Source organism: Meles meles, chromosome 8, assembly GCF_922984935.1.
Source record: "Meles meles chromosome 8, mMelMel3.1 paternal haplotype, whole genome shotgun sequence".
In the NCBI taxonomy this organism is placed as follows: domain Eukaryota; kingdom Metazoa; phylum Chordata; class Mammalia; order Carnivora; family Mustelidae; genus Meles; species Meles meles.
The window spans coordinates 16,126,433-16,198,521 of NC_060073.1; the positions used below are offsets into that span (position 1 = coordinate 16,126,433).

The 72,089-nt window shown below is 36.9% G+C and overlaps 4 protein-coding genes and 1 pseudogene across 4 annotated transcripts; all 5 read left to right on the forward strand.

Moving 5' to 3' along the window:
* Window positions 1-3,929: 3,929 nt before the first annotated feature.
* Window positions 3,930-4,867, forward strand: LOC123948624 (olfactory receptor 4P4-like). Its single transcript, XM_046015820.1, is given in 2 exon segments — window positions 3,930-4,152; window positions 4,155-4,867. Coding segments are annotated over 2 exon segments (936 nt in total).
* A 15,509-nt stretch (window positions 4,868-20,376) lies between these two features.
* Window positions 20,377-21,312, forward strand: LOC123949475 (olfactory receptor 4P4-like). Its single transcript, XM_046016962.1, has one exon. The coding sequence runs from the start codon at window positions 20,377-20,379 to the stop codon at window positions 21,310-21,312; it is 936 nt and encodes a 311-aa protein (XP_045872918.1).
* Window positions 21,313-35,303: 13,991 nt separating this feature from the next.
* On the forward strand, window positions 35,304-36,100 carry LOC123948625 (annotated as a pseudogene).
* A 17,944-nt stretch (window positions 36,101-54,044) lies between these two features.
* On the forward strand, window positions 54,045-54,980 carry LOC123948626 (olfactory receptor 4P4-like). The gene has a single exon (XM_046015822.1). It carries the CDS (start codon window positions 54,045-54,047, stop codon window positions 54,978-54,980), a length of 936 nt encoding a protein of 311 aa, XP_045871778.1.
* Window positions 54,981-66,139: 11,159 nt separating this feature from the next.
* On the forward strand, window positions 66,140-67,075 carry LOC123948627 (olfactory receptor 4P4-like). Its single transcript, XM_046015823.1, has one exon. It carries the CDS (start codon window positions 66,140-66,142, stop codon window positions 67,073-67,075), a length of 936 nt encoding a protein of 311 aa, XP_045871779.1.
* The last annotated feature ends 5,014 nt before the right edge of the window (window positions 67,076-72,089 follow it).

Consider the following 72,089-nt stretch of genomic DNA (forward strand, 5'->3'; position numbering starts at 1 on the left):
GAGACCCTTATATTAGATGATACCTAGTGCCATAAAACAATGTATGTGACTTCTAAGATCCCAATGGATGTAATTGACCATTGAGAATTATTTCAAAATATTCATGCTAATGGCAATGACTCTCTGTTGATGAGTAAATAATAATACTCTTCTATACTCTCTTTGCATATTTAACATATTACATGATGTGAGGAATTAAAAATATGTGTACATATAATATACATCTCCAGTCTTTGAAGAAATTATTCTAGGAGATGGAGAGAAAAATACATATCACATTTTATCAGTGATGGAAGAATACAAAAGTATTGAATCATTCAGCTAATGACCCTCAAGAGATACATCAGGGGATGCCTGTGTGCCTGTCAGTTAAGTCTCCAACTCTGAATTTCAGTTTCAGTCATGCTATTGGGGTCCTGGGATCCAGCTGCAGTTGGGTTCTGTGCTCAGCAGGGAGGCTGCCTCTGACCCTCCTTATGCTACCCTACACTCTCTCTCAGATAAATCAAGAAACAAACAAATATATAAATATTTTTTAAAAAGATCAATCGAGTAAGCTTCAAGGCCATCTATATGACCACTATAATAATATGGGCTTTATTAAGGGGGCACATACTGCATAGAGCACTGGGTGTGGTGCACAAACCATGAATCTTGGAACACTGAAAAAAAAATTAAATTTAAAAAGATAATATGGAAAAAATAAAAATAATAATATGGGCTTTATTTTTCAAATTATAGTCACACACACATTGGCTGATGTAAAATGCCTGTGGGAGGTTCCCCCGGAGGACCTGCACGTACTTTAATTTATGGTTATTTCCAACAATGTTTTCCTGAAAGGTTCTTTGGGTGAAAGATAAACAGGAGAGTCAGAGGTACTCCATGTCTGTTTGCTGTTACATAGTACAGATACAAAAAGTGAAAGGAACCACCTGAAGGATCACATTGACACATATATTTTACATATAATATTATATACAAAAACATATATATATATACATATATATATGGACATATATGGATATATAGGATAAAGAGAAAATAATTGTAATTTCTGCAGGTCTTCATTTTTATATAGAATTTGATCTCATAATTTAAATTTTTAAGTTCCTCCGTAATAATTGTGTTGCTAGATATTTTTAAGAGAAGGCATTCAGGAAAATCTGGAGTGCAACTGATGAAGGTTTTAAACCTTGTTTTGTATTTGGGAGAAGGCATCTAAGCACAATTTAAAAAAAACACAAACTTCCAAATCATATAGTTTAAACTGGTGATTTAGATGTTGACCACCCTCTTAGTACTTGTGCAACCTTGGAATCAAGTTTCCTTATTTGCAAAACCATGTTTCAAGTTGCATGGTTTCAGCTACCTCCTGTCAACCATGGTGCAGAAACAGATGACCATGAAGGCATTGGATGTGTTGTGAGAAGGTCAATAGCAGCCTAAGGCTATTTCACGATGCCTACCTCATTCACCTCACTTCATCTCATGATGTAGGCATTTTATCATCTCACATCATCACAAGAAGAAGGGTGAGTACAATAAGGATGACACACTGTGATATATGGAAAGAGAGTCGGGGAGAGAAAGAGCAACGGAAAGGGAAAGAAAGGAAGGAGGCACAGGGAGGTTTTTATGGATTCTTCCCCCCTCCCCCAGGGTATTCCCAGCAGAAAGTTTATTGGCACTGCCAGAGATCTTTTTCATTATTGATCTATGTGTCCACAACTGATTCTTAAACACTGTAGGTTGAGCAGCACTGGACTTAGTGGTAAGAGATGTTCAGGCTTGCACCAGTGTTCAGGATACACTCTAAACCAAGAGTTGCCTTGCCTACAGTTTTGATTCTCTAGTTTTTGTTCTATGATTTTAATGAAAAGCTACCTTGGGATTTAACTGATCCTATGCTTCCATATAAAGAATATTTAGGCTTGGATATTGTCAACTGATTCATAAAGAAGTACTTTGCCAAGCTCAATGTTGAAACAAGAACAAATTTATACCAATGCCGATGTTTTTTTTTTCCTTATCCTAAATGTATGTCTGATATAAAATCTTCAATGCATCTCATTGTCACAGAATACAAAATCCATGGGTAAAACCAATTAATTGATGAAGAACATCCTGTTATCTATTTTCTTTTCTTTTTTTTTTTTTGGCTTTCAAAATCAAACATATTTAATCATTTGGATTAAAAGCCAAAATTATATATATATATCAAGAAAAACAAGAGCCATATTCTAAAATATATTGCAAAAAAATTCATGCTTAGGGTAAATACATACTTTTTTAAAAATATGACAACTCAAAACCTCTTCAACCTAAATTGAAAATTAATGAAATCCAGAAAATTTCACCATTATTATGCTATTGGCTCCATTTAATTTATTTCTTAAAGATTTTGTTTATTTATTATATATATATATAATTTTTTAAATTTTGTTTTATTTTATTTTATTTTATTTTCAGAGTTCCAAAATTCATTGTTGATGCACCTCACCCAGGGCTCCATGCAATATGTGCCATCCTTAATATTATCTATTTTCTTATACAACGGTTTGTTTCCCTTCACACATTTTTGGGAGTACTCTTCTATGGACTTGACAAGTTAGTACCATAAGACCTTTCATTGTATATTCTCAAATGAACTCCATTTTGTTCTTGGAACAAGACAAATGATCCAGTATTTTTAGTTCCACTTACCAGCTGGAAAAGGAGGATGAGAGAGAATTAATTTCTCAGTATTAACAAGAAAAAGGTAAGAAAACATAAGAGCTTGGATGCTCCCCTTTAAGATCAGTAGATGAAAGATCTGTTCACCTCAACACACTGTTGCTAGTACCATTAAAATTATTCGTTGACATTAATAGTATTTTAGGCAAATAATGAATTTGCTGTGGGGGACATATGGTTATGGGGAAAAGGTGACGGCTCAACATATCCATTCTCTTCTCCTAGATCTACTGCATCTAAGTGGCTATGCTGCTTAACTGCATGATTAAACATGCAGGACATTCTTTAATCACCTTGGGTTCTTCAACGTGTCAACAGAAAACAACTAGCTCTCCACACTGTTTCTAACATTTTAAACAGCAACCTCTAAAATGTATCTATAGAATGACTTGGGAAAAGGGAAAACTTTTATATAATAATAACACCATGTTCCTATATCCAAATGCTCAGATTGCTCCTCTGGTTCTCCATTTCCTGCCTCTCCTGAATCTTGACCAAACTGTCAAGAAAGTGAGTCACAGCATTTATGATCAATTACTTCAGGTTATTTATCTGCTGTACTTAAGGATCTTGATTTTACTTTTAAATCAAGAATAAATATTGAGTTCTCCTGGATGTACAGAATGTGGTGTTAGATTGGGAATTTATTAATTATTATTAATAAAAATATAAAAAGGATTGAATTGCTTACAGTTATTTGGGTTTTAACTTAAGAGATGGAGAAAAACATATCATTGAAGGAAGTAGAAAACGTAAGTATATGTGGTCAGTGGATAATGTAGCATAAGTCTCAAGAGCATAGAATTTGGCATTAGATGTAGCTTTGTATCTTAGCTTTCTGCTTAAGCTATACGTGGATCGGTATTGTTATCTGAACTCACCCATTTGTGTTCCCCCATATATAAATAAGTATTAGGAGAGTCACTATTGGTTTAGTATGAATTATGTATGCAAAATGTTCATAAAATTCCCAGGATTTAGTATGCTCTCAGTAAACATCATTTGAATAATGATATTTGTCTTAAACTGGAAAGATTTCAAACATTAAGTGCAAAAAATTCCTCTGTGACCTGCATATTTTTTCATGTAAAAATACTCCAAACATTTTTAAAGTATTACTAAAAATATTATATGTTCTGTATCATTTCAGATGCATTAAGTTTCTGTTGTGTCTCTGGACTCACCTCAACCTCATGGAAAATCAGAACAATGTCACAGAATTTGTTTTCATAGGACTGTGGGGAAATAAGCAATTAGAACTACTCTTCTTTCTCTTGTTCCTGCTGTGCTACCTGGCTGTCTTAATGGGAAACTTCATCATCTTACACATCATCACCTGCAGCCGTCTAATCAAACAACCAATGTACTATTTTCTCTGTCACCTTTCCGTCATGGATCTCTGCTACACCTCCACTGTGGTCCCAGGCTAATCAGGGACTTAGGTGCAGCAAGAAAAAACATTTCCTATAACAACTGTATGGCCCAGCTCTTCACTGCCCACTTGCTGGGGGGTGTGGAGATATTCATCTTGGTGTCCATGGCTTTAGACCGCTACATTGCCATTGTCAAGCCCCTGCACTACATGGTCCTCATGAACCGGCGGAGGTGTAACATGTTGGTCTTCATGGCCTGGGGTGTGGGTTTTTGGCACTCTGTCGCTCTATTGCTCATGGTACTCAACTTGCCTTTCTGTGGTCCTAATCAGATCGATCACTACATATGTGATGTGAAGCCTCTTTTGAAACTGGTGTGCAAAGACATTCATGTTGTTAGTGTCTTAGTGATTGCTAATTCAGGAATGGTGGCAGTTGTCATTTTTCTTATCCTGGTGGCTTCTTATATTCTCATATTATATAATCTTAGGACATACTCCTCCGTAGGGAGATGCAAAGCTCTCTCCACCTGCAGCTCTCATATTACAGTTGTAGTTTTATTCTTTGTGCCCTGTATCTATATTTACATTCTACCTGCAGGGAGTGAGAACAAGGATAAGGAAATCTCTGTGTTTTATACTGTGATTGCCCCTATGCTGAATCCTCTCATCTACACCCTGAGAAACATGGAGATGAAAATCGCCATGGGGAAGGTGTGGTCTAAAATGGCACATTCAGAAATCAAGTCAAGAGGCTGATTTTCATTGTGCTTTCAATCCTGTGTCCCCAGAGCACTGACCAGTTGTGATCTCATAGAAAGCATATGAGCTCTCTTTGGGGAGCTGGACTAAAAACCTCTGAAGTTAGTATGAGCCAAAGAAGCAAGTCATTGTAATTCAGATTGCAATCTGTGCTTTAAAGAGTCCAGTTAGTTCCAGTTGTGAGCACTTGGATTTGAGGAATTCAAGAAATGCCCTTCCACAGCTCATCTCTGATCAAATCACTAGTCACTCAAAAAAATTTATATGGATCCCTATTTTCCTTGAAACAAAATCCAACCTTCTCACTTGTTTACCATAAATGTCCCTAAATTGGTTCAGCTCTAACTGGTTCTATCAGAGGTCATCACACTGGAAGAAAGTATGGTGTTACAATGACAGGCTTTGGAGTCAGGGAGAGCTGGGTTACATATTGACTCTGCAAGTTTTTATCTCTGGGTTCTTTTTTTTTAATTAATTAATTTATTTTTTCTGCATAACAGTATTCATTGTTTTTGCACAACACCCAGTGCTCCATGCAATACGTGCCCTCCCTATTACCCACCACCTGGTTCCCCCATCCTCCCACCCCCGCCCCTTCAAAACCCTCAGGTTGTTTTTCAGAGTCCATAGTCTCTTATGGTTCGCCTCCCCTTCCAATTTCCCTCAACTTCCTTCTCCTCTCCATCTCCCCATGTCCTCCATGTCATTTGTTATGCTCCACAAATAAGTGAGACCATATGATACTTGACTCTCTCTGCTTGACTTATTTCACTCAGCATAATCTCTTCCAGTCCCGTCCATGTTGCTACAAAAGTTGGGTATTCATCCTTTCTTTCTTTCTTTCTTTCTTTTTTTTTTTTTAATAAACATATAATGTATTTTTATCTCCAGGGATACAGGTCTTTTTTTTTTTTTAAGATTTTATTATTTATTTATTTATTTATTTATTTAACTTTTTTAAAATTTCTTTTTTTTTCCCATTTTATTTATTTTTTTCAGCATAACAGTATTCATTGTTTTTGCACAACACCCAGTGCTCCATGCAAAATGTGCCCTCCCTATTACCCACCACCTGTTACCCCAACCTCCCACCCCTGACCCTTCAAAACCCTCAGGTTGTTTTTCAGAGTCCATAGTCTCTTATGGTTCGCCTCCCCTCCCCAATGTCCATTGGGGAAGATTTTATTATTTATTAGACAGAGATCACAAATAGGCAGAGAGGCAGTTGGTGGCGGGGGCGGGGAATCAGACTCCCTGCTGAGCAGAGAGCCGGATGTTGGGCTTGATCCCAGGACCCTGAGATCATGACCTGAGCTGAAGGCAGAGGCTTTAACCCTCTGAGCCACCCAGGCACCCTGTCTCTGGGTCTTGGCAATTTGATTTAATTATGCATGTGTCTATGAAATGGGGTAATATTATAGCTCATGAAGATATACTATCACTTGGACAAACACACGTGAAGTTTTAATACAGCATACGGCTCATTGAAAAGCCACGTTATGTAATTCCCTCTTTCTCTGTCTTTCCTTCTGTGTGTCCCTTCTCCTGGATGCTTTCATCCAGCTACACTGGGTCCATTTACATTCTCCAAACACGCTCTACAATCTGTCAGCTTTTGGGTTGTATATCAGCTATCTCCTCTGCTTAGGAGTCCCCACGCCATGCCTGAGGGTCCATGTCTTATCTATAGTTCACACTGCTCATTTTTCCTATTCAGGAAGACTTGGCAGATCCAGCAGACTAGAAGTCGTTCTGATTCCTGGCCTGTTCTTTTGTTGCTATCCAGCAGTGTGTTTTCTCCACCTGAAATGACCCTATGTCCTATCTACGTGCATCTTCTTGTGAACTGTGCTTTCACCAGATTGTCTGAGAAATAGAGTATGTGGTACATCTTTATTTTTCTTTTTATCTTTCTTTTTTTCTAAAAGTAAACTTGGCACAAATTAATATGTAAACAAATAGTAGCTGAATTAAATTCTATGATAATAATCTTTATTTTATGTGACTATATGCATTGTTCTTATATATCTAGAACTTGTCCTTGTGTCATGAACAATCATGCATTAACCATAAGAAAAGCGATGTCAAAAGGCTAAGAATTTAATGTATAATCCCCTGTGCCTATAAAGGGTATAATGAAATTTGCAGACCACCAGATGCTTAGAATAGTTTTTTTGTTGTTGTTTTTTTAATTTTCTGCATTAAGGTGGCACTACTCCCTCCATTATTGGTTACCTCTTTGTCCATTGATCATATAACATAATCTCAGCTCTGTGCTTCCAATCATTTCCAATTTCTTTCTGCCCAGAATTAGTCTTTTCTCAGCAGAATGATTTCATTGTTTCCACACAAACTTAGCTTCATTCAGTTACTTCTTGAGTTAACTCAGTTAACTTCTTGAGTAACTCTTCAGTTACTCCAGAGTCAAGGCAAAAGTCAAAGATAAGTCATGGAGGTAGTAGGTATTATCTTAGTGTCTGGCACCAGTTTTTTGATGTTTCAAATCTTAGGAACTTTTACATATATAACTAATAATCTTTTTTTTCCTACTAGACCCATGAAAGCCTCCAGAATATGATAGGAAAATATTTTGTCTGTCCCATAGGAAATTGAATTTAACAGCTTATTCATCTATCTATTTGATGGCTTAATGCAGACTTCGGCAAAAGTGTTTTGGAATTTTTTTTAAGTATACAAATGCCATGTGCATCTGTGTGTGTGTGTGTGTGTGTGTAAAACGGCTGTGCCTGTGCATGTGTTGTTTTGGGACTCCTGGGGTTCTTGCAATATTTTAGTACAGGTCAGGGAAATTCCTATCTCATTAGAAAGAATGCCTTGCAACAAAATTTAAGTATATATAAGTATATAAATATATGTGTATATATATAAATATATGTGTGTATATATGTGTGTGTGTGTATTTATACACGTATTTTTTTTCTATTCTTTTTCCAAAGGTCCAAATGTTTTATTGGCAAAAAATGGATGACACTGTATTTAAAGCTGACAAATAAAATATAACAAATTAAATTATTTATCAATTTATTAATAGATTCCATTAATCTACATAGGAATTTACTACTTATTTAAAATCTCATTTTTTTAAATTTATTTATTTATTTTTATTTGCTTATTTACAGCATAACAGTGTTCATTGTTTTGGCATCACACACAGTGCTCCATGCAGTACGTGCCCTCCCTATTACCCACCACCTGATTCCTCAACCTCCCACCACCCACCCCCTCCTGCTGCCCCTTCAAAACCTTCTGGTTGTTTTTCAGAGTCCATAGTCTCTTATGGTTCATCTCCCCTTCCAGTTTCCCTCAACTCCCTCTCCTCTCCATCTCCCCATGTCCTCATTGTTATTTGTTATGCTCCACAAAGAAGTGAGACCATATGATACTTGACTCTCTCTGCTTGACTTATTTCGCTCAGCATAATTTCTTCCAGTCCTGTCCATGTTGCTACAAAAGTTGGGTATTCGTCCTTTCTGATGGAGGCATAATACTCCATTGTGTATATGGACCACATCTTCCTTATCCATTCATCCATTGAAGGGCATCTTGGTTCTTTCCACAGTTTGGCGACCGTAGCCATTGCTGCAATAAACATTGGGGTACAAATGGCCCTTCTTTTCACTACATCTGTATCTTTGGGGTAAATACCCAGCAGTGCAATTGCAGGGTCATAGGGAAGCTCTATTTTTAATTTCTTCAGGAATCTCCACACTGTTCTCCAAAGTGGCTGCACTAACTTGCATTCCCACCAACAGTGTAAGAGGGTTCCCCTTTCTCCACATCCTCTCCAGCACACGTTGTTTTCTGTCTTGCTAATTTTGGCCATTCTAACTGGTGTTAGGTGGTATCTCAATGTGGTTTTAATTTGAATCTCCCTGATGGCTAGTGATGATGAACATTTTTTCATGTGTCTGATAGCCATTTGTATGTCTTCGTTGGAGAAGTGTCTGTTCATATCTTCTGCCCATTTTTTGATATGATTATCTGTTTTGTGTGTGTTGAGTTTGAGAAGTTCTTTGTAGATCCTGGATATCAACCTTTTGTCTGTACTGTCATTTACAAATATCTTCTCCCATTCCGTGGATGCCTCTTTGTTTTGTTGACTGTTTCCTTTGCTGTGCAGAAGCTTTTGATCTTGATGAAGTCCCAAAAGTTCATTTTTGTTTTTGTTTCCTTGGCCTTTGGAGACATATCTTGAAAGAAGTTGCTGTGGCTGATATCGAAGAGGTTACTGCCTATGTTCTCCTCTAGGATTCTGAGAGATTCCTGTCTCACGTTGAGGACTTTTATCCATTTCGAGTTTATCTTTGTGAATGGTGTAAGAGAATGGTCGAGTTTCATTCTTCTACATATCGCTGTCCAGTTTTCCCAGCACCATTTATTGAAGAGACTGTCTTTTTTCCATTGAATATTTTTTCCTGTTTTTCAAAGATTATCTGACCATAGAGTTGAGGGTCCATATCTGGGCTCTCTACTCTGTTCCACTGGTCTATCCAAGCCTCCCTCAAAAACATTGAAAAATCCAGAATACACCAGCTGTCTCTACACCTTAAAGAACTGGAGAATCAACAACAAATCAAACCAACTCCACATGCAAGAAGGGAAATAATCAAGATTAGAGCAGAGATCAATGAGGTAGAAACGAGAGATACAGTAGAACGTATCAATGAAACTAGAAGCTGGTTTTTTGAGAGAATCAATAAGATCAATAAACCATTGGCCACACTAATCCAAAAGAAAAGAGAGAAAGCCCAAATTAATAAAATTATGAATGAAAAGGGAGAGATCACAACACCAAGGAAGTAGAAACAATCATCAGAAACTATTACCAACAGTTATATGCCAATAAGCTAAGCAACCTAGATGAAATGGATGCATTCCTGGAAAGCTACACCTCCCAAAATTGAACCAGGAAGAAATTGACAACCTGAATAGACCGATATCTAGTAATGAGATTGAAGCAGTGATCAAAAACCTCCCAAAAAACAAGAGCCCAGGACCTGACGGATTCCCTGGGGAATTCTACCAAACTTTCAAAGAAGAAATAACACCAATTCTCCTGAAGCTGTTCCAAAAAATTGAAGCAGAAGGAAAACTTCCAGACTCTTTTTATGAAGCCAGCATTACACTGATCCCCAAACCAGGCAAAGACCCTACCAAAAAGGAGAATTTCAGACCAATATCACTGATGAATACGGATGCAAAGATTCTCAACAAGATCCTAGCAAACAGGATCCAGCAGCACATTCAAAAGATTATCCACCATGACCTGGTGGGATTCATCCCTGGGTTGCAAGGTTGGTTCAACATTCGCAAATCAATCAGTGTGATAGAACACATCAATAAGAGAAGAGAGAAGAACCACATGGTCCTCTCAATTGATGCAGAAAAAGCATTTGACAAAATCCAGCATCCATTCCTGATGAAAACGCTTCAAAGTATAGGGATAGAGGGAACATTCCTGAACTTCATAAAATCTATCTATGAAAGACCCACAGCAAATATCATCCTCAATGGGAAAAAGCTTGCAGCCTTCCCGTTGAGATCAGGAACACGACAAGGATGCCCACTCTCACCACTCTTGTTCAACATAGTATTAGAAGTTCTAGCAACGGCAATCAGACAACAAAGAGAAATAAATGTATCCAAATTGGCAAGGAAGAAGTCAAACTCTCTCTCTTCGCAGATGACATGATTCTTTATATGGAAAACCCCAAAGACTCCACCCCCAAACTACTAGAACTCATACAGCAATTCAGTAATGTGGCAGGATACAAAGTCAATGTACAGAAATCAGTGGCTTTCTTATACACTAACAATGAAAATACAGAAAGGGAAATTAGAGAATCGATTCCATTTACTATAGCACCAAGAACCATAAGATACCTGGGCATAAACCTAACCAAAGAAGTAAAGGACCTGTAGTCGAGGAACTACAGAACACTCATGAAAAAAACTGAAGAAGACACAAAAAGATGGAAGACTGTTCCATGCTCTTGGATTGGAAGAATAAACATTGTTAAAATGTCTATACTGCCTAGAGCAATCTATACTTTTAATGCCATTCCGATCAAAATTCCACCGATATTTTTCAAAGAGCTGGAGCAAATAATCCTAAAATTTGTATGGAGCCAGAAGAGACCCCGAATTGCTAAGGAAATGTTGAAAAACAAAAACAAAACTGGCGGCATCACGTTACCCGATTTCAAGCTTTACTACAAAGCTGTGATCACCAAGACAGCGTGGTAACAAAGAAATCTGTTACACAGCTTCTTTCTTTATGCCCCAGAGTTATCAGAAAACACCAGGCTGGAAGAAGCTTAGATACCTTGTCAGGGGCCTAAGGCGAAGACCAGAGGCCCAAACTAGCTTAGCTGTAAGGTTGTAGGTGACTCCCTGCCCCAGCCCCCTCTCCTAATCCTTCAACTGTGTTCAACCCTGTATTGGTCTGTAGGCATCCATTGTGAGGGCTGATTCAGATACTGTACCTAAAACATCCCCTAAGAGATATTTAGTAAAATCAAAATGGTCTCAAAAAGTTGGCCGGGCACCTGGGTGGCTCAGTGGGTTAAGCCTCTGCCTTCGGCTCAGGTCATGATCCCAGGGTCATAGATGGAGCCCTGTGTCGGGCTCTCTGCTCAGCAGGGAGACTACTTCCTCCTCTCTCTCTGCCTGCCTCTCTGCCTACTTGTGATCTATGTCTGTCAAATAAATTTAAAAAATCTTTAAAAAAATAAAAACAAATTAAAACAATCTCTGTTTCCTTAAAAAAAAAAAAAGTTGTTGATTTAGGTACAGAGTGAAGGCTGAAGTATTTAGAACTGATTGCTTTGAAATATCTATTTTATGTGACACCGTAATCATGGGGTTCTCTTGATGACGAGAACACCAGAAGAGCTAAAATCAGCCCTCAGGGTGGGCTGCCAGAGCAGGATGGAAGGCCTGATTCAACTCTGGACCTTCCCATTTCTGTGTCTTTCATATAATAGAGCCTCCATGAATAGAGTTAAGTTCTCACATGCAGGTGATTCTGAGGGAATATGGTGTGCCAGGTGCATTATGGTGGCCAGGAATTTAAGATCTCAGTTAGGAAGACCTGCTTGGCACCAGCAAGCTGTATGATTTTGAGCATAGTAGACATGATATTCCTAGTTGAATTTTTGGTACATGGTAAATATCCTATAAATGATTGGAACAGTTGCCTTTGTTTTAAGACTTTAGAATTTAAGGTTTTTGTTTAGAGGTGTTAAATAGTATGGCTGGTAAAATGTTGTATCCAAGCTCTCTCAGTTTGAAGTCTCAAGTTTTTGAAAACTCTGTTCCTTATCTATCTATTAACAGCAGCAAAAGTTCTATTTTTACTCATTATGTTAGTGGAAGAAGCACTGATGTTTCTTGGTTCCTTCTATCTGAAGCTACCCACTGATGAGGAAGGGAGGTGGCGATGCTGGTGATTTTCTCTGTGAAGCTAACTATTGGCTTGACTAGAACTTGATTTCTGGGGTCAAGGGTGTCTCCTCAGTACACTTTTTCATTAGAAGGAAGGAAAAACCTTGGAAGCTTTTGAAAGGCTGCCTCTATTTACTAAATGTCCTCAAGCCATTGGTCTCTTTCTGCTGGTACAAGGTTTTCTGATTGGATTCTCAAGCACTGTTAGCCTATTATTCTCCTCCAATTCTTTATCTCCCATGTTTTCTTTCAGTGTTATTTAGTTCTGTCCACCCATATTATAAATTCTATGATAAACTTGTGAGAGAAAATAGGTATAATGCTTTCACTGTTACCTTTTACATATTATATGGTTTACTGAAACCTGTTTCTTTTATTTCAACTGAATACGTTTCCTTATTATTTTGAGACTATCTTTAGAAGTTCTTCTGTGTTGATAATTCTGTGTCAACTTGCTTCTTATTCCTCATGCAAATATGCTTTCCTTGGGCTCTTCCTTCAGTGCATCCAGATACGCAAATTGTAATTGAATTCAGCTCTGAATCCAACTGGAAATCTTTCTCACAATAACCGTCAGGGCAATTAAAAGTAGGCTTCTGTCCCTTGAGACTCAAGCATTTTTGAGAATGCTTGACCTGTCCATTTTGCTGAGATTCCTGGCCTATCTGTCCCATCCAAGTGGGTACTTGTTGTAAGAATTCTGGTCTCAGACTTTTTGGTTTCTGACTTTGAAATGCTTTATGATCTCAATTTAAGTACAAGAATGATTTAGTTTTCCCTATGTAAGCTTAATTTGGTCATTGCCTCTTTGAAATTTATGACAAACAACGTCTCCGCCATATGTTCAAGGAATATATTGCTTCCCAATGCCAGGTATGAATCCATACCTAATGATGTTCTAACTACATCTACTTGTTGATGACTTGGTGCTGTTCATGCAGTTTTATGATATTGCAAATAAGTATCTAGAGGTAGAATAGGTAGAAAATGCTTACGAAGTATTTTATTTATTTTAATTATTGAAAGAGACAGAAAGAGAGCCTGCAAGAATGTGTCACAGTGTGGGGGGTGAGGAACAGAGGTAAAGGGAAGGAAACTGACTGTGTTCAGAGCAAAGCCTGATGTGGGCCTTCATCCCACAACCCTGAGATCATGACCTGAGCTAAAGCCAAGAGTGGGATGCTCAACCAACTGAGCCACCCAGGTCCCCCTAGAAAATAGCTTATGATAAGCTGGAATAGATATCATCATCTGGATTTCAAATATTTTGTAAAAATGAACACTCCCTTCAGCAACATATGAGTTCTATTCCTCATATTATTAATTTGTGGGTTTTTTTTCCTCATTTTTCTCCTGATTGATGTCAATGACATTTTTGGAGTTTTATTAATTCTTCTAGAGGGTTAACATTTCTCTATTTAAGAATGTTAGTTATCTTTTTTTAATTTTTTAAAGATTTTATGTATTTGTTTGATAGAGAGAGAAAGAGAGAGAGAACACAACCAGGGGGAGCAGCAGGCAGGGCTTCCTGCTCAGCAAGGAGCCAGCCATGGGGCTCCATCTCAGGACCCTGAGATCATGACCTGAGCCAAAGGCTGACACTTAACCAACTGAGCCACCAGACACCCAGGTGCCACGCCAAGAATGTTAGTTATGTCAGCCCTTTCTTTCCTTAGCTTATTACATCATTACCTCTATTTTGTTTGGATTTTGCTTTGGTTTAGTTTCCAGGATCTTGACTCCTGAGATACTTATAACTCATTGATTACTAAACATAGCTGCTTTTAATAATAGAAGTGATATCACTACACATTACACACTTTTAAAATAATGACAAAAGATGTAGTGTTCATATTAAGGCCAATAAATTCAATGCCTTAGACTGGACAAAAAAGTCTTTTAATGATATAAATACACAAGCTCCTGAAAGTTAAAGATACATATTCTCAGTGGTGTTTATTTACATCTTAAAGTAACAGAATTTATTACATTCTCTTCACACCCCCTGTCTGGATAGCTCTGGTAGTGAATTTTACCCAACATTAGAGAAAAATAATTTCTATTCTACACAAAACTCACAATAATAAAACAGAAGTGAATTCATCTTTTTTTTTAATTTAAATTTATTTATTTTTTCAGCGTAACAGTATTCAGAAGTGAATTCATCTTAAATCATTTCATTGGTCCAGCACTTTTGGATACTTCTAAATAATGCTAGATTTTCTATACATTCCTTAGAATTTTCTGTATGATTGTGTCATGTTGAAAACTACTGGTTCTACCAAATTCTTATTCAATATGAGAGACTTTCTTTTTTTATGCAAGTTTAGCATGGTTGTGCCATACAAGATCAATGCATAACATCAGTTGCATAGTTTGTATTGGAAACTACCAAACAAAAATTGGATTTTTAAATTCCAATTCCTAGAGTGTGTCTGTCAGGGGAGGATATACAAGATATGATAAGCTATCTTCTCTGTGGATTGCTACAGGCTACATTGGGTAAAAGCTTAGTCAACATTGAGCACAGTGTTGAAATGGACAAACTGTAAAATCATCAAGCTTTGATAACCTCTGTTCTGAAGGGTTATGTAGGGGAGGAGAGCTCTTCCCTTTTTCCCTTCTCTGTTCTTTGGATGATCTAGCAATTAAACTGTCATAAGACAGATTAACATATGAAAAATAAACTTCAATTTCTATGTATGGGAACCCCAAAGAAATGAAACTCCTTGATAGTCAGGCAACTGAAGTGTATATGTTCTCCTGAGCTAAGGAAAGGGGGTAGGAATTCAATGGGCACGGAAGGGAATTTGAACAAGGAAGCCCTGCAGAGACCTCCACAGTTTACCATGCCTACCGCACAGTCTTTGTAGTTTTCTCTGTTGATAACTCTCTTCCTAGACCAGGCCGTCTGTCTAAGTTCTTTTAGGCAGTTACTGGGGAAGAAAAAAAAACTCCTTTTGAACTCTTTGGCTCTGATTATTTTCAGCTCAAAACAATCCAAATATCTAAGTGGCACACTGGGACAGCCTGTGTGAACAGCATCAGACAGGCTCCTTCATTTACTCAGGATTACAAAACTTTCAAAGCCTGGCAACAGCATTAAATTTAGAAATACCATGTTCTTGCTTCTGGCTATGTAAGTCAGTTATTTAAATGCTAAAACTTTTGTGTCTTTCTATGCATATTAGAGGTAATAATGCTTCTGTCAAAATAAGCAAAATTATAAGTTTTTAAAAATTCAATGAATTTTCTTAGATTTTATTTATTTTAAAGAGAGAGGGGGAAACAGTGGGGCATACGGGCAGAGGGAGAAGGAGAAGGAGAAGTAGACTCCCTGATGATAAGGGGCTCCATCATCCCTGCACACTGAGATCTGACTTAAGCTAAAGTTAGAGTTTTCAAAGGTTGAGCCTCAAGATGCCCACTTTCTCTTAAAATTTTCATCTTTCTTATTTCTCCTACCTTCCATGTTCATGGGGAAAGAATATTTATTGTTTTATCATTCCTTTTCTTTTTCTCCTATCCCACAACCATCCATTCCAGTTAGTCCCGAACCAGGGATAGTTCTGCACCTGTTCTTATATTGCAGATTTTTGACTGTATTGGTTTATTGACTCTACACACATAACATCTTGGTAATGGGGCATACTTGGACTGTAAATGCTTGTGTGTGGTTCTCTTTGTCCTATCTCATCTCACATTTTCCTCATAGCTAACCGGGTACTATTACAGGCCACAATGGTTTCTCTCTGATTTTTCAGAAAACTGGATGAATCACAGAACAGTCAAAATTTCTTGACCTGCTCTGACTATGGCCTTTCTCCAGAGAAATAGCATCTGAGGCATGTTAATGCAAAGGAGGAAAGCAACACCCATGGAAACAGGGACATCACTCTGGGCAGTGGTTTAGCACATTGGCCAGGATTTCTCTAGAAATGCCTTTGGGAATGTAATTACTTATAGCTTTCAAAGAACTATTAATTTCTGTATTGTCACCTAAAGTTTATATTTCGTTGGTCCCAATCCTATTTTCTGCAGGAGTATGCAGATGTCGATGATTTCTAGGACCTAAATACTCTTGCTACCTTTTGCCGAAATTAAAAAATACTTTTATTTTATTAGTGGTCTGGCATTCAGATCTTAAATCAGCATTGAAATTCCTAGTCTACTTTCCTGGGTGATAACAACACCTTTCTTCATCTCTGATAGATTCGGCAAATATTTGAAGTCCACTTCCCTTGTGAAACTGTAGAAGGAGTAAGTCACATTGAAACTTCCAAAAAGATTTGCAGAGAAGTAATATGGAATTATGTGAATTACTGATTTATAATTCTCTTCATGTTGTTGCAGATTTTGATGCTGGGAATGATTTGCACAGTGAGTATCTGGGGGATGAAATGTAGCCTAAAACTAACCTGCCAGACTCTTGGATCTTATGCTTAGTGAATTATCCTTGTCATCTTGGTTTGGGAAGGGTTCCACCAAACATAATCTAAATTAATTATATGGTCTTATTCCATATAAATTCATTCCAATACTATAAGTTCTTTTGCAATATATGCTAATTCCATTCCTATAAAAATGCTTTACATATGTTAGTTTTAATTGTGTATTATTCATTGAATTTCATTGAGTCCCATTCTTGTACTTATGTACTACCCTCCACATTGTTGTTAAGAAGTAGCCTTGTTTATGCTTGAATATGTACAGTAATGAGAAATTCCTATATTTCAAGCACCTGTCATCTTAGAATAGTTTCATCTCAGTTAACTAACTTAAATTTATAGCATGCTCTTCTGCTACACTAAGGGAAAACATGAACATGTGATGGAAGTTTTATTTTATATATATATGAAATATATATATGTATATATATATATATATATATATATATGTATACATATTTGAGAGAGAGAGTCAAGCATGAGTGGGGGGTGAGCCCTGGGGGAAGAGACACAGGGAGAGAGAGAAGCAGACTCCCTGCTGAGCAGATAGCAGGATGCAAGGCTTGATTCCCGGACCCTGATATCATGACCTGAGCCAAGGACAACAGCTTAACTGACTCAACCACCCAGGCACCAATGATGGAAGCTTTAATTTAACATAAAACCCTCTATTCTTATACTGATAGTTTAACTAAGAGCACACTCAGAATTTTTATTTAGAATAACCAAGGAAGTAAAGTAATCAGTTAACTATATTTTCACAGTCCAAAAAATCACTCTAAGCATTAGGGTTAAGCATTCCCTAAGAGGACCAATTGGGCATCCAACTAACCTAAATGTTTTCCACAACAGATTGTTGAAACTGAAGTTTACCTGATCAGTTATGAAGTCCATGTTATGGTATTTGTTTTTCCTTTATTTTCCTACTGGCCTTGGTTGTGTGGAGGTGCATGACGCTTTCTGTGGTTCTAAACTAATCCATTTTGAACCAAAGTGTCACGGGCAATTTCTTATTAGCTCATATATTCCTCATTAAAATTCTAAATTTTATAACGATGTCTTCATTGTAAAAGGAGTAAGATGGCGTTCAGAGAGATGAGGGAATTCACTCAAGGACTGCACTGGTCAGTTTCCCTAAGACGCCTCAACGTTTCTCCCTCTTCCTCTGTTGTGTTCTTCTAACCACTGGTTCAATGGTTGTCTGACATTTTTTACACATCAACTCTAACTTCAGTTTTTAACACAAGAGGTGTCTATAATATCTCTGCCATCAAAATGTTATTTTTATGGCAATAAATTTCCTCCCTTTTTCCCTTTTACATCTGCTCTCTGCAGCGATCATGTGTAATGACCCTCAGGTTACAGGGTGAGATGGGTAAGTAGCACGATTGTGGATTCAATGCCAATGATGGTCTAGAAACAAGGAAGAATCCTGATTTAAACAATCTACATGTTGGTGAAACTGAAGGGAAATTATTTAAAATGATTTAGAATGAGAGAATTCCAGACAACATTTGTTAAGTAGTCTGTATATCTTTATTTCCATAAATAGTCAGGAAGAGAGCCTCCGTGTCTGTTCACCCATCATCTTGCATATTCTTTTCTAGTCAGTTATAGATTCAGGATAGTCTTTTCATGCTTTCCTCACGACATCCATCATCATCCCACCCAGTTTTATTCCATGAAATTAGTCCCAAATTGAGGTAGAATCAGGATTTCTGTCTCTAGACATTCACATAGTATTACTCCTGTGTCGTGAGAAATGATTAGATTTTCTTGATCTGAGTTTCTTCTTTTTAAAATCAGAGATCTGGATTAGTCAAGTGAATTCTGCCTTTAAATTGTTTGCAGTCTTCTTGAGTAATAATTCTTCTTAAACCAAATTGTTTTAGGTAAATAACTGTTCCTGAAAAATTAACATTTTTCACCTCATTAACAAAGAATAAACATCACTTGCAATGAGTAGAAAATAGGTCAATAATTTCTACCTCCCTAAAACTTTTCAACAAAAGTGTAGTTAAGGTTAAATGCTGAATACCCTGTAGCTCGTATTATTTTAAAAAAATGTAGAAAAACAATAAAAATTACTCCTTTTTGAAGTTAGAATTTAGAATAATAATTCAAAGCAGAACTTCTCTCCTACCTTATGGACCATTTCCTGAATGCCTTTCTGTTAACTCTCTATAGAAACGAAATATAATATAGTGTTATATCATATCATATCATATATAGATAGTATATATAAAATATATAGAGGTATAATACGCATATGTGTATAGATGTATGTATCTATATATGATAGTCCTTAGGACTATACAACACATAAATAATAAGTTTGAGATTCCCTACTGTTGATGATTTCTATATAACTTTGCTACAAATGCATTCTGAGTTTTTTAAATAGACATCTGGAGGCCTAGATATGACTGTCCCAGCAGGTCCAGAGAAATACAGGAAGTGCACTAGCTGTTCAAACCCACTGGGGACAGATAATTCCTCATCACTGAGAAATAAAACTCCTCAAAATGCATTCTCTCTATTCTTAATTTATTTTGTATCAATAAATAATGTCTTAAAATTACACATCAGATACCAAAGGTGCAAATAAAGGAATGTTGCATTTATTTTGTTTCAATAAATTTCGCTGAGTGCAACCTGACCACTACATTTGACTAATGTTATCTTCTGTATCATCCCCCTTTTTGACACTGGTTCCTTAGATTGTACACAAACACAGGAAATTTTTGACAAGAGCATGACATAGACACTATTGAAACTTACTTGAGCAACTTACTGATTTTATCTATCCTTTAATTGTCATCGCGACCATCAGTCACAGTATTTACATTTTAAAAATTCTCTTTAACACATGAAATGTAACTAGGAAAAATGATGAAATTGCTAATTTATTTCCACAATCTCAGTCATGAATAAACAGTCTTTATTTTGCTGTATAGTTTTTTCCCCCACTCTTCGCTTTATAAAATAACAGTGATTCCATTGGTTTAGCTTGACCAATTGGTGATATTTGGTCACATAGCAAAAAAGGAGTGTGCTTTATACAATTTAAGCTTCAGGAGTTCAGACTGGTATGTTTGCATTTCCTGAGCTTTCAGTGCCAGATAATTCATGGAATTTGTCCAGAAAAAGGTGAAAATAGGAAAGTTGACCTCATATATTAGGCACACACAATTAAGATATATTCAAAACAGTATTCTTTGATTTGGCAGAATTCTTATAAATCTTATTTCTTATCTAATTAATATAATTAATAATAATGAATAGTCTTTAATTTTCAAAATATCATTTACATATTTAAAAATAATTATCAGTAAAACTGAGTAACATGCATAATCATTCCCATTATAAAATTATTACACAATACTTCTATACAATCAAACACAATAAAACAGGAGAAAGCAGCTTAATTTAAGAAATCAAGAATAATTAATATTCACATATTATTCATGCCAATCTATTCTTAGTAAACTTTATATCATTGTGTTCATACTATTAAGTTTTCACCAAATTTCTGTTTATTTCCTTCAGATACATACTCATTTGTGTGGAACATATAGCAAACTCAAGTATATGGAGAAGCAGAGAAACATCTCAGAATTCATACTTCTAGGACTTTCGTACAACCAGAACATAGAAATATTTTGCTTTGTGCTCTTCTTATTCTGTTATATTGCCCTGTTGGCAGGAAACCTTCTGATCCTTGTCTCCATTCAATGCAGTCCTCTTTTTCACCAACCCATGTATTACTTCCTCAGCCACTTATCCTCTATGGACATCTGCTATACCTCTAGCATTACACCCAAATTAATTGGTGACCTATTAGGAGGGACAAAATCCATCTCCTACAATAATTGCATGTTACAGCTATTTGCTGTGCACTTCTTTGGAGGCATTGAGGTCTTCATTATTACGGCCATGGCCTTTGATCGCTATGCTGCCATCTGCAAACCTCTCCACTACCTGCTTATCATGAACAGGACAAAGTGCTACCTCCTAGTCTTGGCTGCTTGGGCTGGTGGGGCTCTCCATTCTTTTCCTCAATTATTGATGGCAATCCAATTGCCCTTTTGTGGTCCTAATGAACTTGATCACTACTTTTGTGATATCTTCCCTCTGCTGAAAGTTGCCTGCACTGATACCTACATCACCGGGATCCTTGTGGTTGCCAATTCAGGTACAGTCGCCTTAGTTACCTTTGTTGTCTTGTTTGTTTCTTATGTCATTATTTTGTTTAGTCTAAGACATCACTCAGCTGAGGGAAGACGCAAAGCCCTCTCCACCTGTGGGTCTCACATCACTGTGGTCAGCTTATTTTTCGGTCCCTCAATCTTTGCCTACCTTCGACCACCAGCCACTTTCCCTGAGGACAAAATATTTGCTCTATTTTATACCATCATTGCTCCTATGTTCAATCCCTTAATCTATACACTGAGAAATGCAGAGATGAAAAATGCCATGAGGAAAGTTTTGTGTCAAACATTATTTTCAAAGGAAGTATGCAATTAATTTGAGCAAATATACACCTAAATAAGTTTATTTAAAAGATGAGCTTGATGTGACTAAATGAGCTAAAAAATATTTCATTATCTTTTTATTCAATGTCTATCGTGAATGAAATTCATGAAAGAAAGAGGAATTAGAAAGAAATTTAAAGGCATAGCTAAATGAATCCTAATTCCCACATACCAGAATTATTTGAAAACTTAATTTTATGGGATATTAAGGAGGTGTGATTAGCGTCACCTGTAGAAAAAACTACCAAATCAAATAAAGTGACACTATTTGGTCAGTGAATTATAAAGGCAAACAATTTCAATGATAATTCTATTAAAAATCCTGGGCTTATATGCCAGTTCTCATAGTAATACACATTCTGCGCTAGTGACAAAGTTGAAATCTAAAATTAAAATAATGACTCTAAATCATCACAAGTATCTTTATGATAGCACATTCATTTCTACTTCCTCTAAGGGCATTCAGAAATCAGCTGTGCAATGAAGAAATCCGTATCAGAGGAACTGTTTTAAACCAGCTCCTGGTCATCAGTTCTCCTGAATTCATATTACAAATAATAGTAATACCTTGTTAAAACAGAGCAAGAGTCAATAATTCAGGATGCTAAAAACATAATTACTTGTTTTTCCACCTTTGACCAGAATATGAGAGAAAGAGGAAAATAATTAAATAAAGAAAGCCTAGCATATACAGATTAAGATATAGTCAACCAACCAAAGCAAATTAAAGTATATTTTGCAAGCACATTTTGGCTCCATAAACATGTTTATAACTGCTTTATTTATAATTGTCAAACCTCAGAAGCAAACAAGACCTCCCTCCAATGGTGAATAGATAAATAAATTGTGATGTTTCTGGACAATGGGATATTATTCAGTGCTTAAAAAATGAGCTATCAAGGGGCACCTGGGTGGTTCAGTGGATTAAAGCCTCTGACTTCGACTCTGGTCCTGATCCCAGGGTTCTGGGATCGAGCCCCGCTTCCGGCTCTCTGCTTGGTGGGGAGACTGCTTCCTCCTCCCCTCTCTCTCTGCCTGCCTCTCTGCCTATTTGTGGTCTCTATCTTTCAAATAAATAAATAAAATCTAAAAAAAAAAGAAGTATCAAGCCATAAGATGATATGCAGGAAAATTAAATGTGTATTACTAAGCAAAAGAAGGCAAACTGAAAAGGGTATTTGTTATGTGATTTGCAAATATATGAATCCTGGAAAGGCAAAACAATGGAGACATCTACACCATCAGTGTTTTCCAAGGGTCGGTGTGGCGGGTAAAATGAATAGCCAGAATTCAGAGGACTTTTAGAGCGGGAAACACATCTGTATGTTAGTACAGTTGTGGATACATGTCCTTATGCATACCGAAACCCAGAAAATGTACTACATCAAGTGTGAGCCTAATGAAAAGAATATTTGGGGAGATAATGACTTGTGACTGTAGGTTCTTTTGATGATAACAGATGTATCACTCTGCTGGGAGAGGGAGGCTGTGTGTGGGGTCAGGGGAATTATGGGAAATCTTTGTACTTTCCGCTCAGTTTTGCTGTGAACCTGTAAGTGCAATGAATAAGAGACATCTGGAAAAGATTTTCTACAGAAGAAAAAAAATGTAAGAAAGGCCTTTTTTTCATGCTTGTTAGGATTTAAATAAAGGTTGCTTAAGAAACACGGCAAACGTCATTATAGAGAAGATATTAGATAGCAGGATTATATTAAAAGGGAGATGGTAAAAACAGAAAGCGTTTTAGAATATGTAAGTAAAATGCAAAAGCTGCAATCAGCCTATAGGCCCAGAACAACCAGGTATAAAGAGCAGAAATAATTAATAATAATAATAATAATAATAATAATAATAATAGGGATAATCAGGATGGTGAAACTCACCAGAGCTGTTAGAGCAGAGAGGAAGTGGACAGATGGTCTCTGCAGTTATACACAAAGAAACACAACCGTTGTCAGATAAAACTTTTTCTCCTAGACATGTTCTATACTATTTCATTACTTAGCTGGACCTAAGAAAGCTGTCTCTGAACATGAAATAGAAGCTTAGAAAATTAAACAACAGATTCATTTAAATACTGTATGTATGTATGTGTGTATATATATATATATATATATCCCTCATCAGCTACATTCTGTGTAGTTTTTTTCATCTCACTGCAATATTGTGTTCTCAATTCATAATGACCACTTCATTGAGTGCTGTGAGTCCCACAGGATCTTACTCATGTGATACCTTCCTTCAGCACTCTTCAAATATATCAAGATTGGACATGATTCTGACTAATTTTGCCAATTCAATTATATAAAATTAAGATATGTTGCTCTATTCTATTATTTCCCTCATCTTTTTATATTTAATAAATATTGGGGTCCTGTTTTGTATAGTACGTCACTAGGCCTATAGGATATATTTGGTCTCCAAGGTTCAGGAATATTAATGCAACATCATATGTTACCCACAACCCTATAAGGAAAGTCTTTCTTACACATATATATTTATATATCACATATTTGTCACACGTATCATTATAAATGTATGTTATTTGTCAATACATCGTCTTCTGCTTCTCCTGCATATTCTCTTAGATATAGCAGCTTTAAAGGAGGAACAAGAAATACAGCTTTTCAACAATAATATGCATCAACCTTCGAGCACATTTTTTATATTTAGGACTTCATAAGTACAAATGAACAGAAATGAATGTTCTTTCATGTTCGATAATATCTCACATATCCCTATTTCTGGTTTTCTTTCTCTAGTTTGTGAAAAGCAATCCTTACAGCACTCACACCCTCTATAGAAATGGGAGAGATAAACTTCATAGTTCATATTTTCATGAATAAACTTTTTTTAAATTTTTTTTTATTTATTTATTCAACAGAGAGAGATAACATGTAGATAGAGAGGCAGGCAGAGAGAGAGAGGGAAGCAGGCTCCCTGCTGAGCAGAGAGCCCGATGCGGGACTCGATCCCAGGACCCTGGGATCATGACCTGAGCTGAAGGCAGCGGCTTAACCCACTAAGCCACCCAGGTGCCCCTCATGAATAAACTTTTAAGCTTTAACATCTTAGATCTTTGGCGACTGCCCATGGGGTGTCCCCTGGAAGTTGGTGTAGGACCAGATCATGGTTGCAGTCCCCTAAACCCCACATTCATGGAACAGATCAGAGAAGCAGAAATGGGAGGGAGATGTGCATTTAAAAAAAAGAACATAGTTTATAGGCAGTAACTGACTTCTCCCTTCAATTCTTTTCAGCTGTAAAAGAGAGGAAAGCAAACCATAAGAGACTCTTGACTACAGAGAACAAACTGAGGGTTGCAAGCTCTTTCTGTTGGGATTAGGATTCAAAATGCTTCCCCTCCCTGCTGGCCTCCAGGACCCCCCATTTTGCTCTTCTCTCAAGCATGGGATGCAGTCCACTACTGAGTGGGAATCAGCATCTCTGTCCTCCAATATCCACAGCGTATTACTTTCTGATGACAAGGAATTACTTAGATAGTCTTGATCTGTGTCTCATTGATTGAAAATTAAGTATTTAGATATGCCCTATGTTATCACACTTAAGTTGTTTACCAGCCTACTTATTTAACAGTTAGCTTAAATTAATTTGTTTTGGGTAAATAAATATATTTATAAAATAAAAAAAATCAGCATTAGATGTATTAAGGTAAGAAGAAGACTGATCAATGACCCCCAAATTTATTGACCTCCACCTAACTATTGTTCACAGTTGAACACTAGGAGCCTGAGAATAATTTTTGCTTTGTTAACAATAAGGGGTAGGAGGCCTTATAGTAATTATAGTAATACAAGTCATAGTATGAACAAGTTGAGTTTCTCTTTTCCCTGATGAAATTAGAGTTTTATAATAATTTAGAGTAGAATTGGTTTCTCAGAATACGAGTCATTTTTAAATACTACACAAATGACCTATTCACTAGCTAAACTCTGTTGAAGGCATAAGTTTTGAAATTGTGAATCTTGGGATTTAATAGCTTCTAATAAACTTTGCTTTAGAAGCTTTCTGCTTTTATAAAGTCATCTATAGCTACATTTTAGCTAGGCTTGAAAATGCTTGCATTCACACCGGGTATCAATTTATCCTTTGGATAAAACAGTTCCCAGAATGCATTCTCTCTATTGTATACTCTATTCCCTAAAGTATTAAGATGGTAAAAAACATACAAATTTGTGACTTTTTTGTACATTCATCAATGTAACAAAAAGTCACTGAGTGCTGACAACAAAATTCTTTTAAAACCATTCTGTATCATCTTCTTTTATTGACTTTTATTGTCTAGATTGTATATAAAATCCATGAAATGTTTAGAAAAAGGTATAAAATACGATCAATTCAGATATGCTTCAATAATTCCATTTTTTTACCCTAAACCATAGTTAAAAATGTGCAAAAGATTTTGCTTTTTTTGAGACTTTAATAAATTAAATTTTTGTTACCTAAATAATATAACTAGCAGTTATACTTGGTTGCTTTAATGTAATCTAACACATCAAATAATCATTTGTCTTATTAATAGTGAAGTCGAAAATTATATTATTATACCCATTTCACATTAGATTTCACAACTGATTTGTAGAATACAATATATAATACACAAGGAAAGCTAATTCTAAATAACAAGAATAATTTGTGTGAATATTCTATAATGCCAACCATATTTTTGGCAAATTTTATATAATTATCATGTTGATAATTTTTACACAAATTAATGTTTTCTTTCTTTTCAGATATTTGCAAACTAAAATATATGGAGAAATAGAGGAATGCCTCAGACTTCATCCCTTTGGGATTTTCTTATAATTATAACATTATATTTTCTCATGTTCTCTTCTTACTCTGTTATGTTCCTACATTGTTAGTAGGAAAACTTATCTCTATTTACTACAGCCCTCTTTTTCTCCAACTAATGTGCTATTCCTTCAGTCACTTATCCTTTATGGACAACTGTTCCACCTCTTGTATGACACCCAAACTGACTGGTGACCTGCTAGAGGGAAGAAAATCCGTCTTCTATGATAATTGCATGTGACAACTCTTTACCATGCACTTCTCTAGAAACATTGAGGTCTCTATACTGACCATCGTGGTCTTTGATCACTATGTTGCCATCTACAAATTTCACTACGTATTTATCATGAACAGGACAAGGTGCAATCTCCTAGTCTTAGCTGCTTGGGCTGGTGGGGGTCTCCACTCCTAAACTCAGTTTCTTATGGCAACCCAGTGGCCCTTTTCTGGTCCTAATGAAATTGATCACTACTTTAATAAATTTTCCCTTTACTGAAAGTTTCCTGTACTGACACATACTTTGCTACTTTGCTGGTGTCTCTGTAGTTGCAAATTCAGGATTGGTTACCTGGTGATATTTGTGGTTGTATTTTTTTCTATGTCATTATTCACTTTAAGAAACCACTCAGCTGAAGGAAGACACAAAGCCCTCTCTACCTGTGGGGCTCAGATCACTGTGATAGTCTTGTTTGGGGGGTCTTCAATCTTTGCCTACCTTTGACCTCTGACTACTTCTCCTGAGGATAAACTACTTGCTCTATTTTACACCACCATTTCTCCTATGTTCAATCCCTTAGTCTATCCTCTGAGAAATTCAGAGATGAAAATCCTGTGAGAAAATCTGGTGTCAAACGTCATACCTAAACATCTGTATTTAAAAAGGAGGAACAGCTAGATGTGGATGAGGGAAAAAGGAAAATATCTCACAGAGAAATTGTTTCATTGGTATCATCCATTTATGGATGCCAGAAATAGGCTTTATGGATTATAAGTACATGCTGGTCAAAGACACATTCTACCTTATAAAAATGAGTTTGGAAATGTAGTTAATTGTGTGGATTCTTGAGATGATGTGAACAGAGTTATATGCATAATAATAAAAAAAACCATTTAGGCTATAGCATTGAAAGCACTTCTGGATGATAGAAATTGAAATATTGACTAACTAGAATTTAAATAAAATCTTGAAATTAAAAAATGAAAAAAAGAAAATTTTGAATAATTTTTGTCATATAGAACTTCTATAAGGGTAGTACAGTTCCTGTTTTCCCCCTTGTTAATATCTTATATTGCAATTATGTATTTTTCAATATTTAGAAACCAACATTGATTCATTACTATTACTAAACCCTAGTCTTTATTTTGATTTCATCTATTTCCCCCCCAACTTTTACTGAGACAGAACTGACCTACAACATTGTGTCAGCTTAAAGTACAAAATGCAATTACTTGGTCCATGTGTACATTGTGAAATGACTACTACAGGGTCACCTGTGTGGCTCAGTAGGTTAAGCATCTCTCTTTAGCTTAAGTCGTGATCCCAAGTCCCCCACTGGGGAGAGGAAGTCCCTGCTCAGTGGGGAGTCTGCATCTTCCTCTTCTTCTGTCTGAGGGTTTCTAAATTGTGCTTACTTCAGCATTTGTGTTGTGTTGGGATTCTCCCTGGGGATGGACCAGAATTTTATAGCTTCACTAAGAGGCCTAGCTGCAGACCTTGTCCACAGTGGAGAGCCAGTGGCTCAGATAGGGCTGTGCACTGTGTTGAAGCCAAATGTCCTTTTTAGATTCTCGGCATGACTTAGAGAACACACATAACCAACAATGAATGCTTATTCTTGTTACAGTTACAGTTATTCACACCACAGGCAGACTTCACTTGTTTGGCTGCAAAGGTCAGGTTCAGGAGGAAGAAGGCAGATGTCTGCTGGTGTTTCTGCCATGACATTGCTTTCGTGTAAACTGATGGAGATTCAGCTGATAAACACATAAACGAGTTCAGTTAAAAAATTTGATAAGTGATAAAAATAATTGCTTATATGTATGAAGTGTTTTGTTACACAACTTTCATGAATTTCTTATCTCTATTTTAAAGGTAAGGAGACTGAATTTTGGAAGTTAGAAATTCAGTCCAGATCTACTCACCGGCATGCAATACAGCGAAGTTTCGAACTCAAATCTCATCTCTGGTTTGCCAGAACTCTTAACTGTGATTCTATGCTACCTCTCACCATTGAATAATAAAAGAAAGAACAAAGTTTGCTGTGATAGAATGCTTAATGAAGTGTCCTCTCTTTTGTAAAGAAAGACAATAATATTGGTTAGTGCCTGTTATGGGTAGCCTAATAGTGATTGGCAGCTTGCTCTAGAGGTTCATGCTGTGTGATGCCTGAGAGTCTTATTTTCTTGTTGCATCCTCATGGCAACTTTAAAAGGTAGATGTAATTATCTCCATCTTACAGAGTTGAAAGCTGAGGTCTGAAGAAGTAAAGTGGCTTCCTCAAGAAGACCTACAGTTTCTTGCAGAGCTGGGCTTTGAACCCAGATCTACCTGGCTGTCTCGCTCATCTCTGCACTTTTCACTGTGCCTCACTGTCATGAGGTAACAGGCTAATATAAAAACAGCACTCAGCATTAAATTTTTTCATTAAAAAATACAAACATAACAAATAATATATTTTTGATAACAATAGGGCTCTATTTATAAAAAAATACTGTAAGAATTGAAAATGAAAGACCATTATTTCCCATGAACACAGACTTAAAAATTTTTTTTTAAGATTTTATTGTTTATTTGACAGAGAGAAAGAGAGATCACAAATAGGCAGGGAAGCAGGTAGAGAGAGGTGGAAGCAGGTTGCCTGCTGAACAGAGAGCCAGAAGCAGGGCTCAATTCCAGGAGCTGATATTATGACCTGAGCCTAAGAAAGAGGCTTAACCCACTAAGCCCACCCAGGTGCCTCAGACATAAAATTTTTTAATAAAACATTATTATTATATTTAATAAAACATTATTTAATATAAATATTAAAATATTTAATAAAACATTAAATCAGATGCAATAAAAACCAATACATCACAACCACGTGGGGTTCATCTGCAAGCCTTGTTCAACAATTGAAAAACAATGCAATTCACCATATTTATAGACCAAAGAAAGAGAACTGTATGATCTTATCAACAGATGTAAAAAAACTTTTTTTCAACAGAATTCAACATCTTTTTTGTGATCAAAATCCTCAGCAATCTAGGAACAAAATGAATTTCATTAGGCTAATAAAAATATCTATGAATAACAATAGCTAATACAATACTTAATGGTAAGAGACTAACTTATTCTAGAACAAAGCAAAAAAGGTCTTTTTTTTCACCACTGATTATTCAACACTGTTCTGAAAGTCCTAGCTAATGTAATAGACCCCCCGCAAAAGTCATACATAGTAGAAGAACAAATAAAACTGGCCTTATTTCTATGCAACACAACTGCCTATGCTAAAATTCCAGAGAATCTATGACTACCTCTTGGGACTAGTGAGTTTAGCAAGTTCATAGGATACACTGTTCACATGCATAATTGATTGCTAGCGATTGAAAAATGAAATATAAAATTAAAATATAAAACCTATTTCCATATAAATTTAATGAAATATGTGCAAAATCTACATTCAGAAAATTATAAAACAATAATGAAATAAATCAAAGAAGAACTGAGAAAATGGAGAATATACATAACTTGTTAATTAGAAAATTCAATACTGTGGGGGCGCCTGGGTGGCTCAGTGGGCTGAAGCCTCTGCCTTCAGCTCAGGTCATGATCCCAAGGACCTGGGATCGAGCCCCACATCGGGCTCTCTGCTCGACAGGGAGCCTGCTTCCTCCTCTCTCTCTGCCTGACTCTCTGCCTACTTGTGATCTCTCTTTCTCTGTCAAATAAATAAATAAAATCTTAAAAAAAAAAAAAGATTCAATATTGTGAAAATGTCAATTTCCCCAATCCCAGAAACTTGTTTGTTTTGTTTTGTTTTGTTTGTTTTGTTTTGTTTTGTTTTTAGGCTAGCAGCAAGATGATTCTCAAACTCATATGAAAAAGCAAACAACTACAATAGCCAGAATAATTTTTTAAAAACCTCACAATTTGTAGGACTCATATTACACAAAGTACACTTAGTATAAAGTTAGAATAATCAAGATTATATGCTATTACTGGACAGTGGGGTATTGGTAAAAAGCATACACGCAAAGGTCAATGGAATAAAAACGAAAAGGTACTTTGGTGGAGAAAAGATAGTGTTTTTAACAAACAGTGCTAGAACAACTGGCTTTCCATATACAGAAAATGAACTTAGACCCATGACACAGTTTACACACAATAGCTCAAAATGCATCATAGATATGAAAGCACTGTAGGCAAGGAAGGAGAAGAAGAATAGAGGGGGCTCCATGGAGAAAAGTCTGAGGTCTGAAAGAGATGTAAAAACACCTACTAAATCAAGATTAAGGGAAACATCTAACAGCAAGAGAAGAGGTTTGGGAACAGAAAAACAATGGTTTAGTTGGATTATAAGAAATAGATTGATCATAAGGCACTCTCCCACAATCCTCTGATAATTTATAGTTTAGAAGCAAATCAAACAGTTTGTGCTAATTCTCAAAGGCTATGAGCTTGAGCTATTTTTATGCTTTCTTAACCATTAAATAAGGCACCCAAACAAGTATTCATGTACAGAATAATGAATGATTATAAACCCAGTAACTTTTACTCAAGACAAAAAAATAAATAAATAAATAAAATAGCATCTTTATCCTTCTGGAGACTCATGCTCCTTCTCCCCACAAGTCACCTCTATTCCATGGGACACATGTGCTTGCACTCTCACTTTTCAGTGCCCCGGTTTCTTCATCTGTGAAATGAGGCTGGTGATATTATCTATTGCACAGACTTGTTGTAGAGAGAAATAAGCTAAACCCCATCAGCGGTTCAGGTCTGACGAAGAGCACGTGCTCACTAAATAACTGCTATCGTTAGGGGAGCTCAAGGCAAAGCAGAATCAAGTATGAGTTTTGAATAGAAGTGTAAGAAGAGGAGAGATTATTGAAAATGATGTAAGACCAGAGCAAAATTACAGAATGTTCAACTCCACTGTTGACAAAGTAGTTTACTGAGCATTTTGCAAACCTAAAAAGACATGAAAGAAGTCCTTTATGTCTGTAAATTTCCGGATTTACCTTATTGGAAATTAATTTACCTTAGATGGAAATTTACCTTAATAGAAAAACACCTTTAAATTTTTACCTTCAATGGGAAGTAGAAAATATATCTTAAATGAAATACATTAAAGAAAACACACGCACACACACACACACACACACACACACACTTTTTTTTTTTTTTCCCCCAGAGAATAATAAAAAAATCTCTATGTGGGAATGCATGGAAATCATTTCTTAACATAAGGACCAGAACTAAGGTTCGATCCCCAGATTATAGCAAAGGGAGAAGGAAACTCAAATGGCATAAACAGCAGGTCTCACTCACCAAGGACCTTTTAATGAGTGGGATTCTAACAACACGCTGCCGTGACCTTTTGTGTAGGGCATTAGTCATCCAGCTGTAGAGCTGCCCAGGTGACTTGGATCTAAGAGGATACTAACTGGCGAATTAATTACTTAGGGACAGAAAATAATTAACTCAAACTCAAAAAGTAACACCTTGGGAGGAAACAAGTGTACTTTTAGGATATAAACATTACATAAAATTTAACTTAGCATTTGAGCCTTGAAACCCTCAAAAATAATGTGGTGGTACAAATAAATCATGATTGGTTTAAATCTGAGAAACGAAGTCCTCTTCTTGACTTCAAACTTTTTTTCTGCAGGTGACCTTGTATCATTTATTTGAACTGAAGGTATGACAGGTGACAGTAGTTACCAAAAAAAGTGCATGAATTTTATATTATTTTTATCTATACGTTGGGGGAAATTAGAAAGTGGAACTCACCAATAGCACTCACTGAGTTGAGACAAATTTCAAGTCAGGAACCTTAAAAAATATATTAATTCAAATATGTAAAGACTACCTGTGATTTCAATGAAGATAGGACATAAAAAAAAAAAAACAATAAAAGAAGAACACATTCAAAATAAATGCAGAGGAAAAAATGTGAGTTTTGGGGGTGCCTGGGTGGCTCAGTGGGTTAAAGCCTCTGCCTTCGGCTTGGGTCATGATCTCAGGGTCCTGAGATCGAGCTCCAAATCGGGCTCTCTGCTCAGCAGGGAGCCTGCCTTCCCCCTCTCTCTGCCTGCCTCTCTGCCTACTTGTGATTTCTGTCTGTCAAATAAATAAAAATAAAATCTTTTTAAAAAATGTGAGTTTTTTTTACCATTATTTGCACAAATCTATAATGATAGCTTTTGAAACAAATATTTTTAACTACTATTTTAGGAAAACATATTAATTAGCAGTTCATTTTAAAGTAGATTTTACTGTGAAATCTACAGTCTAAGACTTTTTGGTTTCAGACAGGACTAAATTCAGAGATCTTGGTTGTCTACTAAGGGTAGGATCACATATTCTAGAAAAACAAGATCAAAGTCATCTACTAATTTTGCCTGTTTTATTAGATGCCTACACATAAAAAAGGGCAAATTATTACAACGTTAGGAAGATGGTCAGTAAAACACTGACCCGGAATAAGGTAATTTTAATTCTGCAGAAGACATCATGATGGGATCACTGAAGCTAGTGCCCTCATTCTGCAGATACGACATTTATATGCCAGGAGTATACTAGGTCCCAAACGCAAGGTCTGGCAGTATTAGGGCATGCACTCAGGTGGTTTTCTCCTACCTGTTTTTCTCACTTGACCAATAGCTGAAGTTGCTGTATCACTACCCATGCTTGTGAGAATAAGAAATATATTGGTTCCTAGAGGAGCACATATGTTTGTTTTCTTTCTAGAAGTGGCTTATTTATTTCAGAACCCTGAACTGATTTGGTTTGTGGTTTCTTATGGAGACTTGAGTCAATTTTACACTTTTGTGTTTCCTGTTACACATTTTCCCTTTAAACTGGAGTGACTAAAATGGGGGCAACGATCCATTCAGGAGGGATTCTGGTTTCGTCTGGAAGATTCAGAAATGTGTGCAAATTTCAGAACTGGGACAGCCAGAGTTCATGTTAAATTTATATTGTTACTTCAATATTTCCCTTTTGAGAGGCTGTATAGTAAAGTGTTTAGAAACATAGGCACTGGAGTCAGAAGCTTCAGGTTATAAATTCTAGTTTGCTATGTACACTGGTCATGTTACTATGCATAAGTTCCTTAACATCTATAAGCCTAAAGTAATTTCATTTGTCCTTGTGCACATTAATTTTAATACAATAATACTGTCACGTATGCACTGTTTTGTTTTGTTTTGTTTAAAGGTCTTTCTCACCTATGATCAAAGTTGAGTCTCAGTTTGAATATACAGAGCGGGATATATTTTTCTGGGTTTCAAATGAAGAAAAAACTTCTTAAAAGAAATTAACTGATGTGCAAAGGTCGTATCTGAAGTTAGTGGCTGAATTAAGATATGTAACCAGGGAGTCCTCAAAACTATAATGAATCATCAGATAATACACATGATTTTTTAAAATAATTTTTATTTTTTAATTTATTTCTTAAAGATTATTTATTTATTTGAGAGAGAGCCTGAGCAGGGAGGGGAGCAGAGGGAGAGGAAGAAGCAGGCTCTCTGCTGAGCAAGGAGATCCATGCTGGGCTGGATCCCAGAACCCTGAGATCATGACCTGAGCTCAAAGCAGACGCTTAACCCACTGAACTACCCAGGTGCCCAGCACATGATTTTTTACAGACACTAAAATACGTGGCAGTTAATGGCAGTAACCTTTTGACTGTCAAGAGGTTGAACCCTGGCCTGCCAGGCAGGACATTAAACATAGCTATAGCCTTCTGCACCAAGACAACTAGAGATTCAAGTAAAATTTTAACAAAATCCCAATAAATGCAGACAGATTGATGAAATGGCTTCGCTTGAGAATATTCCAAGACTTTCATTACTGAGGGAATTAAAATTATGCAACAAGCCTTTATGCTTGAGTGAGGATAAGGGACATATTTCAGGTATGTTTAATGACTAATTCAAGCCAGTAGTATCCTCAGCATTATATTTTATTCAAATTAAAATAGCCTCTTTAGGGGCGCCTGGGTGGCTCGGTGGTTAAAGCCTCTGCCTTCATCTCAGGTCATGATCCCAAGGACCTGGGATCAAGCCTCACTTCGGGCTCTCTGCTTGACAGGGAGCCTGCTTCCCCCTCTCTCTCTGCCTGCCTCTCTGCCTATTTGTGATTTCTGTCTGTCAAAAAAAAAAAAAAATAGCCTTTTTAAGTTACTGGCTAATATCACATAATCTGATTTGGAGAATCATCTGAAGCTATTTCTCAATAATTTGTCTTTAACAGATTCAAGTTCTTAAAATTCCACTATGGAAATGAATATTTTTGTTTTAACATTCCATCTCTTTTACAGCGTGATTATTCATTGTATGGTGACCATGTTAACTTAGTAATAGAGCTGAGAGGAAATTTAAATAGGAATTGATTGAGAAGTCAGGTGTAAAGTCACGGCTGAATCATGACCCCGCATCATGAAAATGCAGATATAATGAGGATATTTGGTCAGAATTGATCTGAAATTATAAAAGTATTGGGTGGAACACATTGTTAGGCAATCAGTGTTGTGTTTGAGTAACATCTAAGACTCGACTAGGGATTGATCAAAGGCCTTCGTGTTGACTAAGGCACAATTTGCTGGTAGATTTAATGGAAAATTGTTATTTTGTGTTCTCCTAGAGTCTTCTTAAGGGTCATTTTAATTGAATATTTGGTTTTTATTCTCTGAGACACTTGAATGAGGCATAGTCAAACTAGTCAATTCCTTGAATAGGATACGATCATCACTCCATTCAAGAAACCCTTCTAAATATGGCTTCATGAATTCTGTATTTCAGGTGATTATTGTATTCTATCTACAGTGGACCATGGATCAAAGCAATAATGTCACTGTATTTATTCTCATGGGACTTTCCAAAAACAAGAACATTGGAATCCTTTGATTTGTATTATTTTTATTTTGTTATATTGTTATTTGTGGGGGAAACTTGCTCATCATGATTTCTATCCTGTGCAGTCAGCTAATTGAGCAACCCATGTATTTTTTCCTTAATTACCTATCACTCTCCAACCCTTGTTACACATCCACTGTGACACCCAAACTAATGGCTGACTTACTGGCAGAAAGGAAGACCATTACCTACAGTAACTGCATGACACAACTCTTTACCACACATTTATTTGGAGGTGTGGAGACCTTCATCCACACAGGGATGACCTATGACCACTACGTGGCCATCTGTAAGCCCCTATACTACACCGTCATCATGAGCAGAGAGAGGTGTAACACTATCATCACAGCCTGCTGCACTGGGACCTTAATCCACTCTGCCAGTCAGTTCCTCCTCACCATCTTCCTACCCTTCTGTGGCCCCAATGAGATAGATCACTACTTCTGCGACGTGTATCCTTTACTGAAGCTGGCCTGCACGGACACATACAGAATTGGTCTCTTGGTCGTTGTTAATTCAGGACTGATTGCTCTGATGACTTGTGATTTTGATGGTGTCCTATTTTCTGATATTATACACCCTTAGGGCTTACCCTGCTGAGAGCCCCTCCAAAGCTCTTTCCCCCTGCACTTCTCATGTCAGTGGTGGTACTGTTCTTTGCACCAGCGCTATTCATTTACATTCGGCCGGCCACAACTTTCCCAGAAGACAAAGTGTTTGCTCTTTTCTACACCATCATTGCCCCCATATTCGACCCTCTGATCTACACACTGAGAAACACGGAGATGAAGAACGCGTTGAGGAAAGTGTGGTGCCGTCATGTGCTCTTGGAAAGAAAGTAGGTTTGCAAAAGCTTTTCTGATTTTCACGCTGTGGTTCCTTGAAACCTAAGACTGTGAATAAAATCCATTCTAATTATCCCGCCCTGCTGCTTGGAGAGATAAGGGGGCAAGCAGGAAGCATCACCTCTGTTGTTTTATGCTTCAGTCTGACACCTTATCAACAAACTGAGTGTAATTCTTATTCACATGCCTCTCCACCTAAGATAGGTATGAAGAATTAGGTTTATAGGGGTGCCTGGGCAGCTCACTAGGTTGAGCATCTGACTCTTGATTTCAGCTCAGTCATGATCTCAGGGTCCTGAGCTCGAGCACCGTGGGGCTCTGCACTCAGCGGGACTCTGCCTGAGATTCTCTCTCTTCCTCTCTCATTGGCCCTCCCCATTGTGTTCTTGCTCTCTCTCTTTCTGTCTCTAAAATAAAAAAAAAAAAAGAATTGTGCTTATAAGATATAAAATAACCAGATGATATCTTATGTACAAAAGATTATATCACCTATTGGCCATTGCATGGGGGGCGGGGGGAGGAGATAAAAGACACCATGCATTTTTCATACCTTAACATACTAAAGAGCTAAAGAAAATAATACCTTCAATTTTCAACTGTTTACTCAACCATGAACACAGAAAGTTGCATGTAACATTTATATGCAGTTCATGCATTACCACAAAGGGAACAATAAAATCCTGTAATCAGCAACCAGATTAAGAGTCAGAAATTACCAGTACCTGAAGTCCTCCCTGTTTCTCCTTATACTCACTAGCCTCCCCTCACTCTTTTCACCTCTAAATCAATTAGTTTGATATACTTTTGTACTTTGTGGAAAAATAATGATGTAGACCATACTCTTAGTGTCTCTTCATTATGTTTGTGAGATTCATTCCTCAACTGGGAAAATTTAATACATAGGATATTCACTGGACTATATGAAGTTGTTTGTCCTAATAAGCAAAACAAGGAAAATTCTTTATTTAGCTCCTAAAAAGAAAAATACATTTTGGTAGGCTTCAAATAAGGACAGTGGTTTTAGGTGAAGAAGGAATGCTGTATGTACAGTATTGGATTGCCACACATCCACACACATGTGCAGAAGGACACATTGTAGAAAATAAGATCTTCCCGGGCTCTTTATCTCTACTGTAATCGGAATAAACAGACCTGAGTGGACAATGAAGAATGAGAGAGAAAATATTTAATTTATGCTCAAAGCGTATGATCACAAAGCAAAAATTACAGAGAAAAGAGGAAATTATGTTGAAAACAGCTATAGCAGAATATGTCATACAATGGCAGCTTTGAGCACTGTTCTCACACACAAACAGAATATGAGTATTTTATTATGTAAAACTAAGAAATAATTTTAAAAGTATGTTATAGGGGTGCCTGGGTTGCTAAGATGGTTAAGCATCTACCTTCAGCTCAGGTCATGATCTCAGGTCCTGGGATGGAGCCCTGCATCAGTCTCTCTGCTCAGTGGGGAGCCTGCTTCTCCCTCTATCCCCCCATCCCCTGCTTGTGCTTTCTCTCACTATCTCTATTTCTCAAATAAATAAATACATTTTTTAAAAAATAAACAAATAAAAGCATGATATAGCCACAGAAATCTCAAAGTTGTCTAAGGTGTTAAAAGACAAAATAATTTAAGAAACAAATATAAGCTATTCTAATTAGAAATTTGATGGATAAAAAGGAGTAGCTATATTTTTTTTTTAAAGATTTTTATTTATTTATTTATTTATTTGACAGAGAGAGATCACAAGTAGATAGAGAGGCAGGCAGAGAGAGAGAGAGGGAAGCAGGCTTCCTGCTGAGCAGAGAGCCCGATGCGGGACTCGATCCCAGGACCCTGAGATCATGACCTGAGCCGAAGGCAGCGGCTTAACCCACTGAGCCACCCAGGCGCCCAGGAGTAGCTATATTTTAAGAAAAATAGGGTGAACAGAATCTTAATATTAACAATTTACCAGAACACTGAATTAGAAAGAAGAAGTGATAGAAAAAAGTAGACATATTAAGAGACATTATGAATGGAGTAAGAGAAAACAACATGTATCTATCAGGTTCCAGAATTCGGGTAACAGGAAATAATTATTAGGAATTTTTGAAAATAATCGTTACAAAATAATCACAAGAAAGAAATATATTTGCTCTCTTTTTAAAGATTTTATTCATTTATTTGAGAGAAAGAGGGTGAGAGATAGCATGAGGGGTAGCAGAGGAAGATGGAGAAGAGTCAGACTATCCGCTGAGCAGGGAGAGCTTGATGCAGGGCTCGATCCAAAAACACTGGGACCAAGAAGACCTGAGCCAAAGGCAGATTTTTAACCAACTGAGCCACCCACAAAAAGATTGCTTTTAAGAAGAATCATAGAAAACACTATTTTCCAGTCAATATTTAAATCATAATAATGAGTAAAAAATGGAAGAAAATGTAATTGCCTAATGAAAGCACTAAAAAGAAAATGTTACCCTTGACTTCCGAATTTTTTTCAAGAAGAGTAAAATGAGGATTTTTCAGTACAATAGAACAATGAAAAATAACCAAGATCTGACTACAAATCTATGCTCACTAAAAGAAGTTGTGCAGAGTGTTTTCAATAAAAAGGGAGGAAGTCTGAGAAAGAAGATAGATTAAAGGAAGAATGGAGAATGAGAGAAGTAGTAGGTGGATTTGTAAGCCTAAAATTGCACTAACTTAGGCCATCTTTTCTTTTTTTTTTCCCATTTTATTTATTTTTTTCAGCATAACAGTATTCATTGTTTTTGCACAACACCCAGTGCTCCATGCAAAACGTGCCCTCCCTATTACCCACCACCTGTTCCCCCAACCTCCCACCCCTGACCCTTCAAAACCCTCAGGTTGTTTTTCAGAGTCCATAGTCTCTTATGGTTCGCCTCCCCTCCCCAATGTCCATAGCCCCCTCCCCCTCTCCCAATCCCACCTCCCCCCAGCAACCCCCAGTTTGTTTTGTGAGATTAAGAGTCATTTATGGTTTGTCTCCCTCACAATCCCATCTTGTTTCATTTGTTCTTCTCCTATCCCCCTAACCCCCCATGTTGCTTCTCCATGTCCTCATATCAGGGAGATCATATGAGAGTTGTCTTTCTCCGATTGACTTATTTCACTAAGCATGATATGCTCTAGTTCCATCCACGTCGTCGCAAATGGCAAGATTTCATTTCTTTTGATGGCTGCATAGTATTCCATTGTGTATATATACCACTTCTTCTTTATCCATTCATCTGTTAATGGACATCTAGGTCCTTTCCATAGTTTGGCTATTGTAGACATTGCTGCTATAAACATTCGGGTACACGTGCCCCTTCGGTTCACTACGTCTGTATCTTTAGGGTAAATACCCAGTAGTGCAATTGCTGGGTCATAGGGTAGTTCTATTTTCAACATTTTGAGGAACCTCCATGCTGTTTTCCAGAGTGGTTGGACCAGCTTGCATTCCCACCAACAGTGGAGGAGGGTTCCCCTTTCTCCACATCCTCTCCAGCATCTGTCATTTCCTGACTTGTTAATTTTAGCCATTCTGACGGGTGTGAGGTGATATCTCATTGTGGTTTTGATTTGTATTTCCCTGATGCCGAGTGACGTGGAGCACTTTTTCATGTGTCTGTGGGCCATCTGGATGTCTTCTTTGCAGAAATGTCTGTTCATGTCCTCTGCCCATTTCTTGATTGGATTGTTTGTTCTTTGGGTGTTGAGTTTGTTAAGTTCCTTATAGATTTTGGATACTAGCCCTTTATCTGATATGTCGCTTGCAAATATCTTCTCCCATTCTGTCAGTTGTCTTTTGGTTTTGTTAACTGTTTCCTTTGCTGTGCAAAAGCTTTCGATCTTGATGAAATCCCAGTAGTTCATTTTTGCCCTTGCTTCCCTTGCCTATGGTGATGTTCCTAGGATGATGTTGTTACGGTTGAGGTCGAAGAGGTTGCTGCCTGCATTCTCCTCAAGGATTTTGATGGATTCCTTTCTCACATTGAGGTCCTTCATCCATTTGAGTCTGTTTTCATGTGTGGTATAAGGAAGTGGCCCAATTTCATTTTTCTGCATGTGGCTGTCCAATTTTCCCAGCACCATTTATTGAAGAGGCTGTCTTTTTTCCATTGGACATTCGTTCCTGCTTTGTCGAAGATGAGTTGACCATAGAGTTGAGGGTCGATTTCTGGGCTCTCTATTCTGTTCCACTGATCTATGTGTCTGTTTTTGTGCCAGTACCATGTTATCTTGATGATGACGGCTTTGTAATAGAGCTTGAAGTCCGGAATTGTGATGCCACCAACTTTGGCTTTCTTTTTCAATATTCCTTTGGCTATTCGAGGTCTTTTCTGGTTCCATATAAATTTTAGGATTATTTGTTCCATTTCTTTGAAAAAAAAAAAAGGATGGTATTTTGATAGGGATTGCATTAAATGTGTAGATTGCTTTAGGTAGCATAGACATTTTCAGAATATTTAATCTTCCAATCCAGGAGCATGGAATATTTTTCCATTTCTTTGTGTCTTCCTCAATTTCTTTCATGAGTACTTTATAATTTTCTGTATATAGATTCTTAGCCTCTTTGGTTAGGTTTATTCCTAGGTATCTTATAGTTTTGGGTGCAATTATAAATGGGATGGACTCCTTAATTTCTCTTTCTTCTGTCTTGTTGTTGGTGTACAGAAATGCAACTGATTTCTGTGCATTGATTTTATATCCCTGACACTTTACTGAATTCCTGTACAAGTTCTAGCAGTTTTTTAGTGGAGTCTTTTGGGTTTTCCACATATAGTATCAGATCATCTGCGAAGAGTGATAGTTTGACTTCTTCTTTGCCGATTTGGATGCCTTTAATTTCTTTTTGTTGTCTAATTGCTGAGGCTAGGACTTCTAGTACTATGTTGAATAGCAGTGGTGATATTGGACATCCCTGCCGTGTTCCTGACCTTAGCGGAAAAGCTTTCAGTTTTTCTCCATTGAGAATGATATTTGCGGTGGGTTTTTCATAGATGGCTTTGATAATATTGAGGTATGTGCCCTCTATCCCTACACTTTGAAGAGTTTTGATCAGGAAGGGATGCTGTACTTTGTCAAATGCTTTTTCAGCATCTATTGAGAGTATCATATGGTTCTTGTTCTTTCTTTTATTAATGTGTTGTATCACATTGATTGATTTGCGGATGTTGAACCAACCCTGCAACCCTGGAATAAATCCCACTTGATCGTGGTGAATAATCCTTTTAATGTACTGTTGAATCCTATTGGCTAGTATTTTGGCGAGAATTTTTGCGTCTGTGTTCATCAAGGATATTGGTCTGTAGTTCTCTTTTTTGGTGGGATCCTTGTCTGGTTTTGGGATCAAGGTGATGCTGGCCTCATAGAATGAGTTTGGAAGTTTTCCTTCCATTTCTATTTTTTGGAACAGTTTCAGGAGAATAGGAATGAGTTCTTCTTTAAATGTTTGGTAGAATTCCCCTGGGAAGCCGTGTGGCCCTGGGCTTTTGTTTGTTTGGAGATTTTTGATGACTGTTTCAATCTCCTTACTGGTTATGGGCCTGTTCAGGTTTTCTATTTCTTCCTGGTTCAGTTGTGGTAGTTTATATGTCTCTAGGAATGCATCCATTTCTTCCAGATTGTCCAATTTGTTGGCGTAGAGTTGCTCATAGTATGTTCTTATAATTGTCTGTATTTCTTTGGTGTTAGTTGTGATCTCTCCTCTGTCATTCATGATTTTATTGATTTGGGTCCTTTCTCTTTTCTTTTTGATGTGTCTGGCCAGGGGTTCATCAATCTTATTGATTCTTTCAAAGAACCAGCTCCTAGTTTTATTGATTTTTTCTATTGTTTTTTTCGTTTCTATTTCATTGATTTCTGCTCTAATCTTTATGATTTCTCTTCTCGTGCTGGGTTTAGGGTTTCTTTCTTGTTCTTTCTCAAGCTCCTTTATGTGTAGGGTTAGGTTGTGTACTTGAGACCTTTCTTGTTTCTTGAGAAAGGCTTGTACAGCTACATATTTTCCTCTCAGGACTGCCTTTGCTGTGTCCCACAGATTTTGAACCGTTGTGTTTTCATTATCATTTGTTTCCATGAATATTTTCAATTCTTCTTTAATTTCCTGGTTGACCCATTCATTCATTAGAAGGATGCTATTTAGTCTCCATGTATTTGGGTTCTTTCCAGCTTTCCTCTTGTGATTGAGTTCTAGCTTCAGAGCATTGTGGTCTGAAAATATGCAGGGAATGATCCTAATCTTTTGATACCGGTTGAGACCTGATTTGTAACCCAGGATGTGATCTATTCTGGAGAAGGTTCCACGTGCACTAGAAAAGAATGTGTATTCTGTTGCTTTGGGATATAATGTTCTGAATATATCTGTGATGTCCATCTAGCCAGTGTGTCATTTAAGGCCTTTATTTCCTTGTTGATCTTTTGCTTGGATGATCTGTCCATTTCAGTGAGGGGAGTGTTAAAGTCCCCTACTATTATTGTATTATTATTGATGTGTTTCTTTGATTTTGTTATTAATTGGTTGATATAGTTGGCTGCTCCCACGTTAGGGGCATAGATATTTAAAATTGTTAGATCTTCTTGTTGGACAGACCCTTTGAGTAGGATATAGTGTCCTTCCTCATCTCTTATTATAGTCTTTGGCTTAAAATCTAATTGATCTGATATAAGGATTGCCACTCCAGCTTTCTTCTGATGCCCATTAGCATGGTAAATTGTTTTCCACCCCCTCACTTTAAATCTGGAGGTGTCTTCGCGTCTAAAATGAGTTTCTTGTAGGCAACATACTGATGGGTTTTGTTTTTTTATCCATTCTGATACCCTGTGTCTTTTGATTAGGGCATGTAGCCCATTAACATTCCGGGTAACTATTGAGAGATATGAATTTAGTGCCATTATTAGCCTGTAAAGTGACTGTTAATGTATATTGTCTCTGTACCTTTCTGATCTACTACTTTTAGGCTCTCTCTTTGCTTAGAGGACCCCTTTCAATATTTCCTGGAGAGCTGGTTTGTTGTTTGCAAATTCTTTCAGTTTTTGTTTGTCCTGGAAGCTTTTGATCTCTCCTTCTATTTTCAGTGATAGCCTAGCTGGATAGAGTATTCTTGGCTGCATGTTTTTCTCGTTTAGTGCTCTGAATATATCATGCCAGCAGGTCTCTGTGGATAAGTCTGCTGCCAATCTAATATTTTGACCATTGTATGTTACAGACTTCTTTTCTCGGGCTGCTTTCAGGATTTTCTCTTTGTCACTAAGACTTGTAAATTTTGCTATTAGGTGACGGGGTGTGGACCTATTCTTGTTGACTTTGAGGGGGGTTCTCTGCATCTCCTGGATTTTGATGCTTGTTCCCTTTGCCATATTAGGGAAATTCTCTCCAATAATTCTCTCCAATAGACCTTCTGCTCCCCTCTCTGTTTCTTCTTCTTCTGGAATCCCAATTATTCTAATGTTGTTTCATCTTATGGTGTCACTTATCTCTCGAATTCTCCCCTCATGGTCCAGTAGCTGTTTGTCCCTCTTTTGTTTGGCTTCTTTATTCTCTGTCATTTGGTCTTCTACATCACTAATTATTTCTTCTGCCTCATTTATCCTAGCAGTGAGAGCCTCCATTTTTGATTGCACCTCATTAATAGCTTTTTTGATTTCAACTTGGTTAGATTTTAGTTCTTTAATTTCTCCAGAAAGGGCTTTTATATCTCCAGAGAGGGTTTCTCTAATAACTTCCATGCCTTTTTCGAGCCCGGCTAGAATGTTCAGAATCGTCATTCTGAACTCTTGATCTGACATATTACCAATGTCTGTGTTGATTAGGTCCCTAGCCTTCGGTACTGTCTCTTGTTCTTTTGTTTGTGGTGATTTTTTCCACCTTGTCATTTTGTCCAGATAAGAGGATATGAAGGAGCAAATAAAATACTAAAAGGGTGGCAAAGACCCCAGAAAAATGCGCTGTAACCAAATGAGAAGAGACCCCAAATTGTGGGGGGGAGAAAGGGGATAAAAAGAGGTTCAGAAAAAAAAAAGAAAAAAATTTAAAAAATAAAACAAATGAAGAAAAATATAAAAAAGAAAGAAAAATATGTATATTTAGATAAACTAGTCAAAAAACTTTAAAAAAGAAAAGGGTAAAAGTTTTAAAAAATTTAGCAGAAGAAGAAAAAAAGAAAAAAAAATTGAAAAAAGAAAAAAGAAAAAAAAAATTGAAGTAGCCACAAGACTAAAGAATCATGGGGAGAAAGCCATGAGTTCCGTGCTTTGCTTTCTCCTCCTCTGGAATTGCACTGCTTTCTTAGGAATTGAACCTGCTTTCCTTGATAGATGAACTTCGTCCTGGCTGGATATTTTGTTGATCTTCTGGGGGAGGGGCCTGTTGTAGTGACTTTCAAGTGTTTTGCCCGAGGCGGGATTGCACCGCCCGTACCGGCTGCCGGACTAAGTAATCGGCTCAGGTTCGCTTTTGGGAGCTTCTGTTCCCTGAACGCTTTCCGTAGAGTTCCGGAGGATGGGAATGAAAATGGTGGCCTCCCAGTCTCCGGCCTGGAGGAGCCGTGAGCCTGGGGCCCCACTCCTCAGTGCGCCCCCAGAGGACAGCACCCAATCACTCCCGTATCCCCAGCCTCTAGCCGCGCTCCGAGCTCACCCAGCCCGCGACCAGTTCAAGGTAACCCTGAGCTGAGAGTTCAGTCCTCGGCTCTGTCTCTGCAGCCAGCTTCTCCGTTCTAATACCTGCGAGCTCTGCGACACTCCGACACCCCCGATCCTTCTGTGACCCTGCGGGACCTGCGTCCACGCTGACCCCGCTTGGGCTTCACCCTGGGTTAGCCTCTGGAGCAATGTCCCTCAGTGGAACAGACTTTTAAAAGTCCTGATTTTGTGCTCCGTTTCTCCGCCGCTTGCCGGGAGCCGGCCCTTCCCCCTGTGGTCTATCTTCCCGTCGTTTTAGATTCTCTTCTCCGCCAGTCCTACCTTTCAGAAAGTGGTTGATTTTCTGTTTCTAGAGTTGCTGTTCTTCTTCTGTTCGATCTCCCGTTGGATTTGTAGGTGTTTACAATGTTTAGATAAGCTATCGAGCTGATCTCCTACTACCTGATGTAGTTTCAGCCTGCTACTACTTCTCCGCCATCTTGACTCCAGGCCATCTTATCTAACATGTGAGATAAAGCATAGAAAAACAAAAGAAAGATCAGTTCCGCAACATCATGTGGGTTGTGCTTGGAAGAAAAGGATCAGAAAAACAATGGTTTGTGCTCTTGACTTCCCAAAGCACTTCCCACCTGCTAGGTGACTGCCTGTTCTGGCCACGCCTACAGACTCAACTCTTCCAATCCCAACCTTGGGGAGGGCTCTTCTCTTCCAAGATCATTCTTTGGGTATTCTTCTTCAGTCCTAGGTTACTTCTAAAACTCTCATTGAAGTATAAATGCTGTACAATACTCTTCCCATATTTAAAATGTACAGTCTGATTAAGTTGTGGCATAAGTATAAACCTGTGACTCCATCATCATAATCAAGACTGAGAGTATCCAGCCCTCTGAAAAGTTTTCCCGGATACCTGGTGATTTGCTTTGGGTCTTTATAGATTAGTTTGTGTTCTCTAGATTTTTACATAAATTTATCAGGCAGTATATAACCTATGCTCACTAGCTTCTTTCCGTATGATTATCTGGAGATTAATCTGTAATGTTGCACGCATCAGTTGTGCATTCCCTGTTTATTGCTGCATGGATTCTACCAGCAAATTCCACAGTTCTGCTCTTGGGAATTTGGGTGGTTTCCAGTTTGAGCTACTACAAACAAACCTGCTTGTAGACATTCATGCACAAAGTTTCTGTGTGAACCGTAGGCTTCTCTTCTGTCAGGTAAATCCTTAGGTGTGGAATGGTTGGTCATAGCCAGGTGTATGTTTCACATGTTAAGAAACCACCAAACTGTCTTTTCAAAGTTATATCCCCACAGGAAGTTTATGAGTGTTTCCAATTCTCTTCCACTCTTCCTATACAAATTTTCTTATTTTTAGCCTTCCTACAATGTGTGAACTGGCTTTTCATTGCGGCTTTCATTTGCATTTCATAAATAACTAATGATATTGAGCAGATTTTCATGCACTTATTTGACATGGTGTAAAGAGTGCAGTGTCTTTGGGGAAAATGTCTTTTCAAAATCTTTTACCTATCTTAAAGATTTTCATCTAAGATGTTGAATTTTTATTTTTATTTTTATGTTTTTAAAGATTTCATTTATTTATTTGACAGAGAGAGAGAGAACACAAGCAGGCAGAGAGACAGGCAGAGGAAGAGAGAGAAGCAGGCTCTCTGCTGAGCAGGGAGCCTGATGCAGGGCTCTATCCCAGGACCTTGGGAACATGACCCGAGCCAAAGGCAGATGCTTAACCCACTGAGCCACCCAGGCGCCCCTAAATTGTTGAATTTTTAGACATAAAATTGCTTATACTGTTCTCTGATTAATCTTTCAGTATTTGCAAAATTTTAGTGATGTCACTTCTCTCATTCTTGATATTGGTAATTTGTGTCTTCTTCCCTTTGCTCTCAATCACTCTGGCCAGAGGTTTATCAACATTATTGAATTTCTCAAACAGATTTTTTTTTTTTTTGCTTTCAACTTTCCTTATTGTTTTTTCTTTTTTGTTTTCCATGGATTTTCACTTTATCTTCATTTCTTCCTTCTTTTCATGGTGGCTTAACTCACTTTTGTTTTTCTAATTTAAACCTGGAGGCTGAGGACATTAATCTGAACCCTTTATTCTTTTCCAATCTAGATGTTTAGTGCAATAAATTTCCCTCCCAATTCTGTATTAGTAGGATCCCCAAACTCTGATATATTATGTTTTCATTTTCATTCATATGAAGCTACTTTCTAATTTCCCTTTTGATTTCTTCTTGATCCAAGAGGTTACTTAGAAGTAAGTGCCTTATATAATTTCCAGATATTTGGAAATCTTCTAGATTTCTTTTTAATATTTTTCATTTGATTCCACTGTGGTCAAAGAACATACTTAGAAAGATTAGAGTCCTTTTATTATTGAGACTTACTTGATGGACCAGAAAAATGATGCATCCTAGTCAATGCTCTGAACTAACTTGACATGAATATGTATTCTGCGAGATTCAGATAGAGTATTTCATAGAGACAATCAAGTCAAGTCAGTTGATGATTTTGCTCAAGTCTACTAATCTCTTTATTTTCTGACTACTTGTTGCATTAATTATTAATAGATGTGTTGTGAAATATTCAACCATATTATGAATTTGTCTATTTTTCCTTCAGATTCTATAAGTTCTTGTTTTATGAATTGATAGCCCTGGTATTAGGGTCATAAATATTTAGGTAGCTATGTCTCCTTGATTTGTTGGCCCTTTATCATATGACATGAATTTTTTTAATCTTTCATAATATATTTGCTCTTAAATTTTCTCAATAATTGAAAAGCCTTTCCATCTTTCATTGACATTAGCATTATTTATCTTTTCCATCCCTTTACCTCTAATCTATTATTTGTATCTTCATATGTAAAATACATAATTTTCTGTTTCCAGAGTATAGTTAGGTTGCGTGGCTTTTTTTGTTTGTTTTTGTTTTGCTTTGTTTTGTTTGTATATCCTATTTGGCCTTTTAACTTTACTGCTTAGACCATTTCCATGTAATGCGATTATTGATAAGTTGGAATGTTAAGTCTATCATCTTGTAATCAATTTCTATTAATTCTATTTGTTCTTTTTTTTCTTCTCTTCCCTTGAATCAATTGAGCATTCTTATGATACCACTTTATGTATAGTATAATAGCATTACAGTAATATCCTTCCATTTCTCTACTCCCAAACTTTATGTAACGTTGCCATACCTTTTAGTTTGCAAAAGTTATTAAGACCAGGTATATTGTTATTATTTTGGAAACCAGCTCTGTTATCTTGAGCAAGCTATTTAATCTCTAGAAGAATCCTTTTTTTGCCCCCTTTGAGGAATAAGGGCAATAATTCCCATGAAAAATTTTTTTAATAATTAAATAAGATAATGTACTTGAAATACTTAATACAGTGATTAACATATAAGAATTTAAAAATGCGGGGGCGCCTGGGTGGCTCAGTGGGTTAAAGCCTCTGCCTTCGGCTCAGGTCATGATCCCAGGGTTCTGGGATTGAGCCCTGCATTGGGCTCTCTGCTCTGCGGACAGTCTGCTTCCTCCTCTCTCTCTCTGCCTGCCTCTCTGCCTACTTGTGATCTCTGTCTGTCAAATAAATAAATAAAATCTTAAAAAAAAGAATTTAAAAATGCTTATAAATATTGTGATTAGTTTACTTTGTGAGTTGTTCTAGATGAGATGCTATAAAACACTGATTTTCGGGGCGCCTGGGTGGCTCAGTGGATTAAGCCGCTGCCTTCGGCTCAGGTCATGATCTCAGGGTCCTGAGGGGATCGAGCCCCGCATCGGGCTCTCTGCTCTGCAGGGAGCCTGCTTCCTCCTCTCTCTCTGCCTGCCTCTCTGCCTACTTGTGATCTCTCTCTCTCTGTCAAATAAATAAATAAAATCTTAGAAAACAAACAAACAAAAAAAAAAAACCACTGATTTTCTGAAGTCCTATGAGTACACACACATATATGGATTTTCTGTTCAAGAAAGTAAGCCACCTGCATTGGTCATACGGTGGTGAGCATAGCTGCCTTCCAAAAGGGAGGCCACCTGAATTTCAGAGCACAGGATTCTGAGTCTCTGTACCTTTGCAGCACTGCAACCACACAAAGGAAAGTGCCTGGTAGTAATGAGAATAGAGCTGTACCTATTTTGTTGGTTATCCTCTCCAATTTTTTTCAACAAAACCTGTGAGTCCTTTTCCAACCTACAAATAAGAGTGACTGTTTATTTTAATTTTTAATTTATTTTGCTACTTTTTTTTTCTTCTTAAAAATCCAACCCTTCATTGCAGCAGTGAGAGTTAATTACTATTGGGTCCAGGAGAAAAGTGGTGTGACAGGTCATTGACTTATTCATTGTTATTCATCTCATGTTTCTTTTGTTAATGACTCTTGCTGGGACTCGGGAAATTTCTCTCTCTGATTTTCTTTTACCTTCTCCACTGTAGAAATAATGTTCTCACAGGGTTACAAATTTGCCCTCCTGCTTTTCCAAGGAAGAAATTAGCCAGAACTGGCAGAAGTTCTTTAACTACTCTGGATCTGAATAACAATAGTGACCTCTAGAGACACAGTGACCAGAGCTTGGCTAATGCAAAAGTGGAAAGTAAATTTAAAGCCTGAAAATTCCCAAGAGGCTAGGCAATATAAGCTTGGACAATTGATTAGTGTTCTTTGCTGAGGATCTTTTAAGAACTACTTCTGGGAACACAATGTCTGTAATATTCAAAATCAAAAAGTTCTTATAATCTCTTCTCAGTTTGTATTTGACTCTTGGAGAGCAAATGACTTGCAAGCATAAACTTGAAAGACCTGACTTCTAGGGCATAGATATGTAGGATGCTTTAGCAGACAATCCAAAATGCTCTTGTTTACTTCTAATTATGAACAGGGGTCAGGGAATTATATACGCATTTAAAATCCTAGATCACTTTGTTGTGAAGTAGACACATTTCTTTGAATCAAGATAGTTTGCAGTGATATTTATATTTTCACCCACTTTGCATAAGGATAGGACCTTCCTTCCTGAAAATTCAAGGAAAGAGATAATAATAGATATTTTTAGAGAATTTACTGAGATTTGTTTGAATCAGTGCTTTGTAGTCTCACATTTGGAGATGTAAATGCCAGTGAAGGGTTAGCAAACTATGTAACTAAAGGGGGCATATGTGTGACCAAGACATTTTCCTGACTAACTGAAACCTGAAGACCATCCACAACTAATGCTCAGGTAATCACACTTATAACCTATTTTAGGCTCATCAGATCTATTTAACACTTATTCTGTTATCTTAAGGATTATACTTTCTGGTGTGGTGTATTAAAATTTAAGCAAGAGTATAAAAAAGCAATATTTAGTTTATACTGTATATTACAAACAGAATTTGTGTTTTTGAAAAATACATGTAAAAATAATAAAATCTTTAGGCTGCCAGTGAATTTCCAGTCTCTAATCTTTGAAGAAAATCCTATCCTTGAAATTAGCGTCTCTTCAAATTTTTTAGATTCACCTGAATCAGGTAAAGTAAGTTTGTAGTAAGGCACATGTTGAGTACATCAATAGAAATATATGTATTTAGTATGTACTTACCCTGGTTGACCTAGAAGAATGAGGTTTTACAAAGCTGGTGGTAACTCATAAGGAGAGAACAAGACTGTTAGGCAGACTTCAAAATTACAAATTGGCTTTTTTATTTAATTTTGGTAGCATGGAAAAAGACTATTTTCATAAAATTAAGTGTTAAGGGGAACCTGGTTGGCTCAATGGGTTAAAGCCCCTGCTTTTGGCTCAGGTGTTGATCCCAGGGTCCTAGGATCCAGTCCTGCATCTGGCTCTTCCCCCTCTCTCTCTGCCTGCCTCTCTGCCTACTTGTGATCTCTGTCTGTCCAATAAATAAATAAAATCTTAAAAAAAAATAAAAATAAAATTAATGTTAAGAAACTACCCCAGGTAGCCAATGATTTTGCCAGTTCAATTTTATCTTGTCACCAAAACATTATCCATTTGACCTTTGCTTCTGTTGTCCTCCCAAAATCTCTGTTGCAGTTTTGTGTTTGTTTATTCAAGAGATTTGATTCAGGATGTATGTCTGCTTGGAGGACAATTTACTTCTTAATCTTGACATTCAAAGAGAGAGATTGTACATCTTAAGGTAAAAATATATAATTGTTACATAGTCTCAATTTCCCCTGGCCATTTTGTTTCAGAAACTCCTAATTGTTTCCTTTGATGTTGGGTCTAGTCAGAGTTTATAGAGGTTGAAGCTCGAGATGAGAAAGTTTCAGTGTCTTGTACCAGTGAGAACTGCTTGTTGAATGGAGAAATCCAAAGCAGTCTTCCTTATTCGGGATAAAATTTCATTATAAATGGTAACAGAATGTAAACTGTAGAAAACTTTGGGAATAAGGTGTGGCAATTATCTAAATTCATGCTTGATGCTTATCTCCTCTAATCTGCTTAGATTTGGATGTCAGCTTCTAAATAAATCTTAAATATTAAGATTGAAACCCCAAAGTCATCCCACTTCAGTTCACGTTATTTCACTTGATAGCAAACAGCTGAATGTTGACAGCCTCCAAGTGACTAACAGCCTTAGAAATTTAGTGGTAGTGACGAAGTTCTAGAATCTAGGTGAGGTTCAGTGGGACAAGGTCAGGAGCTGAAGGCTAAGAAGGAATTCTTAAAATGTCTCTGATGCAAAAAGCTAGTTTATTAAAGCACAGGAACAGGACCCATGGGCAGGAAGAGATGCTGCCCTGGGTTGTGAGGGATGGCAGGTTATGTACCATGGGGTTGGGGGAATTAAGGGCAAAGGAGGTTTCAATAGGACTTTCATATGCTAAAGAGGATCTAAAAAGCTCCAGCTACCTGAGGTCTTGCCAGCAACAAGATTGTCTTTCCCTTTTAGCAAGCCATTAATATTAAGATAGTTGGGACTTTCCTAAAGAATGTCACATTGGTCCCACCCAGGAGTGGGAGTGAGGGAGATATTGCCAGGTGTCAGCCTTTTGATTTGTCCTCAGCCAGACTTCTGCTGAAGTCTATCCTCTACCTTACTTTTTCTTCCCTATCATTTCTAATTCTATCTGCATTGCTTTAGTGATGTTACAAATGATGTTCTTCATTTTTATGTTTAACTCATTGAAGATTAAAAAAAAAAAAAAAGTCGTGTATTTCCCTTGCTTAAATTTCTTTCTCAGGAAGTTGGTCACATTGGTATTCTACTAGTGCCTCCCAGAGTGATGACACTTCCATGAGTACACAGATTGGAATAGTAACAGCTGTAGGGGGGAATCTTAAAGCCTGATGCTGTGAAGGGATTTCAAAGCAGAGACATGTGACACCACCACACACTTATCCGTAGAACTATTGTGGTATATTTTACAGTGATGTGGGAGTCTGTCATCTCTCAAGAGATGACAGTTATGGTAATTCCTCCTTTGCTATCTTCTCTGATGCATGCCCCTTTCCTGCAGAAAGCCACACTGAAAGAATAAGAATTAGGACATATAAATATTTCAGTTTATTGGCTCTTTAATATGGGATAGTCATTTAGATTCTCTTAATCAGTTCCTTCTACACTGAAAAGACTATGGTGGGAGTAGATGAGTATTTTCATATTTAAATCATTCTCATAATTAGACTTACTATTTGATAAATATTTTCAAATTTATCTGTTTCAGTTTTTATGCATAATTATTTAAAGGAATGCAATATTATAGATTCATAAATTAGTTATTATTTGCAACTGCAATGGTGACAATATACATGAAGATATAAGAAAACCATTAAGTTATTGGACAACTATAACTTGTATACAATTTTAAGGGTACAAGTTGATGCTTTCATGTTAAAAAGGGAGACTAGGGGCGCCTGGGTGGCTCCGTGGGTTAAAGCCTCTGCCTTCAGCTCAGGTCATGATCCCAGGGTCCTTGGATGGAGCCCTGCATCTGGCTCTCAGCTCAGCAGGGAGCCTACTTCCTCCTCTCTCTGTTGACCTCTCTGCCTACTTGTGATCTCTGTCTGTCAAATAAATAAAATCTTAAAAAAAAAAAAAGGAGACTAGTGGGGCTCCTGGGTGACTCAGCCGTTAAGCACCTGTCTTGTACTCACTTCATGATGAAGTCCTGGGATTGAGCCCCACGTCAGGCGCCCTGCTTGGCGGGTAATCTACTTCTCCCTCTCCCCCTCCATACTTGTGTTCCCTCTCTCACTGTGTCTCTGTCTAATAAATAATAAAATCTTTAAAAAAAAGAGAGAGATAGACTAGAATGTCTTCAATTTCCGTTGAAGTCTTTTTCTTTATTTATTTACATTATTAAGTTTAATGACAATGGAGTTTACCTTCAAACATTCTTTTACACAAAATTTAAGTTAAAAATACACATATTTTTCAAATTATTTTTCAAAATTTCACTGAAAAGAAATCAACTTTTTATTGTATTTTCAACTATTTTTGTCTTATAACAAAGCTAGCAAGATAGGTTTTTCAAGCTCAATCTATAATATACACCTCACATCCACCCTTATAGTTCAAAGAATTGTGTTTGCAATCCTAATTATTCAACTCACAATTTAAGCAGATGTATTTTTGAGTCTCTTTTTTTTTTTTTTTTTTTTTTTTTTTTTTAAGAGAGATCACAAGTAGACAGAGAGGCAGGAAGAGAGAGAGGGAAACAGGCTCACCGCTGAGCAGAGAGCCCGATGTGGGGCTCGATCCCAGGACCCTGAGATCATGACCTGGGCCGAAGGCAGCGGCTTAACCCACTGAGCCACCCAGGCGCCCCGAGTCTCTTTTTTAAAATGCAATCCACCATCCTTGATTCTCTGCCCCTAACCAATTTAGGAGGAAATTCCATATCGTGTGGGGAAAAGGAACTTTACCTACAACAAAGCCAGCTGTGAATAAAGAACACAATGGAAAATGATATGTAAAATAAAGTTCCTGCATTAAATTAATGTCCCTACTATCTAAAAGTTATAAAGAACAGGGCACAATTTCTTGTTAGAAAATAGTAATTTTTAAATCATTATAGTTTCAAAATTTAATCAAAAGTATTTTCAGTATTTCAAAATAAGAGAATATTTGAAAAATTTAAAAAATCATTGCAACATCAGTTTTGATTCCTAAAGGGAAAAAATGTAATAATATTGACTTATAAATTAGCCATTTTGATTTGTTGAATTAGGTTTATATTTTCTTAGCAGATCTTATATGATTGTATTTATATTGTCAATGTTTTCATCCAAATATTTTTTTTTCTTTTTCAGATACTCAGTTATTTGTGCATAACACACAATTTATGGAAATTCAGAGAAACATCTCAGAATTCATCCTTTTGGGACTATCCTATAACCAGAACATACAAAAATTTTGCTTTGTTTTCTTCTTATTTTGTTATGTTTCTGTCTTGGTGGGAAATCTCCTAATTCTTGTCTCTGTTCGATGCAGTGACCTTTTTTACCAACCGATGTACTATTTCCTCAGCCATTTATCCTTCATGGACATTTGCTACACCTCCTGTGTGACACCCAAACTAATTGGTGACCTGCTACTGGCTAGAAAAACCATCTCTTATGATAACTGCATGTTACAGGTCTTTGCCTTGCACTTCCTGGGAATGATTGAAATCCTCATTCTTACAGTCATGGCCTTTGATCGCTATGCTGCCATCTGCAAACCTCTCCACTACCTGCTTATCATGAACAGGACAAGGTGCCATCTCCTAGTCTTGGCTGCGTGGGCTGGTGGGGCTCTCCATTCTTTTTCTCAGTTTTCTCTGATAATCAGGTTGCCCTTCTGTGGCCCCAATGAAATCAATCACTACTATTGTGATATCTTCCCTCTGCTGAAAGTTGCCTGCACTGACACCTACATCACTGGGGTCCTTGTGGTTGCCAATTCAGGAACGGTCACTTTAGTAACCTTTGTTCTCTTGTTTGGGTCTTATGTTGTTATATTACTCAGTTTAAGAAGTCGTTCAACTGAAGGAAGACGCAAAGCTCTCTCTACCTGTGGGTCTCATATCACTGTGGTGATCCTATTTTTTGGACCTTTAATCTTCGCCTACCTTCGACCTCCTACCACTTTCCCTGAGGACAAAATATTTGCACTATTTTACACCATCATTGCGCCTATGTTCAATCCCCTAATCTACACTCTGAGAAATACAGAGATGAAAAAAGCTATGAGAAGGGTTTGGTGTCAAAGGATATTTTCAGAAGAAAAACACACTTGACTTGTCCTACTCAATCAATGCTAAAAACATCAGGCAGGAGCAAAAATTAATTTGAAATTAGAGAGCTCTGATCATTCAGATCATTGAAACCAAACCTTTCACTTAATAAATGTTGGAGATGATAAGCTGAGGAATTATGAGTAAGGTGACAATTTTACTAGTGGAACTGGGATTGGGTAGCAACATAAATATATTAAAAATATTCTAGGCTAAAAGAATGATGGTGGCCATGTCACATACAGTAAGCATTTCTGAAGCTGTGAAGCTGCTTGTGAAACTTTAATATTTATTTGCATATGAAATTTATACATGAAGATTTGACAACATTTTGGCATTGTGTAGACAGGGAGATTAAAAGTGGTTTTCAGAAATTAAGAAAGCACTTTTTTTGTTATTGAACTTCATTTTCTGTAGGAAATTCATCTAAATCTTATGTGAAATAAATTATGTGATGACAAAATCCATGCAGATCATTTGGTTCTAAACCAAAGAAAAAGAGCTGCTCATACCTGCCCTGTGGGAACTGCTGCACCCCCTCCAACCCCATCTCCCTTAATGTGTCATAGATAGGGACAAAGGGACAGGGGGAAATTTTCATTTCTGTTGTCATGTTTATTACATCACAGATACAATGTGGAAAGACAAGATGAGAAAAGTAGTAGAGCATATCCGCTTCCAGCAGAGCTGGGTTAGTGAGCGACCTCAAAACTGCATTTGGGAGAAACTGCACATATCAGCTTGCCTTGACATGTGGACCTGAGAAATGCATTCCATTTCCATCCTGATGGACAAGAAATAGGGTCAACTGAACTTTTCGAGATAGAAATTTTCCTTCAGCATTATTCTTGTATATATATATATTTTTTCACCTTAAAGTGAGAAATGAAGTAATAAAAGAAAACACAGGTTTTTTTTTAATATTAAAAGATATACTACCATCATCCATGAATAGAACATATTGCCTGTAGTTATTTTGGAGAACAATTTCCCAGAAAAAACAGAAAGCAATGTATGAAAATATTTTTTATCATCAGTAGAATGCAAATAATTAAGATCATTATGAAAAAGAATTGACATTCATAAGAAGATCGGTAATGGTGTAATACTATGAAGGGGAGTTATTTCTAAAACATGAAGAATATTTAAAAACAAAATGCAATAGAATTAAAAAAAATTCAACAGCAACATAAAATGAAGGGGAAAGTGGAGCACTTGGGTGGTAGAGTGGGTTAAGCATCCAACTCTTGATTTTGTTTCAGGTCGTCATCTCAGGGGCATGAAATCAACCCTGCTTTCAGGCTCCACACTCTGCATGGAATCTGCTTGAAACTCTCTCTCCCTTCCCTCTGTCCCTCCCACTTGTGCTCTCTTTCTCTCTACAGTAAATCAATAAATCTTTTAACAAAAAATGAAGAGACACGTAATGGAGAGAAAATGATAAGAAATTCAAATTGTAGCACAATTTTTGCGGGAAGAATCATATAAATTACAAAGTAGACAAATTATTAAGATAAACATGAATATTGTGGTGGCTTAAACTACATCCCTAGTATCACATAGTAAAAGATAGTGTAGGAATATCTACAGATTTTGAGAGAAAAAGAATGTGAGTACTAAGTCTTAGTCTTAGTCCTATTGCCTTTCATTAATGCAAAAAATCAAAAGATACTTTCATATCAGCCTAATATTTACTACCCACAAATTCTCTTTGAGCAAATGTTTTGCTTTATTAAAAAAAAAATCATAACACCATAAGTGATTAATCTGTATAAAAAACTGAAAGTCAGAATATAAATAATTGGTATATTTTGTCTTCATCCTCAAGAGCCACCTTAATAGCACTTAGGGAGAAGAATGAGCATCAAACCAGGAGTCCTACACTTTGATTTGCATGTCAGTCTACCATTTTTTAATGCTCTGACTCTTGGTCAAATCAGCGAACAACTAGCATCTTGTATTCTTCATTTACAATATAACACTGATAAGTAAAGTTATTAGTGTCACTTAAATATGAAATGATAAATTGAAATTGCATTTGAGAAATTGATTAGTGGCTAGGACACGTGGGATAGCTATTACTTAAGACATTAATCATCTGCAACAGAAGTCCTGTGACTATTTCCATATTCTTCTCTCAATGGTGCTGTCTTCATGATGCTCCCTTCTCAACCGTCTTCTAGAAAAAAGGGACCTACAGAGAAGATACTACGTTATTTAGAGAAACATAATTTATAATAAATTCTCCGAAACTGCTAAAATTGAGGTTTAACTATATAAGATAGGCAGCTAGCAAATGTACATTTAATTACCTTTGGAGTTGCCCAGATTCTATCCAAACTTAATGTATCCAAAACATATTGTGCAAATAAACCCAGCTAGACTTTTACAATACATCACAGCAGCCTTTATCAAGAACATAGTCTCCTTTCAACAACTTTCTTCCTGCTGTGCTCCACTTGGCTGAGTGACTGACTGTTCTGACCACGCCTACAGACTCAACTCTTCCAATCCCAACTTTGGGGAGGGCTCTTCTCTTCCAAGTGCATTCTTTGAGTATTCTTCTTCAGTCCTAGGTTACTTCTAAAACTCTCATTGAAGTATAAATGCTGTACAATACACTGCATATATTTAAAATGTGCAATCTGATTAAGTTGGGACATAAATATAAATCTGTGACTCCATCAACATAATCAAGCCTGGGAGAGTATCCAGCCGTCTGAAAAGTGTTCCCGGATACCTGGTGATTTGCTTTGGGTCCTTATAGATTAGTTTGTGTTCTCTAGATTTTTACATAAATTTATCAGGCAGTATATAACTTATGTTCACTAGCTTCTTTCCATATGATTATTTGGAGATTAATCCATATCGTTGCACGCATCAGTTGTGCATTCCCTGTTCATTGCTGAACAGATTCTACCCTGCAAATTCCACATGCTCTTGGGAATTTGGGAGGTTTCCAGTTTGCGCTACTACAAACAAACCTGCTTGTAGACATTCATGCACAAGCTTCTGTGCGAACCGTATGCTTCACTTCTGTCAGGTAAATCCTTAGGTGTGGAATGATTGGTCATATGCAGCTGTATGTTTCACATGTTAAGAAACCACCAAACTGCCTTTTCAAAGTTATATCCCCACAGGAAGTTTATGAGTGTTCCCACTTATATTCCACTCTTCCTATACAAATTCTCTTATTTTTAGCCATCCTACAAGGTGTGAACTGGCTTTTCATTGTAGCTTTCATTTGCATTTCATAAATAACTAATGATATTGAGCAGATTTTCATGCACTTACTTGACATGGTGAAAATAGTGCAATGTCTTATGGGGAAATGTCTTTTCAATCTTTTGCCCATCTTAAAGATTTTTCATTTAAGATGTTGAATTTTTACTTTAATTTTTATGTTTTTAAAGATTTCATTTTTTATTTGGCAGAGAAAGAGAGCACAAGCAGGCAGAGTGGCAGGCAGAGGGAGAAAGAGAAGCAGACTCTCAGCTGAGCAAGAAGCCTGATGCGGGGCTTGATCCGAGGGCCCCGGGAACATGACCCGAGCCAAAGGCAGATCCTTAACCCACTGAGCCACCCAGGCGCCCCTAAATTGTGGAATTTTTAGACATAAAATTGCTTATACTGTTCTCTGATTAATCTTTCAGTATTTGCAAAATTTGTAGTGATGTCACTTCTCTCATTCTTGATATTGGTAATTTGTGTCTTCTTCCCTTTGCTCTCAATCACTCTGGCCAGAGGTTTATCAACATTATTGAATTTCTCAAACAGATTTTTTTGCTTTCAATTTTCCTTATTGTTTTTTCTCTTTTGTTTTTCATGGATTTTCACTTTGCTCTTCATTACTTTCTTCTTTTCACTCTGGCTTAACTCGCTCTTCTTTTTCTAATTTAAACCTGGAGGCTGAGGACATTAACATGATCCCTTTATTCTTCAAGTCTAGATGTTTAGTGCAATAAATTTCCCTCCAAGTTCTGTATTAGCAGGATCCCCAGACTCTGATATATTATGTTTTCATTTTCATTTATACGAAGCTACTTTCTAATTTCCCTTTTGATTTCTTCTTGATCCAGGAGGTTACTTAGAAGTAAGTGCCTTATAAAATTTCCAGATATTTGGAAATCTTCTAGATTTCTTTTTAATATTTTTCATTTGATTCCACTGTGGTCAAAGAACATACTTAGAAAGATTAGAGTCCTTTTATTATTGAGACTTACTCAATGAACCTGTAAAATGATGTATCCTAATAAATGCCCTGAGGTAACATGAAAAGAATATGTATTCTACTAAAGTCAGATAGAGTATTTCATAGAGACAATCAAGTCAGGTCAGTTGATGGTTTTGCTCAAGTTTACTAATACCTTTCCTGATTTTCTGACTACTTGTTGCATTAATTATTAATAGATGTGTTGTGAAATATTCAACCATATAGTGAATTTGTCTAATTTTCCTTCAGAAACAACTTATAGAAGTTGTTGTTTTATGAATTGATAACCCTGTTATTAGGGTCATAAATATTTAGGTAGCTATGTCTCCTTAATTAGTTGGTCCCTTTATCATATGACATTAATTTTTTTTTAATCTTTCATAATATTTTTTGCTCATAAATTTTCTCTGATAATTTAAAAGCCTTTCCATCTTTCATTGACATTAGCATTATTTATCTTTTCCATCCCTTTACCTCTAATCTATTATCTTTATCTTCATAGGTAAAATACACGATTTTCTGTTTCCAGAATATAGTTAGGTTGCATGGCTTTTTTGGTTTGTTTTTGTTTTGCTTTGTTTTGTTGGTGTATCCTATTTGACCTTTTAATTTTACTGCTTCGACTATTTCCATGTGATGTGATTATTGATAAGTTGAAATGTAAGTCTACCACCTTGTAATAAATTTCTATTAATTCTATCTGTTCTTTTTTTCTCTTCTGCCCTTGAATCAATTGAGCATTCTTATGATACCACTTTATGCATAGTATAATAGTATTACAATAATATCCTTCCATTTCTCTACTCCCAACCTTTATGTAATGTTGCCATACCTTTTAGATCTACAGAAGTTATGAAGGCCAGACATACTGTTATTATTTTGGAAACCATCTCTGTTATCTTGAGCTAGCTATTTAATCTCTAGAAGAGTCCTTTTTTTTTTTTTTCCCTCCTTTTGAGGAATAAGGGCAGTAATTCCCATGGAAAAAATATTTTAATAATTAAATCAGATTATGTACTTGAAATACTTAATACAGTGATTAACATATAGGAATTTAAAAATGCTTATAGATATTATGGTTAGTTTACTTTGTGAGTTGTTCTTGATGGGATGCTATAAAACACTGATTTTCTGAAGTCATATGAGTACACACATACAGGATTTTCTGTTCAAGAAGGGAGGCCACCTGCATTGGTCATATGGTGGTGAGCATAACTGCCTTCAAGAAGGGAGTCCACCTGAATTTCAGAGCACATGATTCTGAGTCTCTGTACCTTGCAGCACTGCAACCACACAAAGGAAAGTGCCTGGTAGTAATGAGAATAGAGCTGTACCTATTTTGTTGGTTATCCTCTCCAATTTTTTTCAACAAAACCTATGAGTCCTTTTCCAACCTACAAATAAGAGTGGGGGGTTATTTTATTTTTAATTTATTTTGCTAATTTTTTTTCTTAACAATCCAACCCTTCATTGCAGCAATGAGAGTTAATTACTGCTGGGTGTGGCTTGTGGTCCAGGAGAATAGTGGTGTGACAGGTCATTGACTTGTTCACTGTTATTCATCTCATGTTTCTTTTGTTAATGATTCTTTTTGGGACTCTGGAAATTTCTCTCTCTGATTTTCTTTAACCTTCTCCACTGTAGAAATAGAGATTTCTCTAAAACAAACCAATGCTCTCATGGTTACACATGTTTCCCTCCTACTTTTCAGAAGAAGAAATTAGCCAGAACAGGCAGAAATTCTTTAACTACTCTGGATCTGAATAACAATAGTGACCTCTGGAGACACAGTGCCCAGAGCTTGGCTAATGCAAAATAAATAATGGAAAATAAATTTAAAGCCTGAAAATTCCCAGGACACTGGGGAATATAAGCTTGGACCTTGATTAGTGTTCTTGGCTGAGGCTCTTTTAAGAACTACTTCTGGGAAAACAATGTCTGTAAATTTCAAAATCAAAAAGTTCTTATAATCTCTTCTTAGTTTGTATTTGTCTCTTGGAGAGCAAATGACTTGCAGGCATACACCTGAAAGACCTGACTTCTAGGGCATAGATATGTAGGATGCTTTAGCAGACAATCCAAAATGCTCTTGTTTACTTGTAAATATGAACAGGGATCAGGGAATTATATCCACATTTCAAATCCTAGATCCCTTTCTTTTGAAGTGGACACATATTTCTCTGTGAATTAGGATAGTTTGCAGTGATAGTTATATTTTCACCCACTTTGCAAAAGGATAAGAACTTCCTTCCTACAAATTCAAGGAAGGGGATAATAATAGATATTTTTTAGAGAATTTACTGAGATTTGTTTGAATCAGTGCTTTGTAGTCTCAGATTTTCAGAAGTAAATGCCAGTGAAGGGTTAGCAAACTATGTAACTAAAGGGGGCATATGTGTGACCAAGACATTTTCCTGACTAACTGAAACCTGCAGACCATCCACAACTGATGCTCAGGTAACCGCACTTAAAACCTCCCATTTTAGGCTCATTAGATCTATTTGACACTTATTCTGTTATCTTAAGGATTATACTTTCTGGTGTGGTATTAAAATTTAAGCAAGAGTAAAAAAAAATATTAGTTTATATTGTATATTACAAACAGAATTTGTGTTTTTGAAAAATACATGTAAAAATAATAAACTCTTTAGGCTGCCAGTGACTTTCCAACCTCTAATCTTTGAAGAAAATCCCATCCTTTAAATTAGCATCTCTTCAAATTTTTAAGATTCACCTGAGTCAGGTAAAGTAAGTTTGTAGTAAGGCACATGTTGAGTACATCAATAGAAATATATGTATTTAGTATGTACTTACCCTGGTTGACCTAGAAGAATGAGGTTTTACAAAGCTGGTGGTAACTCATAAGGAGAGGACAAGACTGTTAGGCTGACTACAAAATTACAAACTGGCTTTTTTTATTTAATTTTGGTAGCATGGAAAAAGACTTTTTATAAAATTAAGTGTTAAGGGGCACCTGGGTCGCTCAGTGGGTTAAAGCCTCTACCTTTGGCTCAGGTGATGATCGCAGGGTCCTAGTGATGAGGGAGCAGGAAGCTGGCTGAGGACAAAGCAAAAGCTGGCACCTTGCACCCCTCTCCATCAGCTCCCAGTGGTAGTGTGTGTAACATTCCTCAGGCCCTCCCCTCCATACACAAAACTGAAGGAGGCTGAGGTAGAAGGAAATGTAAATATAGTTAAATCTCTTCAGAACCTAAATCTCTCTAACAAAGACACTTGATAGCAGGAGTGTGACATTCCACCAGGAATATCTTGATGTTAATGGCTTGGCAAAAGACCACATTGATCAAGCCTGAAGACCTCTGGGATACTCCCAGCACCTTGTGGGCCCTCTTTAGCATATGAAAACTCCGTTGAACCCTCCCTTCCCCTCACCTTCCCCCAACCACAGGGTACATAACCTGCCATCATCCCTCACAACCCGGGGCAGCAGCTCTTTCTGCCCAGTGGTCCTGTCCCTGTGCTTTAATTAACCACCATTTTGCACCAAAGATGTCTCAAGAATTCTTTCTTGGTCATCGGCTCCGGACCTCAGCCCACCAAACCTCTCCTAGGTTCTAGAACTTCGTCACTAGGATCCAGCCCTGCATCTGGCTCTCTGCAGGCAGCAGGCTTCCCCCTCTCTCTCTGCCTGTCTCTCTGACTACTTGTGATCTCTGTCTGTCCAATAAATAAATAAAAATAAAAATAAAATTAAGTGTTACCGAACTCCCCCAGGTAGCCAATGATTTAACCAGTTCAATTTTATCTTGCCACCAAAACATTATCCATTTGACCTTTGCTTCTGTTGTCCTCCCAAAATCTCTGTTGCAGTTTTGTGTTTGTTTATTTCAAGAGATTTGATTCAGGATGTATGTCTGCTTGGAGGACAATTTACTTCTTAATCTTGACACTCAAAGAGAGAGATTGTACATCTTAAGGAAAAAATATATAATTGTTACATAGTCTCAATTTCCCCTGGCCATTTTGTTTCAGAAACTCCTAATTGTTTCCTTGGGTGTTGGGTCTAGATCAGAATTTACAGAGGTTGAAGCTCGAGATGAGAAAGGTTCAGTGTCTTGTACCAGTGAGAACTGCTTGTGTGAATGGAGAAATCCAAAGCAGTCTTACTTATTTTGGGTAAAATTTTATTATAAATGGTAACAGAATGTAAACTGTAGAAAACTTTGGGAATAAGGTGTGGCAATTATCTAAATTCATGCTTGATGATTATCTCCTCTAATCTGCTTAGATTTGGATGTCAGCTTCTAAATAAATCTTATATATTAAGATTGAAACCCAAAAGTCACCCCACTTCAGTTCACATTATTTCACTTCATACAAACAGCTGAATGTTGACAGCCTCCAAGTGACCAATAGCCTTAGAAATTTAGTGGTAGTGACGAAGTTCTAGAATCTAGGTGAGGTTCAGTGGGGAGAGGTCCAGACCCTAAGGCTAAGAAGGAATTCTTAAAATGTCTCTGATGCAAAAAGGTGGTTTATTAAAGCGCAGGGACAGGACCCATGGGCAGGAAGAGATGCTGCCCTGGGTTGTGAGGGATGGCAGGTTATGTACCATGGGGTTGGGGGAAGGTAAGGGAAAGGGAAGTTTCAATAGAACTTTCATATGCTAAAGAGGATCTAAAAAGCTCCAGCTACCTGAGGTCTTGCCAGCAACAAGATTGTCTTTCCCTTTTAGCAAGCCATTAATATTAAGATAGTTGGGACTTTCTCAAAGAATGACACATTGGTCCCACCCAGGAGTGGGGGTGAGGGGGATATTGCCAGGTGTCAGCCTTTTGCTTTGTCCTCAGCCAGACTTCTGCTCCCTCATCAGTAGTATAAACAATGCTTGAATAATAGTGGGCTGTCCTCTACCTTACTTTTTCTTCCCCATCATTTCTAATTCTATCTGCATTGCTTTAGTGATGTTACAAATGATGTTCTTCATTTTTATGTTTAACTCATTGAAGATTAAAAAAAAGAAAAAAAAGTCGTGTATTTCCCTTGCTTAAATTTCTTTCTCAGGAAGTTGGTCACATTGGTATTCTACTAGTGCCTCCCAGAGTGATGACACTTCCATGAGTACACAGATTGGAATAGTAACAGCTGTAAGGGGGAATCTTAAAGCCTGATGCTGTGAAGGGATTTCAAAACAGACATGTGACACCACCACACACTTATCCGTAGAACTATTGTGGTATATTTTACAGTGATGTGGGAGTCTGTCATCTCTCAAGAGATGAAAATTATCGTAATTCCTCCTTTGCTATCTTCTCTGATGCATGCCCCTTTCCTGCCGGAAGCCACACTGAAAGAATAAGAATTAGGACATATAACTTATAAATATTTTAGTTTATTGGCTCTTTCATTTGGGAAATTCATTTGATTCTCTTAATCAGTTCCTTCTACACTGAAAAGACTATGGTGGGAGTAGATGAGTATTTTAATATTTAAATCATTCTCATAATTAGACTTACTTAATTTATCTCAGTTTCAGGATTTATGCATACTTATTTAGAGGAATGCAATATTGTACTTTCATAATTTAGTTATTATTTGCAACTGTAATTGTTATAATATACATGAAGGTATAAGAAAAGCATTAAATTATGGGAGAACTATAACTTGTATACAATTTTAAGAATACAATTTGATGATTTTATGTTAAAAAGGGAGACTAGTGGGGTTCCTGGGTGGCTCAGTCATTAAGCACCTGTCTTTGACTTATTTCATGATGCCAGGGTTCTGGGATTGAGCCCCCATCAGATTCCCTGCTTGGCAGGAAGTCTACTTCTCCCTCTCCCCCTCCCCCTAATTCTGTTCCCTCTCATTGTGTCTCTGTCTAATAAATAAAGTCTTTAAAATAAAAAAAAAAAAGAAGAGACTAGAATGTCTTCAATTTCATTAGTGTCTTTTTCTTTCTTTATTACATTATTAAGTTTACGACTATGGAGCTTACTTTCAAACATTCTTTTACACTAAAATTTAAGTTAGAAATATACATATTTTTCAAATTATTTTTCAAAATTCACTGACAAAAGAAATCTATTTTTTGTTTTTTTTCCAAATATTTTTGCCTTATAACATAGCTAGCAAGATAGGTTTCTCGAGCTCAAACTATAATACACACCCCCATACCCACCCTTATAATATTTCAAAAAATATTATTTGAAATCCTAATCACCCAACTCACAATTTAAGCTCAGGTGTTTTTGTTTCCCTTTTTTTAAATACAATTACCTTCCTCCATCCTCTGTCCTCAGCCAGTTTAGGAGGAAGTTCCATATCATGTGGGGAAATGGAACATTACCTAGAGCAAAAGCCAGCTGTGAATAAAGAACACAATTGAAAATGATATGTAGGGGCGCCTGGGTGGCTCAGTGGGTGAAAGCCTCTGCCTTCAGCTCAGGTCATGGTCTCGGGGTCCTGGGATCGAGCCCCGCATCGGAATCTCCGCTTTGCGGGGAGCCTGCTTCCCCCACCCCCTGCCTGCCTCTCTGCTTACTTGTGGTCTCTGTCTGTCAAGTAAATAAATAAAATCTTAAAAAAGAAAAAAAAAGAAAAAAAGAAAATGATATGTAAAATAAATTTTGTGCATTAAATTAATGCTACTACTATCTTAAGGTTGTAAATAACAGTGGTACAATTTCTTTTTAGAAAACAGTGATTTTAAAATCATTATATTTTCAAAATTTAATCAGAAGTATTTTTAGTGCTTCAAAATAAGTGAATATTTGAAAAAATTAAAAAAATCATCACAAAATCAGTTATGATTCCTAAAGGAAAAAATGTAATAATATTGATTTATAAATTAGCTATTGTGATTTGTTGAATTAGGTTTATATTTTGTTAGTAGATTTTATATGATTGTGTTTATATTGTCAATGTTTTCATCCAACTTTTTTTTTCTTTTTCAGATACTCAGTTATTTGTGCCTAGCACACAGTTAATGGAAAGTCAGAGAAATATCTCAGAATTCATCCTTTTAGGACTTTCCTATAACCAGAACATACAAAAATTTTGCTTTGTTTTCTTCTTATTTTGTTATGTTTCTGTCTTGATGGGAAATCTCCTAATTCTTGTCTCTGTTCAATGTAGTGATCTCTTTGACCAACCAATGTACTATTTCCTCAGCCACTTATCCTTTATAGACATTTGCTTCACCTCCTGTATGACACCCAAACTAATTGGTGACCTGCTACTGGCTAGAAAAACCATCTCTTATGATAACTGCATGTTACAGGTCTTTGCCTTGCACTTCTTGGGAATGATTGAAGTTTTAATCCTTACAGTCATGGCCTTTGATCGCTACGCTGCCATCTGCAAACCTCTCCACTACCTGCTTATCATGAACAGGACAAGGTGCCATCTCCTAGTCTTGGCTGCGTGGGCTGGTGGGGCTCTCCATTCTTTTTCTCAGTTTTCTCTGATAATCAGGTTGCCTTTCCGTGGCCCCAATGAAATCAATCACTACTATTGTGATATCTTCCCTCTGCTGAAAGTTGCCTGCACTGACACCTACATCACTGGGGTCCTTGTGGTTGCCAATTCAGGAAAGGTCGCTTTAGTAACCTTTGTTCTCTTGTTTGGGTCTTATGTTGTTATATTACTCAGTTTAAGAAATCGCTCAGCTGAAGGAAGACGCAAAGCTCTCTCTACCTGTGGGTCTCATATCACTGTGGTGATCCTATTTTTTGGACCTTTAATCTTCGCTTACCTTCGACCTCCTACCACTTTCCCTGAGGACAAAATATTTGCACTATTTTACACCATCATTGTGCCTATGTTCAATCCCCTAATCTACACTCTGAGAAATACAGAGATGAAAAAAGCCATAAGAAGGATTTGGTGTCAAAGGATATTTTCAGAAGAAAAACACACTTGACTTGTCCTACTCAATCAATGCTAAAAACATCAGGCAGGAGCAAAAATGAATTTGAAATTAGAGAGCTCTGATCATTCAGATCATTGAAACCAAACCTTTCACTTAATAAATGTTGGAGATGATAAGCTGAGGAATTATGAGTAAGGTGACAATTTTACTAGTGGAACTGGGATTGGGTAGCAACATAAGTATATTAAAATATTCTAGGCTAAAAGAATGATGGTGGCCATGTCACATACAGTAAGCATTTCTGAAGCTGTGAAGCTGCTTGTGAAACTTTAATATTTATTTGCATATGAAATTTATACATGATGATAACATTTTGCTATTCTGTAGAAATGGAGATTAAAAGTGGTTTTCAGAAATTAAAAAAAAAGAATTTTTTTTCTGTTATTGAACTTTATTTTCTGTTGGAAATTCATCTAAATCTTATGTGAAATAAATTATGTGATGACAAAATCCATGCAGATCATTTGGTTCTAAACCAAAGAAAAAGGGTGCTCATACTTGACCTGTGGGAACTGCTGCACCCCCTCCAACCCCATCTCCCTTAATGTGTCATAGATAGGGACAAAGGGACAGGGGGAAATTTTCATTTCTGCTGTCGTGTTTATTGCATCACAGATACTCACATTGTGGAAAGACAAGATGAGAAAAGTAGTAGAGCATATCCGCTTCCAGCAGAGCTGGGTTAGTTGAGCGACCTCAAAACTGCATTTGGGAGAAACTGCACTTATCAGCTTGCCTTGACATGTGGACCTGAGAAATGCATTCCATTTCCATCCTGATGGACAAGTCAACTGAACTTTTTCAGGATAGAAATTTTCCTCAGCGTAATTCTTGTATATATATATTTGTTTTCATCTGAAAGTGAGAAAGGAAGTAATAAAAGGAAACACAGTTTTTTCTGTGATATTGAAAGTTATACTACCATCACCCATGAATAGAACGTATTGTCTGTAGGTATTTTGGAGAAAATTTTCCCAAGATAACCAGAAAACAATTGTAAGAAAGTATTTTTTATCATCAATAGAATGCAAATAATTAGGATCTTTATGAATAAGAATTGACATTCGAAAGAAGATGGGTAATAGCGTAATACCATCAAGGGGAGTTATTTCTAAAACATGAAGAATATTTAGAAACAAAATGCAATAGAATTAAAAAAAAATAATTTCAACAGCTACATGAAATGAAGGGGAAAGTGGGGCACTTCCATGGCACAGTGGGTTAAGTACCTAACTCTTGATTTTGGCTCAGGTTGTGATTTCATGAGTGTGAGATTAACCCTGCTTTCAAGCTCAATACTCTGCATGGAGTCTGCTTGAAACTTCTCTCCCTCCCTCTGTCCCTCCCACTTGTGCTTTCTCTCTATAATAAATCAATAAATCTTTTTAAAAAATGAAGTTTTTTAAAAGGGAGAGAAAATGATAAGAATTACAAATTGTAGCACATTTATGTGTGAGAAGAATCACATAAGTTACAACTTAGACAAATTATTAAGAAAAAAATGAATATTGTGGTGGCTTAAACTACATCACGAGCACCACATAGTAAAAGACAGCGTAGGAATATCTATGGTTTTGAGAGAAAAAGAATGCGAGTGATAAGTCTTAGTCTTAGTCCTATTGCCTTTCATTAATGCAAAAAATCAAAAGATACTTTCATATCAGCCTAATATTTACTACCCACAAGTTCTCTTTGAGCAAACATTTTACTTTATTAAAACATTTCATAACACCATAAGTGATTAATCTGTATAAAAAACTGAAAGGAAAGTCAGAATATAAATAATTGGTATATTTTGTCTTCATCCTCAAGAGCCACCTTAATAGCACTTAGGGAGAAGAATGAGCATCAAACCAGGAGTCCTACACTTTGATTTGCATGTCAGTCTACCATTTTTTAATGCCCTGCCTCTTGGTCAAATCAGCAAACAACTAGCATCTTGTATTCTTCATTTACAATATAACACTGATAAGTAAAGTTATTAGTGTCACTTAAATATGAAATGATAAATTGAAATTGCATTTGAGAAATTGATTAGTGGCTAGGACACGTGGGATAGCTATTACTTAAGACATTAATCATCTGCAACAGAAGTCCTGTGACTATTTCCATATTCTTTAAAAAAAAAAAAAAATTCTTAATGGTGCTGTCTTCATGATGCTCCCTTCTCAACCATCTTCTAGAAAAAAGGGACCTACAGAGAAGATACTACGTTATTTAGAGAAACATAATTTATAATAAATTCTCCAAAACTGCTAAAATTGAGGTTTAACTATATAAGATAGGCAGCTAGCAAATGTACATTTAATTACCTTTGGAGTTGCCCAGATTCTATCCAAACTTAATGTATCCAAAACATATTGTGCGAATAAACCCAGCTAGACTTTTACAATACATCACAGCAGCCTTTATCAAGAGCATAGTCTTCTTTCAACAACTTTCTTCCTGCTGTGCTTTATGAGTGAATATTAACTCATTCATCACTTCTAAGTCATAGCCCATTTATGGTACATTGACCTCTTCAGTGCTACCATAACTATTAAGACTTTTGTAATGACACCTCCACGTTGGAGGACAGTTGAGTCTATGGGAGCAAATGCTCTTCCTTGGGGGGAAGTAAAGCTAGAAAGATTCAGGGGTAGGGGCTGTAGAGCAGAGCCTGGAGATGACGACATGGTTTGGAGAGGACTGTGAGGACTGGGCATCCATAGAAGTTCTGGGCTAAGAATAGAATACTGGTGGAAACATGACATAGACTGGGGAAGTTTGAGTAAAGTGTTAGAATTCTTCCAGTTAGGAGAAGAGTCAGTTCTGAGGACGTAACCACAATACGGTGACGATAGTTAATAATACAGTTTTGTCTGCTTCAAAGCTGCTGAGAGTGGCGCATTCTTGCCACACATACAACAGTAGTGAACTATATAAAGTAATGGTAATAATGTATTCGTAATAATTCCACAATGTGTATGCATATAAAATCATCACACTGTCTACCTCACACACAATATATTTGTCAATGATTCCTCAATAAGGTTAAAAAAATATCAAAAACAAACAAACAAACAAAGACAAAAACCAGATCTCTTGAGGAGAGTGGCAATAGACTGCACCAAAATGAAACACCTAGACTTGTTTTCAAGTTAATTCTTTGAAGGGAAATCCAACCTCACACTCTACTCTGGGTCGCTTCAGTGCCCTGGATATGGTTTTAGGGTTGTATTGCTATGTATTCTTTTCATATTTAACTTATGGAATAGAATACGTAAAGACACTTAGAGAGAGAGAGAGATGAGGGCTGGGGTTGGGGTTGAGAACTGGGCAGGCATACCCCTGTAATCTCCATATGAATCAAAAAGTAGAACACTGCCACCATGTCCAAGGTCAACCATCCTGTCCTCACCACTCTCCTTCCCCAGAACTAACTATTTTCTTGACACTGAAATGCAATCTCCTCCTTGTCTAGTGACCTTAGTCAGTCAAGTACTTATTTATTTATTTATTTTTAAAAAAGATTTTATTTATTTATTTGACGGAGAGAGATCACAAGTAGACAGAGAGGCAGGCAGAGAGAGAGAGAGGGAAGCAGGCTCACTGCTGAGCAGAGAGCCCGATGCGGAACTCGATCCCAGGACCCTGAGATCATGACCTGAGCCGAAGGCAGCGGCTTAACCCACTGAGCCACCCAGGCGCCCAGTCAAGTATTTATCTTAGCTATTAGAGTTTTCTTGTGGGTCAAAAAAAATCATAGTGAGTCTTTGTGAAGATTAAACAGGAGTACTTAGTGTATGACACCGACACCCTGTAAACCCTCATTTTAAAGATTTTCAAATGCAAATTTTGTTCAAATGCAAATTTTCTTTTTCACATAACTTTTATAAAATGTTCCAAATCAGGGGCACTTCAGTGGTTTAGTCCCTTAAGCATCCAACTCTTGATTTCTACTCAGCTCATGATCTCAAGGTCCTTGGATCAAGCCCTGGATCAATGGGGAGCCTGCTTGAGGTTTCTCTCCCTCTCCCTCTGCCCTTTTTCCTGCTCCTGCCCTTTCTCAGTCTGTCTCTAAAAATAAATCTTTATTTTTCTGTAAACCAAAAACAATACAAAATAATACCAAGCTTTATTAGTTCATAATTTTCCCAGAAATTTCCCTATATACTTGGAAGTACTCTATAACTCTATCATTCTCTTAGAGAGTATAATAAAGGCAGTTTTTGAGGAGAGATGAAGATCATTAGCTACCATGAGGGCCAAGGCTGTCTAAACTTCTGTCAGTTTATGGAGATCAGAGAAAGGATTAGGCACTCAAGTTTGTTTTCATCACAGAATTCCTTAAGTGCAGGAGAATATGGTCCCTGGGGCCTAGGAGGAATTTCTAATGACAAATTCCTAAATGGCATGCAACATTAATTGTGGCTTGCACAGTGCTTATAATCCGGATCCAATCCTAGCTGCACTTTGTCCACTTAGATCTAAAGGAAATCAACCTGGTGAACTTCTATTTGGGAAGGTAAATCCAAACTTCCTGGAAAGAATAGTACTCTAGGATAAGAGAAACATAATTTATAATGCACTCTCTATGAAGTATTAATTAATCATGTGAGCTTGGCCATCTCTAGGGGTAATTTTAGTGATGAAAATATATATTGTGATTTGTTCTCTTTGGATATAAAATTATTCCATTTGGCTTCCAACTGTCGCTCTGAATATATGACTCATTCTGGGAATGTTGGTTGAGTGATATCAGTTGTCTCTAAAATAATACCAGCTTTCCTTCTGTGAATGGCTGATGAGTTGCATTGAGTGAAATGTGAATTCAAGAAGCTGACATGATATGCTCTGGACAGTAGGTGAATGACCAGAATTTCAGTGAAGAAAGGGGGAACACTGGAAGGAAGAATTAAGAATGGATCCACAAAAAGTGAAAGAACATGAGGTGAACTATTTCTCTTCCCTTGCCATTATCCTGCCTGACTGTGTGAGATCCACCAAGTGTATTTTTGCCTCC

What these genes read in the sequence shown, in the direction of transcription:
- LOC123948627 (XM_046015823.1), top strand. Translation starts at nt 66,140, where the DNA reads ATGGAAAGTCAGAGAAATATCTCAGAATTCATCCTTTTAGGACTTTCC.
- LOC123949475 (XM_046016962.1), top strand. Translation starts at nt 20,377, where the DNA reads ATGGAGAAGCAGAGAAACATCTCAGAATTCATACTTCTAGGACTTTCG.
- LOC123948626 (XM_046015822.1), top strand. Translation starts at nt 54,045, where the DNA reads ATGGAAATTCAGAGAAACATCTCAGAATTCATCCTTTTGGGACTATCC.